General features: G+C 41.7%; 1 long non-coding RNA gene across 2 annotated transcripts; it reads left to right on the plus strand.

Moving 5' to 3' along the window:
* Nucleotides 1–12615: 12615 nt before the first annotated feature.
* Nucleotides 12616–21322, plus strand: LOC125615581. 2 transcript variants are annotated; one of them, XR_007346218.1, is made up of 4 exons: nt 12616–13002; nt 13427–13845; nt 14995–15117; nt 21265–21322. It is a non-coding gene; the product is annotated as an uncharacterized LOC125615581 (long non-coding RNA). The 2 variants fall into 2 exon arrangements; XR_007346217.1 differs by having other exon boundaries at nt 20291–21304.
* The last annotated feature ends 50767 nt before the right edge of the window (nt 21323–72089 follow it).

Below are 72089 nucleotides of genomic sequence, written 5' to 3' on the forward strand. Positions count from 1 at the left end.
GGGCAGATGCAGACATGGAAATACATGATCAGAATGCAACATGGATAGTAATTGCTCAAATCTTATTGAGCAATTACTGTGTGATAGACAGGAGCCACTTGTAATCTTTATTTCTTAAGGTTCTTCCATACCTGGCCATTGGGTTGGGGAGCTGACAGTTGTCAGTGAGAGAAATAAAGATGAAGATTTGGAATGAAGCAAACTCTCAAAGAGACCCTAGATGGGTTGCCAAACTCTGAAGTCAAATGGAGGATCCTTGGAGGTTTATCATTGGAAGAATAATGTGATGAATGAGGTCTCTGTTTTCGAGATTTTACCCTGTGGATTAGTGGAAAGTTAGATATGAGGCAGGAAGAGAGGCGTTGGGCTGTTATCAGTGGATCTAATGAGTACATGAGGGAGAGAAAGTCCTCTGGGTGTAAAGAGCCAATCCCACCAAACAGGGGAGCCCCCCATCTGGTTCTTATTATCAGGTAGTTCTCACCTTTAGCCAATCCACCACGGCTCATTGTGTTACTTACATTTCTGTTGGAACGAACAAAATACCTGGCAAGAACAACTTAGCGGAAGAAAAGTTTATTTTCAGAGATTCAGTCTATGGTCAGGCAAGTCTAATGCTCTGGGACCCAGGGTGAGCAGAACATCATGGTGGAAGGGTGTGGTGGAGGAGCACTACTCCCTTCATGGTAGCCAGGAAGCAGAGGCAGGGGGAGAGGTGGAAGGGGCCACCGGGTAGATGAACCTTCCTGGGCATGACCCCAGAGACCCACCTACACTCCTCCATCCACACTCCACCACAATACACTTACCCCCTGGTCATTCCATTCAAACTAGGATGGACTGATTAGGTGACAACTCTCACAATCCAATCCTTTCACCTCTGACTATTTCTGCATGAACACAGGAGCTTTGGGGATACCTCCCATCCAAACTATATACCACTCATCAAATCTTTATTGAGGAATTACTGTGTGCTAGACCATGGTGACATAAAACTGGCATGGTTCTACCTTCTTGGCGTTCAGACTCTAGGGGGCTAATGACAATTCAATCCTTGGTTATAACTGGGTGTAATTTGAAGGAACCCAAGTTAAATGTGATGCCTAAATTTCCGATTTCAGGCATGGCAAATTAAGACTCTTCACATTCCTTCCAGGTATCAAATGTTGTTGAATGGAAGGATACGTACAGGGATGAAGGCCCAAAGGATATTAAGCCCCTCCCAGTTGCTTGTACCTTGAACTTTCTCTGACTGTCGGGCTCCATCTCTGTGTTGCCCAGGGAGACGCAGTTTTAATAGAGTGGAAGAGTTTGGATTCAGGAACCTGGAAAACCTTAGATGCCAACAACTGTCCCTCGTTGGTGAGGGAAGTTGGGTCCGGTCACTAGCCTCTGAGTCTCTGTTTCCTTATCTTAAAGACGGGATGAAAAAAAACCCACCTTGCCATGATGAAATACCAAGGTGCAAAGGATTTAAGAGTAAGGATTCTATATTTTATATATTTCCACGCCAGACACAAAGGAACCCAGTAAAGAGGGAGTGTTATGACTTTGCCGGGTCCCCTGTCACCTTCCTGCCTGTAGAGAGTATGAAGAGCTTCAAAGTAGACCCAAGATTGTGCCACTTTTCTACGCCTCAAGTGTCTCCCCACTGCCTTCTCTTTAGTAGAGCACGTAAGGTCCTTAGTGATTCCCTGTGTCTGGTGTCTCGCTCGTGGTGACCGCACAAGAGTGGTACAATTTGGATAGGAGGGGTCCCCCCAAAGCTCCCTTGTTCATGCAGGCATGTTCCGAGGTAAAATGATTGGATTGTGATAGTTTGGCTCTTGAGGGTCCCCTGTGTGTTAAAGTTTGGACCCCAGGGAGGTGCTGTTGGGAGGTTGTGGAACCTTTGGAAGGTGGGGCTTTATGAGAGGTGCTTATGTCATTAGTGGTGTGCCCTTGAAAAGGACCCTGGGACCACAGCCCTTCCTCTTTCTCTTTTGCTCCTTGTGCATAAGGTGAGCAGTTCTGTTCCCCACGTGCTCTGCCCTGATGTGCTGCCTCAACGCAGCCCCAAGCCATGGCGCCAACACATCATGGACTAGCACCTTCAAAACTGGGAGCCACCGAAAACCTTTTCTCCTTATGTTGACTCTCTCAAGCTCTGGGCTGGGGATATGGCTCAGTGGCTGAGTGCCCCTTCCATCATGATGGAAAGCCATCACTGCCCTCCTGGATGTCATCCTGTCTGCCCTTCCAATCTCATGTCCCTCTCCTCTCCCATGCTGATCACCTTTGATAACATGGCACCTACCATCTCTCTCAGAGCCTCCTCACGCTGCAGAGGAGTCAGGGATCACATTTCCCTAAACCCCTTGCTCCAGGTTACAATGTGTCAACAGAAGCCATTATGCAGGACTTGGAAGGAAGGAGGAAAGGACATTATTTTGTGGAGGCCATTGTGGTGGGACAAGTGGTGATTGGTTCCTACGGTCGCAGATTCATTCTCTACCAGGAGCAAGTCAGCAGCTAAGTTTAACAGAAAGAAGAGTCATTGCAGAAGAGGACAGAGCTATCCATCCATGTCCTAAAGGTCTGCAGAGTTGTTATCGTCTCAAGGCATTTGGAGACACATATAACATCACAGAACCTTCATCCATCATCCTATTTGATAAATCAAAGCACTCACGTTGTGGAGCAGCTTATAAAGTGTCTAGAACTGCTGTAGAACCCTCGCTTACTCTCAGCCCTTCGCAAAACTGCCTACCTCCAGATACCCTGGCACATAGATCACAACAGCACACCTGCCTATCACATCTACTGTCCCCAGATCACAAACAGACATCAGCTACTGTGCCTCTTACTGGGAGGAGGTGCAAGAAGCTACAGACCTGGCTTCATCTGCAGCCGGGCAAGGTGACACACGCCTGTGATCCCAGTGGCTCCAGTGGCTGAGGCAGGAGGATCTTGAGTTCAAAATCAGCCTCAGCAACTTAGCAAGGCCCTAAGCAACTCAGTGAGACCCTGTCTCTAAATAAAATACAAAAAATGGGCTGAGGATATGGCTCAGTGGTTGAGTGCCCCTGAGTACTTATCAGTACTAAAAAAAAAAAAAAATGTATTGACTTCATCTCAAAGGGAATACATCAATGTTCTCCAGATCACTGAGTGCCTGGAAACTTCACACAAGGTTCGACTTTATTCTCCCAGGAGAGGAGTGTATCCCAGGTAGAGGCTGCTTCTTCAGCCTGTTTCCAGGAATACGAAGACATGGGCAATGCCAGCCACAGCTGAAGTCAACCAGCAGATCTGTGGGCAAAACATAAATGACTGTGGTTCTGAGCATCTGAGATGTGGGAGCTTTCTGTTCCCAGAGCAAAAACTAGCAAATACACCTTCATATACCTTTATCTCAGCCAGTTGTAACTTGTGACCTTATGTATGCCCCATTCTTCCAGATTTCATTTCCAGATTGGCAAATTAAAGGGCTCAATTCCATCTTCCTGTGCCTAGGTCGAGTGTTCTGTTCAGGGATAGCTGGAAATCCTTTCTCCCAAGTTTAACCCCGAAAGCACTTTATTACATCAGATTTCTTGTTTGCGACTTCTTCTCTTGCACTTTATGATTTTCCTACATGCCTATTGTAGTTATTTTAGTTAATCTCCCACCATCTAGAATGGTTAGCCCATGCCAAACATTGCAATAATCAACTTTTTATCAATGACAGCTTCAGCAATGGTCTTAGAATCTATGAAACATAAAATATATATAAGGGAAAGCTCTAGAAGATTTCTAGGGAAAATTTCCATGCTTCCAAAGGTGAAAAAAGAAAAAAAGTCCAAGACAAGGGTGCAAGGATGGTCCTTCCCCCTCTCGCATTCTTTCTTTCTCTATGCTGCTAACAGTGTGGGGATGAAACAAACTGGGAGGTCAGCTGAGCAGGAGTAAAGACAGAGGTCTGTCCTGTGTCTTGTGCTGCACAGCCTGGGGCTCTGGGTCTATGTCAACTGCAGACATTTCCACAGCACCCAGGGTGGGATTTCCCAAGATAGATCCTCAAATCACTTCTACCCTGAGTAAGTAAAAAGAATGCTCTTCAAAGTTATTATTCAAAATTTTTGGAATATAAGGTCTTTAAGTCAAGTGTACGATGATGATCAATATTGTAGCCTGGAAAGTTACGGAACAAACTACTCAAAACCCTCATGTATCCTTTTCCAAAAGCAAACGAACACACAAACAAACAAAAAAACTCTTTTTTTAGGGGATATGAACCACTGAACAGGAAAAACAGAGAAAAAGAGAAAAAAATTTCTGGAACCAAAATCACATAATCCTGTTTTTTTTTTAAGTCTTTGTAAATGAGGTTAAAGATTATATAGATTTGCATCTGTACAGGAAGTCTAGGTTTAATTCTGCCATAGGATTCCAGTAAGTGTGGCCAAACCAAATAAGGATGGAAACCAGAATTATTCACCAAAGGTCATACATTTAAAAAAAAAAAAGAGTAATTTGGTATATGAAATGAAATCGACAGATGTTTCTGGTATTTATACAGTATCCACATTTAGTAGGTTCATATCAAGTCTTTTAAGAGCATGGTATTGTATTTCACAACCATATTTTAAAGCAGTTCTTTTTCTCTTGCTTCAGAGGGCTGCGATGGAAGTCTGATTAGTATCTCCGAGCTGTGTTCCCATCCTTTCTGAATTGAACAAAATGGAAGGTAACATTTCTTTGGGATCTTTTTAGGACTGAATTTAAGATCTTGAAGTTTCAATATAGAAAATAGCTTCCTGGGGTGGTCTTAACTTCTCTGAATTGCTGAACTTTTTATCATGGACTATTTACAACTTCTAGTCAAGGAATACCTTCCTAAAGTAGTGAGGTTCTGAAGAGTTTTTGTTTTGTCTCAGAAACAGTAAAAATGTCCATAAGTGTTCCATAGAGAGAGGCTGTTGAGGTTTCAAGACTCGGAAGAGAAAGAACCACTACAAAATTAATGATGTAGTTATGAATTCCCAGTCTGAGCTGGGAAAGAAGAAAAAGTCAACTTTCCCTTGATCTGAGATCCACTTTTCTCCCCCACCGAAAATCCTAAATGCATTGGTATTACTGAGAATAATAGAAGCAGGAGGTATATGATTACTAGTAAATTTAAAATTGAAGTTCTCTGCTAGTAACTAATACACGAGGAGGCAGGGGAATCTGTCTTGACGCTATTATTTTTCCTTTTGCAATACTGAAGAAATTACTTTGTTCAAATGAAATGGTATGTCCAATACGATAGCCCATGAAGAATCGATATCCCATTGCAAAAATACAGTTATTATCTCATGAACACACAACAAGTGTCTCTCAGGTATTGATGTGTTCAGCAGTGCCATCTCCAGCAGCTGTGTGAGTTGGTACAGGACTGGAAAACTCGATATCACCTTTCTGTCTTTGCTATTGACTCCCAAGGGAATGCAAAAAAGGAAATCATTCTTCTGACTCAGTTGACTGTTTCTGAAAACGAATACGTCAGGTCACACTGTTCAGCCATGAAAAGGAGTGAAATACTGTCTTTTGCGGCAACATGGATGGAATGGGAGGTCATTGTGCTGGACAAGGGAAGCCAGATGCAGATGACCACATGTTCTCATTCATTGGTGGAGACTGGAAAGTTGGTCTCATGGGAGAATGGAACAGGATGGCGGCTGCTGGAGCCTGGGAGGGGGTGAGGTTGGGGGGATGGATGGAGGGGAGATGGGGTGCTGAAATGCAGTTGAACGAGAGGGATTCATTCCAGTTATTTATTTGTTTATTTATTTATTTATTAGCTGTAGATGGACACACAGTATCTTTATTTATTTTTATGTGCTGCTGAGGCTCGAACCCAGTGCCTCACACATTAGAGGCAAGCGCTTTATCACTGAGCCACAGCCCCCAGCCCCAATTCCAGTTCTCTTTAGCACAGCAGGGTGATGACTGGTTACAATGATCTGTGATATATTTCGCAATAGCTGGAAGAGGACAAAGGTTCCCAACACATGGAAATGATCCATGTGGAGGAGATGGGGTGCTTAGGGTCCAGATTTGATCATTGCAAACTGTGCCCATGTGTTGAATTATTGTCCTGTACCCCATAAAAATGTCCCAATTAAAAGAAGAAGAAAATGAATATGTGATCATCTAACACTCTTGGCCTACAGTGTTGAGAAAAGCAGGCCGGTTGTCCGCCTTTGCTTATTTCCTGTCTTAGAAAATCATTAACTGTTGACTCACCCAACACTCATTTTGCAAAATGTATACTTTCACTGTGGTTGTTGAATCACAATTTTTTATAAAAACGTAAGTGTGCGTTTATGGGTGGAAGTGTTCCTTCAACAAATACATGGAGAACAGTGGCTTTCTGTTCGACTTTTGGGGATAGAGGCTAAACTAAAATCTAAGGAGCACCTTCTATGTGGGAAGAGGGTTAGAATACGGAAGAGGAGAAGGCAAGCTGGGCCTGGACGGATTCAGAGCTAGGAAATGATGAGATAATGGGAAGCAGAACAGAGAGAGTGTTCTTTGCCTTTTCTCTTTATTTGGTCTTATCCATTCAAACATATCAAGCCAGGCGCAGTGGTGCGTGATGCCTGCAATCCCAGTGTCTTGGGAGGCCAAGGAAGGAGGATTGCAAGTTCAAAACATCCTCCACATCTTAGGAGACCCTAAAGCAACTTAGCAAGATCCCTGTCTCAAAATAAAAAACCAGCGGGGATATGGCTCCATGGTTAAGCACCCCTGTGTTCCATCCCTGGTATAAATAAGAGAGAAAGAGAGAGGGATTAAGTAATCATTATATGACAGATGGATAAAATTGTAAGGGAGGGAACCCTCTCTTACCAGGTCACTGCAAGTTGCCTGGATTATAGTCCGTTGCCCTCAGTGGACTCATTTAGCTAAGTTGTACTATGGATATTCAGCAATCGAATAGCGAATGAAAAAGTGCCGCAGCCCGGCTGGCTGGGCAAAATAACCGGGGGGTGACGAATAACTTGTGTACTTGATACAGCAGGAGTGGAAGCCGTTTATTGCAGGACAGGAGCAGTATTTATACATTNCTCCGCTTCACGCACCCTCCGGTAACGAAAAGTATTCAGTAATAGCCTTCTGCTGCAACTTTTTTCCTGATAATCATTCTTCTTCTGAACTTTCTTTTTCTTTCTGACTAGAGTTCCTGGGCTTCCATCAACACATGCCCTAACTATTCTTGGTTCCACTGGAGTGCCTTCTTCCCTTAGTAATTTACTTCTCACCCCTTCCATATTTTCATCACAAAGACAATACAATACACTGAGACAAAACAAGACACAAACATACTGTATCAATCTTCTCCATTTTCTTGAAATGACCATTTTTCCTCTCGCCCTATCTGCCTAGGGACGAGTAGATTTGCTCCCATCCTATCTATGGACGGGCAGCTTTTTTCGTCACTTACCCCCGAGTGTCCCGGGGCTCCCCGTAACGGGCCACCATCTGCCGGAGTACGGCTGCAGCAGAATAATCAGGGGGGGTGACGAATAACTTGTGTACTTGATACAGCAGGAGTGGAAGCCGTTTATTGCAGGACAGGAGCAGTATTTATACATTCCACACAGCTTATCTAATTAGCATAAACTAGATACATCAGTCAACCAACCAGGAATCTCTACACTTAATGGCTCGCTTTTGTTACTTCTCAAACCACTCCCTCTGACATTTTGCCAGGCACCATCCAGACTTGTTTACGAACTTTAACATTCCCCTGGCAAAATGCCAGGTGTTATTTTGACTTGTTTACAGACTCTAACAAAAAAGATCTTTTCAGATTTCCTCTAGCATTTTTATTTGAATTCGATCATTTTTACAGAATCATTTTATGGAGTAAGAAGTCACAGACCCGGGATGCGAGGTGGCGGTGGTAACTTGACTCCGGTCTTGGCTGTGATGGCCTCAGCTCTGCTATTGCACTTTGAAATCCACCTCCACAGCGGGGCCCAGGGTGGGCTCCAGAAGGCAGCCCTTATCCCAGAGCCCTGTACCCCTGGGTTGCACCCAGGCAACGTCCTGGTGTTGAGGGACATGGTGAAGGCCCTTCCCTGGAGGGCAGGGCCTCCTCTGACAGGCACCTCAGGCTCATGTTCTCCTTGTCAGCTTGGCTAATACCCTTGTAGGGCCCCAGTGCCGCCCAGCTTGCCCCCACCCAGCAATCCATCCTCCTTCCCTCTCTGTCCTAGGGCCCCATGGCTGCCCAGCCTTCTCCCATCCCCTAACGAATCTCCTGCAGGACTAACTCATGTTGGCATCTCCCAAGGCTGACGCAGGTGGGCAAGGAAAACCAGTCATGCATCACATCCCTGAGAGCCCTCACAGGGGTCTACCGGATCCCAGGATGGGAGTGAGTGTTGGAATGTCCTTAATCCTCAAAGTGCCTTTTCCCTAGAGGGCTCTACCCTCGGCAGTGGGCAGTGCAGATGCCTGGTCCCTGTCCCTTGGACAGCGATGGGAAAGCCCCTTAGGTTTTGCCTTTTGGACTCTTTATTTCTTTATTTCCACTTGAAGCATTTTCTTTAGTTGCCAGATCGTCTCTCTAGATGTGTCCATGTTATCGATCAGGTTTTAGAGACATATAAACCTTGAAAAAAGTTACTTAAACCAAGCAATGTTTAATTTTGTATATATGGAACAATAACCCGTGCTTGATACTCATTCATTATTTATTCAGGAAATATACATTGAATACCTGGCAAGTTCTAGGCATTAAACTGTGAAGATAAAATTAGGGAAAATGTATCAAGCATGAAGCACACAATTTGTCACATATTAGTTGCTCGATAAATCATAGCATTCTTGGTTACTGTTATGACAACCATAATTCTGCTCTTTAATCTGAGGGATGTTTTGCCCCTATGAGGTGATTTTGACTATTTTCCAAGTTTAGTCCACATTTTGTCCAGTTCTTCGCCCTACCTCTCTTTCCCCCTACATTCAAGATTCTTGAGAGTTAGCTCTTCACCCTACTTCCATTTATTCTCCGCCCCCGACCCCGTTCCTTCCTCAACGTTCTCCATTCCAGTCTTCTCCCTCCCTTGTCTGCTGAAACAACTCGACCCTGGGTCCCCTTTGACTTCTGGCTGCTCGTGTCGGTGACCGGGGCTGCGGTGACAAACACCACAAGCTGCGTGACTGAAACCACAGAAATTGATTGTCCCCTGGTTCTGGAGGCTGAAGTCCAAGATCCAAGCGTGGGCAGAGGTGGTCTCTGCTGAGGCCTCCCCCCCTGGCTTGCACATGGCCCTCTCCCTGAGCCCTCTTGTGGGTCTCCACTTGGAAGGACACCAGTCAGACTGGATGAGCGAACCACCCTCTGAGCTCCTTCATCTGAATCCCTCTAGGAAGGGCCCCGTCTCCAAATGCAGGCACGGTGGGGGTTGGAGCTCTCAGTGCAGGCATTTTGGAAGAGATGATTCCGTCTACCCCAACCTCCAGAATTGTTTGTTCCTTTTGATTATTTTATTTGCCCTTTCAGGATGATTCAAGAGTTCAGTCTACGCTGACCATGTTTAAAAAAAATTGTTCTTTTTAGATATACATGACAGTAGAGTGTATTTTGACATATTTTTCATGCATGGAGTATATCTTACTCTAATTAGGATCCCATTCTTATGGTTGTACATGAAGTGGAGATTCACTGGTGGTATATTCATATGTAAACATAGGAAAGTTATGTCCAATTCATTCTACTGTCTTTCCTATTCCTATCCCTTCTCCCTTCCTTAGGTTTCACTTTGTTTTTAATTATACAGGTAGATGGAAATAGTGCTGCAAATCACCTTTGTCTAATCCAATGAACTTCTACTCTCCCCTCCCCTTGTTGTGTGTTAGCATCCACATATCCGAGAGATCATTTGACCTTTGGTTTTGGTGAAATGGCTTATTTCATGTAGCATGATATTCTCCAGATTCATTCGTTTACCAGCCAATGCCATCATTTCGTTCTTCTTTAAGACTGAGTAATATTCCATTGTGTATATGTACCACATTTTCTTTATCCGTTCATCTGTTAAAGGGCACCCAGGTTGGTTCCATAACTTAGCTATTGTGAATTGAGCTGCTCCAAACATTGATGTGGCTGTGTCACTGTAGTGTGCTAATTTTAAGTCCTTTGTTTATATGCCAAGGAGTGGGATAACTGGGTCAAATCATGGTTCTATTCCAAGTTTCATAAGGAACCTCCTTAGTTCTTTCCAGAGGGGTTACGCCAATTTGCAGTCCCACTAGCAATCTATGACGCCATCTTGAAAGCCTCTCTTCTCTGGATTATTGCAACCCCCCCACCCCCTACCATTTCTTTGGGTCCCCTTTTCAAGCTTATCTTTCACTAACAATTAAATATTGGCATTCCTCAAGACTGTGACCTCGACTCCGTCTTCTTTGCTCTCTTCCTAGATGATCTGGTCTATCCCTGGGCTTCAGTCCATTAGCACAGAGAAAACTCACGGGTTTTTCTGTAGACCAGGACTACTGACTTGTTTTCTGTATGTATTTGCTGCTGCCTGGATTATAACAGACTTTGAGAAAAACAGAGTGATTTTTTTTTTTTCCCTCCTGTTCAGAATGGTTGTCGCGCTGAAATACATCTACCTTGCAAAATCACCTCTCCTTCCATTGCACCAACCCACTCATAGGAGGGAATTTCCAGGGTAATCTCAGTTGAACTCGTGTGGCCCTTGACAGAGCTGACCCATGTGTGCAGCTGCTCTCGACATCAAGGTGGTGGGGGAAGAGGGGGAATTCCAGGAGGCAGAGTGCATGAAAATAGTTTGAAAAGTTGACTGATAAGCATCTCCATTGCAGCCACTCTGTGACTGCTCTATCCTGTTGTGATTAGGGAGTCTGATGCAATTGTCACACTCTGCAGATGGGGACCAGGGGGACTTTTCAGTTCGAGCTGAGTTGTTTCACTTGCTAGACTAAAGAGGAACCGTTTCAAGATATGACAGTCCTCGAGATCTTTTAGATGTCATTAATATAGTTCTTGAGAGAATATATTACTAATTATTGCTAATTAGAAATGAAAGGATCTAGTCACTCACAGAGAACCCATGCTTTGAGTGTGAGCACTAGGTCTCGGACATGCCCAGACATGGGAGAGAGACGAGGAGAAGGGAAAATGGAAAGGTCCCAAAGAAAAGCTCTTGGATGTCACCAGTGCTGTGGCTGAGCCAGAGCCAGCCCTATCTGTCACAGTCAGAACCACCTCATGGGCATGGTAGACAAGAGCCTTAGTTTGTCTGCCTCAGAACAGGCCCTGCCCAAGGTGACCTTGGGGCAGCCTACCTCCCTTTTGGATGTAGATATGAAATTCTGCTCCAATGAAGACCTTTTTACCCGGAAGTGTTTGATTTCATGCATTCTGTTTGACCGGAAGTAAATTCGCCTCAGTGATAATTGTCTCAAAACTTCCAATTGAATTTTCCACCAGGGCATCTCATTTATCAAATGTCACAAATGAACATATCCATACTTACACGCTTACATTCTTCAAGCACTCTAATTCAGAATATTTCCAGTGGGTCGACTATTCCTTAGATTTTTTTTTCTTTTAGACTAACAAATTTAATTTAATTAAGAAAAAAAAATAACCAAGTGTGATGGAACACACCTGTAATCCCAGCTGCTCAGGAGGCTGAGGCAGGAGGATCAAGAGTTCAAAGCCAGCCTCAGCAAAATGAAGCACTGAACAACTCAGTGAGACCCTGTGTCTAAATAAAATACAAAATAGGGCTGGGGATGTGGCTCAGTGGTAGAGTGCCCCTGAGTTCAATCCCTGGTTCCCCACCCGGCCCCCGCCACAAAAAAAAAAAAAGAAAAAAAATCCACAAAACTTAAAAATCTCCCTCTCCACATGGGCACACAATTACAATCCCAGCCACTCAGGGGGACTGTGTGTTCAAGGCCAGCCTCAGCAACTTAATGAGACCCTGTCTCAAAAGGAAGAATAAAAAGGGCTGGGATGTAGCTCAGTGGTAAAGCATCCCTGGGTTCAATCCCTTGTACTGGAGTGAAAAAAATCTCCCGTCCCTTAGGTGAGGCAGAGTGCCCTGTGTCACCTCCAGCCACTGCACACGGTGGCACCTTATCCAACTCATCAAGATTCAGAATAGGGATAACCAGAATTTTACCAAGTACCCAAATTGGTGCAAAGAAAAGGCCCCTAACCATGAGGGATAATGGAGACACTGACACCTTACATAACTTTTCTTTAAAGAAAAAGAAAAGAATTCCACCCCATTTCTCATGGAGTGGGTTAAGAAAAAATGGAGGTTAACAGTATTGGAATGAAGCCATCCTGACGCTTCTGTCCCCTTCTCTGTGACGGCTGTGTATTTCCCCCCCCCCCCGCCCCTGTATATGGGACTCTCGCTGAACTCAAAAGGCATTTAGGAAAGGGAAAACTTCCAAACAAGAGGAAATAAAAATGACATAAAAGAGGGACATAAAATGACATAAGAGGGACAAAAAATGAACTTCTGATTTCATCTGCGCTCACCCAGATGGCAGGAGAGAAGAGGGAAAAAGTGACGAGGTCGACCTTAGAAAGAGGTATCCTAGTAAGAAAAGTCCACTCGAGCTCAGCTCTGATTTCCTCTCCGAGGGCTAAATACATGTTAAATGACTTTGTCAATATTTTTAAGTGGCCGGTGTTGGAGTGGGAGTAGCAGACAGGCACGGGCAGAAGGCGGACTCCTGCGAATCAAGCCACCAGCTAAGATGGTCCGCGGCCAATTTTTACAGCTGGATTTTTATAAACTCCTTCAAGAGCTGGGCGAGGGATGGGTTTAGGATGTTGCCATGGCTGCAGCTTCTTGGGAAAATATTGTGACATGGACGCAGATGCAGTGTGGGAGACAGACATGGCGGGCAGGACGCATAGGAGAGAATTGAAGACCCTCCCTAGATACTTCTGCAAAGGACACCTCACCACACCTTCGCTGGATTCCATTAGCGGTGGGTGAAAGGTGAAGAGATTATCCAGGGTCCTTGTGGGGGACAAAGCTTGTGACACACACACACAGCTATTTGCTATTTGCCTAATGCCATGTTATAATCGATGGGAACACAGGATTATTCCCCAGCAGAGGGCCGGAGATGCAAGTAGTTTCTTGAAATCCATTTTGCTATGACGGTGCTCGATGATTGAATTTTCCTACTTGCTTCTCTGAGATGCTTCCTGTCCATCCAGGTTTTTCTCTGGAATCATCAAAAGTGTGCCAAGGGCTTAAGAAGCCTGCTCTTGTTTTCAAACTGAGAAATGATTCGATTCGATTGAATGCAATGAAAAGCAATTGAATTGGGCTTGCTAGTGTTTGCTGCCTGTATTTACCCCCTTCCACTATTCGAGTGTTTGGGGTAATTTTTCTCTCATTCACAGGTGGAGGGGGAGCTGTTGAAGGAACAAGTCTTCTTTCCCAGAGAATCCACAGCAAGTGTGTAGGTTGGAGTGGAAAGGGCTCTGAAGTGGGTCTAGAGTAGGGGTGCTGGGTCAGGTGTATGGAACATGCCCATCCCTCATTCCCAGTTCAGCAGATACCCCCTGAACATCCACGTGGGCCAAATACTGTCCAAGATGCTCCCCACCATGATCCACAGGACAGAGGATCTCTGTCTTCCCAAAGCCTGGTGAGTCAGGACCTAGAGCAAGGGCCTGGCTTCAGAGCAAATCTCCCAGGTGGGAAGAAAGTCGTCTTCATCTACAAACCAGAAGAACGATTAAATCGTCACTCACCTCTGAAACAAACCCGGGCAAAGTGATCTGTTCAAAGATAACCAGTCATGCCAGTGTGTACAGAGGTATGGGGAGATACTCTGATTTCCACTCTCTGGTTTAATTGCCAAATAGACTCTCATGGTATTTTTTCACATGAATTCCTCATATAGACTTTTATGTAATGTTTAGGCACATTTGACTCTTTTTCATTTTCCAGGATCTGTGCTAGTAGAGGGAAAACTTCACAATCGCACTAAAAAAAGTAAGGATTTAGTTTAGCTTCCGTGGTGTGAATGAGCAACTATCTCCTACTCACCACTAATATGGGCGGGGAGAGAGGGAAATCAGCTAATTTTAGCAAAGTCACAGAATAGTAAACTCACAGAGGGTCCTGAGTCATGGTGAGATGAAAGACTTCCACAGATGAGTAAGACCGAGCGCTGTTTGTCTTTCTGTGCCAGGTTTTGTACAATTAGCATAATGTTCTTGAGGTTCATCCATGTTGCCACAAATCATAGGATTTCATTTTTTTTTTTTTTTGGAGAACTGAATATTGAATCCAGGAGTTCTCTACTACTGAGCTCATCCCCAGTCCTTTTTATTTTGTTTCAAGATGGGGTCTTGCTCAATTGCTCAAGCTGGCCTCCAATTTTGTGATCCTCCTACCACAGCCTCCAGAGTACCTGAGATTATAGGTGTGCACCATCACGCCTGGCTTCTATAAGATACTCATTTTAAGGCTGAGTAGTATTCCTACATATATATATATATATATATGAAAATATCTCACATTTTCTCTATCCATTTGTCCTCTGATACCTACTTAGGTTAAGTCCATGTCTTGGTGATAGTGACTAGTATTGCATTAAGGGGAGGGGGAGGGGAAGATGCAGAAAGATTGGTCAACAGCTACGAAGCTACAGTGAGATAAGAAGAATTAATTCAGGTGCTCTGATGCAGAGTAGGGTGACTACGGTTGACGACATTTTATCCTATATTTCAAAATAGCTAGAAGAGAGGATTTCGAATGCTCTTACTACAAAGAAATGATACATGAGGTAATAGATATGCTAAATACTTGGATTTGATTATTTCACAATGTCTTATCTGTACCAAAGCATCACGCTATATCTCACGTATATGTAGAACTTTTATGTCAATTAAAATTGAAATAAAACTGAAAAAAAAGATGAAAAGAAAATGTGAGCCATGGTGTAACCATGTTCCCACAGGTGCTGACCATGGGTCCAAGCCAAGGTGCACCCCAGCATCAGCCAAGGCTATCCCCCGCAGAAGACAATGGGAATTCTAACTGCTCTGGTGTCCACAGGTCTCAAAGGAGCTCCCCTCAGCAGGTAGGCTCAGGGGGAATGGGCTAACATTGAGCAGAAGGCTGGGCAAATACTGCAGTCTTCTCCAGCTGCCCCTCCAGGGTTGACCTTAGAGGTAAAGGGCCAGAGACCTGAGAAGGAATGTCAGCAGTTGTGGAAACAGGATCTTGCAGTTTCTTTTACCCTCTTCAATGGCTCACACAATTCACCCAGTTAAAATACGTGTATTGAATGCAATGCCACAGAAGCAATTGCTTTGGATGCTAAGACTGTCTTCCTGGCCAAGAAAGACCCTGTCCCATGTCATTCAGAGACTACAGTGGTGTAGCAATGTGAGTTGGTGACCTAGATATTTAAACTGATTTTCAAATTGAATGGAGTTGGGAGAATCTTTCTGTGGACCCACTGGAGATCTCTGTCCCCCGGAAGACAACTTGCAGCCAAATTATCAATGATAATTACATTCTACCTCCTTTAATTGCTCAAAGCCAAACCCTCCTTGGGAGCTCTCCCATTCTGCAAGAGACTAATGCAGAATCCAGTAATATGATATGTTTTCATGGGCTTCTGACTCAGTTGCCCCATGAATGTTCAAATGACCCTGACCCCCATTATTCTTCTGGACTCATGGATTTTTTCTCTTCCACTCAAGGAGGAGATGCATTTGATTTAAACATGTTCAAAGCAAACAACATCAAAACTTCTGCCTAAAAACAATGACTGTCATTGTCAAATACTACTTAAAACCAGCTTTGAAAATGCATTGGTTGCTCCTAGAAAGAAAGAACACAGTACTCCAGTTGAGAAGTATTCATTCTGCTGAGGTGTGAACCATCAATGATACAATGAACCTGTTTCATTGACCCTTAGGGAATCAGACAATTATCAGAAAATCACCCGGTTTTCCCTGTTGGTAGTAAAAACATTTCCATGAACATAACTCAAGCCAGAGATTCATATTCAGCCTAAAAGAAAAGCAATTTAAGCCAAGGCTGATCTTAAAACTCAAAGCCTTTAAGACCTTGAAGTCTATGGAGGACAACGAGAGTGAGGCTGATTTTGTGTTTCCTGATGGGAAATTAAGCCAGAGTTCCCATCAGGGTCGGCTGTGTTGATAATGACTTCGATCTTGTGAGCTAAAACATCTCACCATCTCTTCAATATTTATTGACTACCCAAGACTGTGCACTAGGATATTTTAAAGATGATATGATTCCCACTTCAGATGTGATATACAGTGATTACACCGTATTCTCACAAGTGGGGTCTAAGTAGTGCCTGAGCTTACGTACACACATATTTCTCTCTGAGGTTTGGTCATCTTATCTGCAAATGTTCATACTGGGAAACACAGTTACCAGTGTTAAAGCCAACGGAATTGTTGTGCCCTGACATATCAGCTTTTATGTCAGAATTTTTGACATATCAAAAATTCCTCTAGCAATGGGAATTTTCCAGTCTTAATCAAGTGATAAACAAAAGATATTAGAGCCAATATTTGAAAGAACATTTTTTTTGGCTGACTTTTTAAAGAACCATTAAAGCAGAAGTTCAAATTCCCCTTGGATCTGAGGGTTTGTCAGTCCTTGTAGTTGCTAATGCCAGTCGTAAGGTTGAATTCATTTACATGGTGGTTTTGAATGAGCTGAGGTTTCTCTAACCCTGGGCAGGTGAGCCTCCCCGCCATTGGCCAGAGCACAGAAAACACGAGCTCACCTTTATACTCATGCTGCATGAGAGCACCAGGCCCTTGCCAGGTCATCTCTTCCAATTTGCCTGATAGGGAGGCAGAGCTGGGGAAAGATGGCTGCTAAGCCTCAGAGCAGCCATGGCCTGAGGGTGGAGTCCTGTGACACAGCTCAAGAGCCAGGTTCAGTCAGGAAGCAGCGGCTGTGGCTCGGGGAGATGGTGAGGAGGTTGGGAACTCTGGAGGAGATTCACCTGCCAAGATGGGGATTTTGAGCTTAAAATGAATGATGGTGGAGACTTGTGAAATGGAGAGTTGTGAAATGTGGGTGGGTTTCATTAGTTGAGGGAGTTGACATAATGGCCTGGGATGGTGACCGCGATTATTCTGGTGTTGGCGCTCCAACCATGGAAAGCCCTTCAAAGTCAATAGCCAGCTTGCAAGAGGAGAGGTTTCATGGGAGAAAAATGCCCTTGAACATGCCTGTCATTTTCTATGGCTCTGGAAGGAATGGTCACCTGAGACACCCACAAAGTCAAAGTCACTTAGGAAGATGGGACATGAAGGGCTCAGTGTTAGAACATGCGTGTGCAAGTTATTTATGGCAGGCTCCCAGCTGCTGCCAGAATCCCCCTTCTTAAAATAAGCAACAGGTGGGTGACCTGGCCTCAGAAAACGCTGGGTCAGAGCATGTGCGGGATTCATGACCGCTTTCTTTCTCTTCCTATTAAGATGGTTCCACATTTCTTTTTTTTTTTTTCTTGAAGGCCACTTGGCTTTTGGAATTCAGATATCAGAAAAAATACTAGTGCAATCTGTTTCATATAGGGATCTAATAAATAAATGCCTACATATTGATTGGGTTAAAAACTCCTAGAAGAGTGTGAGTGCATGTGTGTGTGTGTGTGTGTGCGCACGCACATGTGCACATTTAATGGTTCTCAGAGACTATGGGTTTGAAACTGTATCATTTAGATCAATACCATCATCCATTTGCCTTGTTCTTCTTCTTATGTATTGACTTTTTCCCTATCATGTCTGGGCCCAAAGTACTTGCTTCTTCGTCTTCTTAAGAGAATGCAAAACGTGCCCTCCTTTCCCCCTCTCTCAGAGGGGAATAAGGAAAGCAAGGATTTATTCTCCAAAAATTCATTTTAATTAAAACCTATGTCCTTTGGACTTGTGAAACGAAAGTTGGGACGGCTCTTAATGATGCCTTCTTGTGGTCTGCCTGCTCCCCGGTTGGACAGGGAAGCTGGCACAGGAGCTCAGGGGTGCTGGGCAGGCCCCCTGACCTCCTGGTTTTCAGCATGCCCGCCTAAGAGCAGGGCAACATTAAAGGCTTGGCTCAGGCCCAGCTCCACGGAAGGCATTCCCAACTTGGCACAGAGGCCTGTCTCAGGCTTTGATGGCTCCCGCATTTGTTCCACAGTGATGACATTCAAAGCATAAGAGATGCATGAAAACACAAAAATAATGCACGGGGAGAAAATAAGTCCCCTAACTGGTTATTCCACGGCTTTACTTTGTGTCAAATCCGGATGCATTTGGTTAGAATCAAGGCCAATGTTAGGCCACGAAGAGAACAGACAATAGAGACGATGGGGTTTCCAGAAGCCAAGAATAGAGGCCTCCCGGCAAGGGAAGCACCCACAAAGTGAGCCCTGCGAGATCTGAGGCTCTGGGGCTCCGGGGCTCTGCAGAAGGAGGAGCGAGGCTCACCTCTTTCTTCTCCCGAGGTGAGGGAGCAGGAGGTGAGGGAGCAGGTCGGGCTCCATGGGTCTCTTTGCACTAAAGAAAAAAGGTCAAAACCTGGGGTAGGTAGCAAGGGGAGGGAGAGTGAGCCCCAGAGCCTGCAGATCAGAAAAGCAGAATTCTGGTCTTGGCCTGCTTCCAACCAGCTGTGGTTCTTGGCCAAATATTTTATCCTCTCTGAGTCTCAATTTCCCTGTCTGTGAAGTGCATGGTTTGTATCAAATGACTTCTAAGGTACCTTTCATTTTTTATTGTTATATGCCTGAAAGAAGTTGTCATTGTGATTGGGTTCCATTAGGGGTGTGTGTGTGTGTGTGTGTGTGTGTGTGGCGCTGAGGATGGAACCCAGGGCCTTCATGCACGCTGAACAAGTGCTCGGCCACTGAGCTACACCCCAGTCCTGAGGTCATGTTTTGTTGTTGTTGTTTATTTGTTTTTTTGGGGGGGTTTTGTTTCTTTTTTGTGGTAATAGGGATGGAACCCAGGGGTGCTCAACCACTGAACCACATGCCCAGTCCTTGTTATTTTTTCTTTTGAGACAGGGTCTTCCTAAGTTGCTGAGGCTGGCCTCGAACTTGTGATCCTCCGGCTTCAGTCTCCCAAGTCCTTCAGATTAGAGATATACATGTATCACCGTGGTTGGCAAGGACATCCTGCCTTTTTTTTTTTAAAAAAAAGCTCTATAACAAGGAATGTTTGCATAACAAAGTAAGCTTCTCTGATTAAGAATTATTAGTTTCTCTAGTCTTTTTTACATTTACCCCCCTAGTGTAAACAAGCCCCCCAATGAAGTGAATAAAATTTGTTCTCTTCTGACGGGATTTTAAACGACTCTCTCTTCCCTGGTTTCAGTGAAAACACAGACGACATTCTTTCTCCTCCTGAAGCTCACCAGAGTCCCTGTCTCCATTCCTCTAATTATCAATGGCTAATCTCGTCATCTTTGCCCACAGGAGGATCTACAAGCTTGGTTTGCAGAACTGTAGATTGCTCAATGGACCACCAGGTGTCCACTGGCCTCGAGAAGTCTGAAAACTTGATTTTGTCCAAACTTGTAAAACTACCAGTTCCTCCCCTGAACTACCTTTCTGTCTCCTTTCCCCTTATGTAGACCACAATCCTGAGTGCTGGGGTACAGCAGAGTCAAGGCTGAGTGCGTTCTACCTGACTAGTGGGCACCTTCCTCTTTTGAGGGTTTTGGTGACATGAATGAGGATCACTAAATGCGCCATATGCACTGGACCCTGGGATTCCGATCCTGAGATGATAAGGGTGCTGATGAGGAGGGCTGGTGGGTGAAGCAGCCCAGCTCGATTATCTGCTGGTTCTTTCTTGGCTGTAGGCTAGTGACACAGCACACAGCTGTCCTTCATCTGACCAAGGCCTTTGCAACAGAATTTTTAAAAGGCATGATCCACGGCAAAGAAACAGTTTCACTAAAATATAAGCAGGCAATAATGTTTACCTTTAGGAGATATTCAGGGAGAACTGCATTGCACCTGAAATATCATTTCTCCCCTGAAAAGGGTTAATTCAGGTATTAGGGAAAACACCTTGATATAAAAGATTAAAATAGATAAAGATCACAGAAGGCATCTTGAGCGCTGTTTTCTTTTCTTTTCCCTCCCCAAGGGGGAACTTGAGGGTCAGCAAAGCAGAGAGAATCTGTCAGAGACACACAGCTGGTTGAATGCAGAACTGAGGCCCCTTCTGGGACATGCCACTTCCAATTCAATATCGTACCTTCTTTCCCAGTTTCTTCCAAACAGAACTGGCCCTACTTGAAGATGGAAGACATCACTCTCCCACGTGGGCGGCATCCAAACCTGCACAGCTGTAGCGTCTCCCGAGCAGCCTGTCCCAAGGCCTTCTTTCTCTCTGGAAGCTTCTCTCAGCCTTCCAGGCTGCCCTGCTAAGCCCTCACCGCCTCAAAGGTCCCGCCCTGTTTGGATGTCTGTTCCCAAGCAGAGCTCAGAGGCTGCTTCTCTGGCTCTCCGTTGCATTTCCAGTTTGAGCACATTACTGGGCCGAGTCAAGGCTCAATACATATTTGTTGAATCAGTGATCCAAAGACTGAAAGTCATCGTCCTGAGAGCAGTCGCCAAGGTCTCCGCAATTAACACCACTCCATGGGATAAGTTATTGTCCCAAGTTAAAACGCAAGAAGACCTGGAGGAGAATAACTAAGCAACCATTATCACAGCATCTCAAGCCGCTCTGCAGAATATGAGATAAGGGCTCTGCAAAGGGAGACAGGAATGACCTTCAGGGTGCGGCAGGAGCAGGAGATGCTGCCCTCCTGGGCTTTCTGGAACAAAGTGGAGAAAAGTCGTTCTCCTGAGGAAGACCACAGAAAGTGATGCCCAAAATAACATGCCACTGCCTCTCACCGTGCCTAAGTCTGGCATTTACCAGTTGTCCTCTCTGTCCCCCACCCAAAATGGGTGTCTTCATGACTGAATCACACAAATGCCAAAGGTTTATCACAATGTCTCCTTTCTAATTGGCATATCAATTAATACTTTCGAGAGTATCGTCCCCTCTTTTTCTTTATTTAATTTCTTTGAGAGACTTGAGGTAGAGGATATCATCTCCAATACCATTCAGAAAACTGAGGTGGAGAGCTGCTGTTTCACCTTAAACCTTATGCTCTGGCCACTAGGGGAAACTGTGGTTTTCTTGCATTTAGAACTAATGATAACATTTAAAAAATATTGTATTTATTCTAGGCTGGGTGTGGTGGCACACGCTTATAATCCCAATGACTCAGGAAGACTGAGACAGGAGGATCTCAAGTTGGAGGCCAGCCTCAGCAAATTAGCGAGACCCTTGGCGACTAAGTGAGACCCTGTTTCAAAGTAAAAAAAAATAAAAATAAAAATAAAAGGACTGGGGAATGTGGTTCAGTGGTAAAGCACCCCTGGGTTCAATCCCTAGTACCAAAACAAAATAAATAAATAAATATTTTATCTACTCTAGACAGATCTTTTTAAGGAAAGGGTCTCTATTTTATTTTTATTTTATTAATAATTTTTAATTATTTTATTAATGAGGGCAAAGACCGTAACAATCCCGTGAGCCTATCCTGCAATCTAAAATGTTGCTGCATTATACATAACTCTCATTTTTGACCAAAAATGGCCCCCTTGGATTCCCCCTGAGCATGAAAAGAAGAGAAATAGAGAAAGAGCCACTGATGCATTCCATAATGACGACATCACCCCTACCAATGCCTGCTCCGTTTATTTCTACTCAAAATGAAACATCATATCTTCACCAAGGAGATAAATAGTGAGTTTTATTAGAATAAGAACATTACCCTTCTGCAAGCTTTTCTTTCTTTTTTTTTACTCTTTGTTTGCACTGACCTAGATTATTTGCGACAGATGTGTACAACCGCCATCATTTTATAGAAACAAGCCATTATTTTAAAACGCACAGTCCTAGGATGTCTTTATCCCCGAGAGCGCTCTCCTTTCCCTCAGATCATGCCACAGAGGAGAAAGGTTATAAAAGGTTAAAAGATGGACGTTGGGAAACAGCTTTCTCTTGAATGTTTTGTTTTGTTTTTCATGATCAGAATCCGAATCCAACATGTTAAGGAACAGCTCTGAGTCTAATTTCCTTTCCTTTGTTCTTGATTTTAATTTCCCCCCAAACTGCACTTGAGCTCCCCATATTCTGTCGCTCCCTTTGAATGCCAATGATTTGCACTTCTGTCCTCCCTTTCATCTAGGGAATCACAGGGCCATCTGAAGCCTCTTCTGATAAACTTCAGAGAGGTGCTCTCACGTTTAAATCCTTTGGTCCCCTTCTTTTCAGAATATGCAGCGAGGAAAGATGTTGCGGTAACAGAAATGCCCTCTGTGGACTGGGCTTGGGTGATTTCCCACGGTGGCTGGACTCCAGGGGATGGAGTGTGTCTTCTCCTGGGTGCAAGGTGTAGGATGTGCTTGTGCAAGAGTTGTGACATCCTGAGGCCCTGAAATGGCACAATCCCCTTCAAAAACAAGCTTCCCTACCTCTTTGTCCTACTTCAAGAGCTCCGGCCTGCAAGGTTTGCCAGTTTGGAAGGTGAAATCAGTTATCACATTTATTCAGGGCATGTCTCATTGGGAGCGGATGAGAACTGGTGTCCTGGTCGATGTCACCAGACTTGACAGTGGTCTGCCACTTTATGGGTAGGTGATTGTTATCAAGTGCTTTACAGAAATGTTAGACACTGAGATAATCTGATCTCATTGCTTCTTTTGGAAAATTTAAGGTAAGCAAAAAAAAAAAATAGTCTATTCACTTGAGCTCAAGTTGGTTGTTTCCTGAGGGACCCTGAGAGATTTTCTTGGTAGAATCTAAAATATGCCACAGACTCTGAGACCAGAGGTCTAAACCCAAGTTGATAATGAAAGGGAGAACTACCCTTCACCTCCCATTTCCATGAATACTTAAAAACAATTTTGATTTTGCAGGAATGCGTGTGATCTATGGGCTCATTGTCCTCACAGTCTCAAAGAACTTGACTGGCAGGACTAGTTCTACTGAAATAGCAGCAAATTTGACAATTCCTGTCACAAGTTCAGGTTCTGTGGGTACAGACCTGGGTCAGCCCACTGCCAAACCCAGAGTGGCCCAGGTGTTTCAGAGAGTTAAGCAAGCTTAAGAAATAAATGACCAATATGGCCGTGTCACATTATGTCCTTTTCTTTTTTTATTTTATTTTTATTTTTAAATTTGTTCTATAATTAGTTACCGGTGACAGTAGAATGCATTTTGACACACTGTACACAAACGGAGCACAACTTCTCCTTCCTCTGGCTGTATATGGTGCAGTCACACAGGTGGGTCGTGTAATCATACATGTACATAGGGTAATAGTGTGTCTCATTCTACTGTCCTTCCCACCGCCATGACCCCTCCCCTCCCCTCACTCCCCTCTGCACAAGTCAAAGTCCCTTCATTCTTCCCTACCCCCCACCCATTATGGATCAGCATCTGCTTATCAGAGCAAAACATTCAGCCTTTGGTATTTTGGGTTCGGGTTATTTTGCTTAGCGTGATATTCTCCAGCTCCATCCATTTACCTGCAAAGGCCACATGTTATGTCCTTTTAAAGAACTAAAATGCTAGGAAGAGGCAGAAGAATGAGTAATATGAATATTTGACTTTTCTCTTCCACATAAATATGGAAGAAACTGCCTTGTGTCACAGACCTTCATCCATGGGGCTGGTGACTTCTTACTCTGTCCCCATGTCTGTGGCTACAAGAACTTTTGGTGACACCACCAGCCACCAGCTGAATGAGACATAAGATGTGAGGACCCCTGGCTTCCTCCTTTTACTCCAACTTCCACGTCACTGACCTTCATACCAAGTCACATAGCAAGGACACCCCAGTTGACACTGGGGTGAGAGTAGAGGTGTTACCTTCCTCCCCTGAACTCTTCATCTTAGAGAGCCAAGCTGGTCTGACTTCAGCTTTCCCAAGGGAGTGAAATTCAAAGAAAGCCAAGACAGTGGCTGAGGTCTATTCTACAGAGAGCATCTAGAAATGCCGTTAGATCCACGGTGTTTCCCGGTCCCACAGAAATATGCCAATGTCTCAGAAGAAAAAATGTTTCAAAATAGGACCTCTGCATGTTATCAGCTTCCCACTATTTCCATGAAATACTCGGGGTGACACATTGTAAAGAGAAAAGTCTTCTTCAGCTCACAGCTCTGCAGGTTCAAATCCAGGCTGGGCAGCCCCACTGGTTTGGCCTTGGATGAAGGTAGAACCTGCCTGTGGCTGGAGCATCTGACCGAGCAAGTAGTCCCAGCTCACGACAGGAAGAGAGACTGGGGTCCCACTTTGAGAACATAAAAGTAATTAACGAGGGACCTCCCTAGTGGTCCCACCTCTGAAAGCTTCATGGTGTCCCCAACACTGACACTCTGGGGGGACCAAGACTTTACATTACACCAAGCTACAGTAATGTGCACCAAGCTCCCATGCTCTGTCTGCACCTTGTTTCTGGACCCCACAGGGACCTTGGTGGCAGACCTTGTCCAGCGGCCTCCCCAGCAGGTAGCTTTCCACTGGAGTGAGTTGCAGCGTTATCTTCAGGCAGGTGCACCAGCATCTTCTAGGTGCAGTTCTTGCTCGTTAGGAACAGTTCCTGGAAGCCACCTTGCAGTCTCATTCATGGTGGCAGCACTCATTCTGCAGCCAAGGACAGGCCAGAGCATGGCCTGTGGATCATCTCATGAGCCAGCCCACCTGCTTATGGCTCCCTGGCTGCTGTGCAGAGTCTGGCCAGGCACAGGGTCTACGTGGCGCCTCTCAGAGGAACACGCCCCTCTCTCTGTTGGAGCTCTTCTCCTTTGTTTTATTTTTCTTACAGTTGAACATGGTTGAAGTTTCTTCCAGGGAGCATTCATATAGGGCAACTTTCTAGAATTCACCAGACCACAGGGGGTGGATTCCAGTTTAAAGATGAGCAAAGCAACACCTTGGGCTGGATGTGCTGCTCCCTTTTGGGAGGTTGACTGCTGACCTCGATGGGGCAGTGCAAAAGGAAACACTTGAGATCAGTGACATGAGCCCCAGGATGCCCCCATGGGTTTTCACAGAGATCCATCTAGTGGTTAGTGTGGCCCCAGGGGAGCAAAGGAGCATTTGGGTAATGCCAAGTCTACACATCTGTGGAGTCTGTAGACTAAAGGACGCTACTGAAGCTGCATTAGTCCTGGAGGGTGGACTGTGACTTTATAAGGACATCCTCACAGCCTCACACAACCATAGGCTTCCATGCTGGGTTCCTGGTGCGTCACTGGGTCCTGAAGAGCCGGGAGTGGAATGCTATACATTCTTCACCTTAGTCCCAGTTTCTGACTTCCTACCAAAGAAGAAAACATAATGTGGTTCTGTCTAAAAGTGAGAAGACATGTGTTCTAGACCTGGTGATGTTCCTAGCTAACCCGGTGTGCTGTCTCAGGTAAACCCCATCATCATCTCGCAGGACTTAGTTTTCCCACCTATAAAGTGAGCATTAGGTAGAGAGACCCCGCTGTCCCTTCCAGGTCTGGAATTCTACACGTGTGATCCACTGTCTCCCTCCAACACATAAGTGGTAGGATTATATCCTACAGACTTCGTGCCAAATGCAGGAAGTGGATAATGTGCTTTTGAAATAAACCATATAGTTGGAACTGAAGCAAGGAATGTCGGTGAGTGATGATACAGTCTAAGCCTCAGGACACCGCCTCTAAATCTCCTTCAGCAAAAATAGCAGAGCCCCCGAGAAATTCTAGACAGATGGTGGATCATTTCACATCCTAGATGGTAAGGGAGGAGGTAATCCAGGTCTTTTCTTCTGATTTACAGAAATTCCCTGGTGAAATGAACTTGATGAGAACCTTAGAAGATATATATATAGATAGATTTAACCCAGGGGTGCTTCACCACTGAGCCACATCCTCATCCCTTTTTATCTTTTATTTTGAGACAGGGTCTCACTAAGTTGCTTAGGGCCTTGCGATGTTGCTAAAGCTGGCCTTGAACCTGCAATCCTCCTGCCTCAGCCTTCTGAGTCCATGGGATTGCAGGTGTGCACCACCACACCCAGCAGAGATAATAAATTTTTAACCCAGTGAGGATGGTAGCACATGGTCAACTGAAAAAGAGATGTCACTACATGAAAGGAAAAAATACCGAAGCATTTCAACTGCATGGAACAAACAGTTTAGGAGTTTAGGGAGATATTCTGACATTTTCACTGGGTTGTGTCATCACATATATTTGTAATAATAAGAGAGAAAGGCACATAAGGAAATTCTTGAGATAATTCAGATTTAATGAAAATATGTATAAGCCCAGGAATAGTAACATAAAGCCAATAACTGATTCTCTTCCACAATAAATGCATAATTATTTATCCAATCAATTGAACCAGAAGCTAAGGAGAGCTATTCCAGAATCCTTTGTCTCCCATTCCATTCAGTTGATCACTGCCATCCCCACCCCCCGTTCCTAGATGTGTTCTCCCATGGCCGAATGTACCTCATTTTCTTTTCTGCTGTCACCACCTTAGTTCGGGTCTTTACCATGTGTCTCTCAGTTTACTGACTGCAGGACTCGACTCTTAACTTTATCTCTTACAGATACCATCTTCCAAACTGTTTCTAGAAAATTCTACTCGACCCCCAAATTTGATTATGTCACTTTCCTACTTGAAACGAGCCATTTCATCTCCACTGCATATAGAGTTCCAGACTCCAAAGTGTGGCCTGATAAGGAGTCTTTGGACTTTACACCTAGGTATGCACTTTCATGAAGGTCTTAAACAGAAATGCCCACAGGCACCCACCGTCTGGATGCTGTGACCCTGTGTATCCACCTCCATGTCTTACATCAGGCATCGCTTGATCTCTGAGCCTTTTTGGACATCCACTCTGAACAAGGTGCCCCTCTGGGTGCCCACAGCACCCTGACCATATCTCCAAAGCATCACCTTTGTCTTTGCTACAAATGGGAATTGAATTTTTTTTCTTCTTTGCCTTTTAGTTTGAACATAAACTCTATGATGGAAAGCCGTTAAAGTTAGGCAATCTCTAGGTAGGGCAGGCACAGAGAGACAATACAGCTTGATCCATATCACAAACCACATGACTTATGTAGAACCTGAAAAAGTGGAACTCAAAGAAGTAGAAGGTAGGAGAGTGGTTACCAGAGCCTGGGAGTGGGAGGGAATAAGGTCATGTTGGTGAAAGGGCCCGAGATTTCTGTTAAGCAGATGAAGTAAGTTCAGACATCTATTATATGACCCGGTGACTATAAATAATAGCAATGAATCACAATCTGGAAAGTTGCTTGAGAGAGTAGATTTTAAGTGCTCTTACCATAAAAAATAAGAAGCATGTGATTTCATGCATTAGGTTAATGAATCAATTCAGCCATTAAACAGTGTTTGCATATTTCAGAACATCAAGTTGTATAGGATAAATACACACAAACCTTTGTTTTCGATTGCAATTTTAAAAAAGTTGGACAACCTCTAACACACACCCAAGTAGGGGCGTCGTTTGTTCTAGACCCCATATGTTCCTCTACACATACCCCGGTCCAAACTCCTTTAATAGTCCCACTGACAGACACATACTCACACTACACACTCACCCACAGACACAGTACCAACAACACATACAGACCAAAGTCTTGCTCATCTTTACCTCAGTCCTTAGCATTGCATAAAACATAATAGGTGTTTAATAAAAGCATGTTGAATGGAGGGATGAATTTATGTGGAAGTTTTTATGTCTGAGCTAAACAAAGCACGCACAGAGCTGCCTGATGAGTCATAAGCAGGTCTGCTGGCCTCAGGGAGTAACATCCTGGGAGATGGAGAGAGAACTTACTGCCGAGTCATCGGAACACATCACTGGTGTCCTCTGGGAAATAACCGTGGAGTATTAACATAATACCAGGAATTCAGAGGAGATTGGTATTATGCTTTTAAATATAGATCAGTGAGATTAATGTCAATTTCAGAAATAACTGTAACGAAGTAATATTTTGTGAAGATTTAGGAAAATGGGTTACATAAACCATGCTTCTTGTGGGTTGGGTTAACAAGTCTGGTGAATCAGAAGATAGACACCATTTAACTGCATTTGACACTGCTCCATTCTGGAATGAGGTGGACACATAAAAGCAAAGGTAAGAGGATGGTAACATTAGACCAATAGTCCTGGTGACAATTCGTGGGAGATGCAAGCAGGTTCCTCGTGGCCTTCCCTAGAGTTTTAGCTTCAGCCCTGTCCTACCCGGAAGTCCATCCATCACTTGAATGAAGATCCAGAAAGCACATGGACTAGAGTCAGAGATGACACCTGTGTCACCTAACCACATTGACAACCACGTAAGGCTCCTGAGAGGACTCGGTCACAGGGGAAAAAATGGCATCAGTGTTGTTAGATGAAATTTGACAAGAATGAAATAAAAGTATTTGTATCTTCTTTTAAAATAGCATCTGTGTGTAGGCTGGGGCAACCTGTGCTGCCATCCAATCTGAGTTCACAGTGAGATCTAAGACATTCCTAAAGAAAGTAGAGACTGAAAAAAAAGACTAGTTCTCTTATCTGCAAATTGGTGGATCACCCTTGGAATATCACGTGGGTTGGCATCACACCTTCACCTTGGGGCAGAGGAGAGCAAGTGGAATATTTAAGGGTATTGCAACCATATCTGATGAGAAACAGTGGAAGGATCTGAGATAAGCAACCTGGATAAAGGGTGCTCAAGGGCCAAGACCGTCGTCTTACTTATCGGAAGAGTTGTTACATGACATGAGTCTCACTTGGAGGAACCACTGTTGCATGGAGATGATCACATTCATTATAAGGAAGGACTTTACGATACTCATAGCAGTGATTGAAAAGCCACTTACTGATGGGTTTCAATGTGATCTTTTGCGGGAACATTTTCCTGGATGAACTTCTACTGTGCCTTCTAACTTACATTTTTAAAAATATGCCAGCGACTATACATAGAAGATGATAAAAATGACCTCGACATTCTCTATTGCATCTCCTTATTCTTACTCATTATTTTGGGGAGGGGGTACTGAGCCACATCACCAGCCCTATTTGTATATTTTTTAGAGACAGGATCTCACTGAGTTGCTTAGCACCTCACCATTGCTGAGGCCGGCTTTGAACTTGCTACCCTCCCGCCTCAGCCTCCTGAGCTGCTGGGATTTGCATATTCCATTGTAATGTGAGGCTATCCCCTTAGGGATTTGTTTCTCAACCCCTTGAATCTGGGCTTGGTCATATGGCTTCCTTCAACTAATGGGATATCAGCAGAGGCAACCCAAAGAGAGACTTCTGAAAGTGCTTGCCTGTTAGGGCTTTCTGGATTGTAGCTCCTGGGAATCCTGAAGTTGCCATGAGTCAACAAACTTGTTGGGGACCCTTGACCCTGTCAGTCTCTCACCTTAGATGGCAACCAGCACCCACAGCCAAACATGGGAGTTAGACCATCCTAAACCAGACAACCTCCAAACAACCTACCTGCTGAACCTGGGTGGATGAGTGAGTCCAGGCCTGACCAGCAGAATTATTCTGCTAAGGCCAATTCAAACTTAGAATCATTAGCTTATCAGCGATTGCTATTTTAAGCCACTATGTTTTAGGGTGATTTATAACACAGTGAAACCCGATATGTGTCTAGTGTTTCATAGTACAGTAGAGTAACTAAGGTTGGCAACAATTTATTGTATATTTTAAAATAACTAGTAGAAAGGATTTTGAATGTTCCTCAAAAAAAAAAAAAGATGAATGTTTAAGGTGATGAATATATCAATTGCTCTAATCATTACACATTTTATGTGTATATATGTATATAGAGAGATGTATTAAATATGTATTAATACATATCTAATTATAGATATGTATTAAAATATCACAGTGTGTCCCATAAATATGTAGAATTATTATGCATCAATTAAATTTTTTTCAAGCTTCAAACTATCTAACTATCTAAAATGCTTACTAGATTATCTAAAGGCAGACTTTTCCTTATAAATAGAAATGAATGGAATAAAAAAAAGAGAAATACATCTTCGATAAGGAAATTAGGTTGTCCTAGATACTTCTCACTTGTGTTTTTCAGAAACTGTTTTCAAGAGGGAATCTGAGCATTTCTCTTTTATTGGTTGGAATCTACTCTTATCCTAGTAGTTTAGGAAGCCAATGTGGGAGGTTGAGATAGCGTAGAAACCATAGAAAATATAGCCAAACCAGAGAGAATTCTGCTGGCCCACAGATTATTTCATGTCATTGATGGACCCCAATACTGATCACATGGTTGGTTATCTGAATGACTGCATGAATGAAATCAGTGGCTAAAGTTGTGAGCAAACAATATGGCGCCACACCGCTGGGTTCCTTTCAGAAATGTTTCCCCCTCACAGCAGAGGCAGACTGAACCTATTGATGCCCGGGTCTCGGAATGTGTTATTAATAACTTCACTTTGCATAGCACATTTTGGTTTAAAAACATTTTAACATCCGTTCTTTCAGGTATTTATAGTTAGGATTTCACACTTAGAATATTAGAGGTATGTACAGCAGATGCCTTTTAGCTGGGGTGTGCAGACAGTCAACTTCATCCTTCAACTTTGCTGCAGGAGTGCAGGATGGGGGAGAAAAGATGGGGGAGGAAGTGGGGTTAAGATCTAGGAAGAGCCCCACCCATCCCAGGTCGCCTGCTGGGCACCTCTGCCGCTCTCTGGGCCCACTGTCTGCAGGGCGGTTTCAAGGGTTCTCATTCAGCTCCAGGTTGAAAGACCAGCATCCAACCCAGGCCCCACAGGGTTTCCTCTATTTGGCTCTCTTCAGTGTCCTAGCATCTCCAGGGAGTGTTATTAATTCATTTGCTTATTCATTTACTTAGTTAATTATTTTTAGGAACATTTCTGCCCTGATCTGAAACTACTGCCTCTGTTAGGAAAGAAGCAATGTGACCTTTACTCCTTCTTGGGAGTTTCCAGTTTTCTCTTTTCTGAGCTACAAGAAAGGACAGGACGCCCCTTTCTGTGACGGGGGAGGCTGGGCAGAGACTTGGAAATAGCTTCCTTTCTCGGCTCCTCACTGTATATGTATATGTATATGTATATGTATATGTATATATTCTCTGTCCTGCTGATACATAGGGGCTTCCTACATCTCCTCCACTCTGTGGGGGAAGGTACTGATGCCTGTTTTGTGAACTAGTCCTCTACACATTCAGAAATGCTGCGAAGAAGGGCTCAGAGTCACGATCCCCGAGTTGGTGGAATTTTTCCAACTTAAGATCCAGACCTATGTTCCTTCAGAGAAGCTTTGCGCTTTCCCCTTCTTAAACCTGCAGGCCCGTCAATAACAACCAGGGGGTTAATTAGTGGACGGGCTGGCTGAGCGAATGACATGATGGGAGTGTTGTTGAAATATTTAAAAACAAAGAGAAAAATTTCACCTACCACCTCATCACCCCACGAACCAAACAACAGGATTCATTTTCCACAGGGTTCTGGAAGGGTGGTTTCTTGGGACTAGATTTTGTTAAGGAGATCAAATCCATATGCGTGTATACTCGTGTGCATACAGAAATATTCGTTTATGCGTGTGTGAACATACATACGTATACAGTAGCACCCTATTCCATGGGTCTGAACCATACATTTAACCAAAAACAGATAGAAAATATTTGGAAAAGATGATATTTATCTGTACAATAATAACTGCATCCTGCTATTATTCCCTAAACAAGTCAGTATAACAACTGTTCACAGAGCAGAGCATTAGGTTATATTAGGTTATCTAGTTCTGGAAGGTGTGCATGGGTCATATGAGAGTTATCTGATTTTATATAAAGGACATAGATTGGCACATCTGCCTGTACACACATACTTACCTATATATGTCTGGGGTCTAATACTCTTAAAGAGCTTTGCATAGGATAGCACTTTGAACACATCAATTAGCTATTTTCACTTAGTGATTCTTTTTCTTTCATCAGAAAAAATGTGTTACATTTTGTGACCTCTCCCCCCACCCCCACCTCCATCCCGCCCCGCTCCCTGGCTTAGAAAGGATAGATCAGATCAGCATCAGAGTAACGGAAAATTCCTTTTATAGGCAAGTTAGGCAGCATTCCATGGTCAACGCAGTGAACGGAAGTCAGAAGCATCAGTCTTAGGCAAGACTGAAAAAAATTCAAATGCTTTTCTGGAAATTGTTCTAACTTCAGCCTCCTGGGCTGACTGATTCCTTCATTCACCTTCCAAACATTTGGCACAAGATTATCTTTCAGGGCATAAGTTATGACCATTACGCAAATTTATCCAAGCCAAAAAAAAAAAAAAAACAATGTGCAGCAAAAGTGGTTTGACATATTCTAAGGCTCGGTGTCTCTTTTGAAAAGGCAGCCGCTCTTCAGAGCAAAAATAGAAATTAGGGAGAGTCAGGAAAGCAACCTGCTGACTGAGCCATCCTCTCGGATACTTGTTCTATTTTCAAAGTAAGAGTATATTTTTTGATCGTGTTTAGACACTGTGTATCTTAAAGGCATGCACAGAGATTAATTGTTGTGTTTGTGACCATTAGTAACACGGGCTCTGATAAATAATCTGCTCAGAGAATTATTCCTCATGCCACACACAGAATTTTATTTTGTGTACTTCAGTGTTGCTCTCCGATGGTCCCGAGGGCTGTCTGTATTTATACAAAGATTCCTCGCTTCTTTCCAAAGCCTGGAATGTTTCTGTTTTAACACATCATATTCAAAGACTCCAGTGTGAAAAGTAAAATGTATTTCAGAAAGCCTTTTGTGTCTATTCCAGTTATTTACCCCCAATTTTTTTTTCTAGCAAATGTGTGTATCAGTGGTTTTTCAACAGGTTCTAACTGGGCTCCCCAAGGGACACTGGGCGATGTCTGAAGATACATGTGGTTGTCACAACTAGGATCTAGTATATAGAAACCTCTATAACGCACAGGACAAAACTCTACAGCAAAGGCTTACCCAGCCCAAGGGTCAGTATGGCCAAGGCTGGGAGACCCAGGTAGAGAGTATTTTGGTTTGGAATCCAACACTATTAGTATTATTCCATCCAGGAGACAATGTTGCCTATAATACACCAGAACAGTCACCAAGGGCCTCTGGAAGGACAGTCCCTTGGCCCTGCGTGTGCGGGTTCCCCTTTGCTGAGCTCAAAGTTGGGAGCCAGCTCCCAGGACTCAGGGCTTAAATAGCTCAATATGGCACCAGGAAAGTGGTGCTTTCCAGGTTAGTCATGGCAACGGTCCCGACTGCCTGCGGAGAAGAGAGGCACGGAAATATGCCCTCAGCTGATATGACGGGAAGAGAATTTGATATCTTTAAAAAATACTTCGTATTTACTCTACCACTGATTCTCAGCATGACCTCAGGGAACTCCCTGGCTTCCAAACATCATGACTCATCTATTCTTGATGGTCTGTGACATATTGAGAGTGCATGGTCTTGCCTCTATCCATTTATTATTTTAATTTGTTTAAAAGGTCAACTCCATATCTCTATATTTTTTTCTATGTAAATTTCAGTCTCCCCGAAATAACAGGGAATGTTTGATTAGGGTCTGACGAACCCCCCAATTCTACTAGTGCTTACTCTAACAAATCCTAGGTGCACCACTTCTGGGTCCTCCTTGCCCCATAAAAGAAGCAATTTGCTTGGGATATAGTCAAGGAAGGGCCCATGGGATGAATGTAACTATTCAAGGATTTCTTTGTTATTTCTTCTGTTTTTCTTTTTACATAGGACTTGCAAATATGAACATATTAACTCATTGTTCATCATTACTCTCATGAATTCCAAGACTTGAAGGCTGAAACAGACCAGATTTCCCAAGTAAAATGAAAAGGGTTTACACTTTGCAGCAAGCAGTCTCAATTATGGCCTTCAGGTATAATTTTGCTACCATAAGCATAACTCAATGGAGAGACTGAACACTGACCCGGGCAGATTGTTTTATCTCTCTGAATGTCATTTATAAATTATGCCTACTATAGAGTTGTTATAGATTGAAAAATATAAGACATCATCAGATAAAAGATATCTACTCAATAGATGCATAGGAGGAAAAAAAAAAAAAGAAACATTTTCACATTCATACTGATAAATGGCAAAATTCCAAAGGGGAAAAAAGAAAGTTCTAAAAACTTGTCAAGCGTAGGAAGGTAATTATCCACACGCCAAGGGATGAAAATTAAATTGCTATCAGACTTTCCATAAGCCACAGTAGATGCAAGCAGGCAGGATGGCAAAGGCTTCCAAGTTGTGAAGGAAAACGAATGGAGCTCTTGAATATTATACCCAGCCAAACTGTCCATGAGGCACAAGGGTCAGACGGAAGCATTTCCTGATACACAGTAACACAAAAAGCTCCCAATCATGAATTCCACACACAAACATTCACTGAGAGGCTCGCTCCAGAAACAAAGAAATTTTCAAAAGAGAAAAACAGGAGACCTAAGAAAGGGTTAGAAGAGAGTGCGAAGAAAAAGATAGATGAACAGAATCTGCAAAAGAATCAAACAGGCATTAATTGGACATTTCTCCTGGGAACCACAGTGGTGAGCCCTGATCATGTTACTCTTTTATGGATCCCTTTATGAATAGGATTTCTATGATCTTAATAGCTACATATTCATTTAGAATATCTAAGGAGTTAGTCACAGCTTCTAAGAGTTAGTTAAAGCTTGCTAATTGAATTCAAATGTTAAAAACTTTAGCAATAAAAGATAATGTGACTAATCCAAATTGGGAAATAAAAGGGGAGAGAGAGAAGATACTGTACTTAAGTAAAAATGCTTAATTTTCTATAATAGATGACAAGAGGCGATGTCTAAAATAGATAAATTAAAAGTCTAGAACGACACAGCTTGGTTCAAATGCCCCCTTGTAGCTCTTAATGTTTAACATTTTTTTTCCCTAGAGGCATTAGACAATGAGATTTGATAAAACAAATAAATTACAAGTACAAAATTGGAAGGGAGGTGGAAAAAAATGATGACGATTTGTAGATGACATGCTTCCATAATTGTAAAGCTGCAGCAAATCCTCTGAAAAACTGTTGCAGACAGTAAATTAGTATACAATCTTGATAGAGGAGAACACATTAGAAATTGATCGTCTTACTAAAGTGTTAAAAATGACAGCCTTTGCAAACATAGCAGGAGATAAATGACCAGGAAGACACAAACTGGAAACACGTACAAACTTTCTGAGGAGAACTTTAAATAAATCACTCCTGATAGAACACAAGTCAAATCCAACGAGCAGAAAGAAAAAAATGTGCTGAAGTTATTTTATGCATGTAATATGTTCCAAATAAAAATAGCAGCTAGCCAGAAAAACTCTGATAAGAGTAGTGACTATTCACATAAGAATTTAATATCCACAACAAAAATCTCAATAGTGAATACAGTGTGGTACTGTGGCATGGATACAGACCAATAACGGGGAAATAACAGAGAGCCCCTACATCATCCAAATTACATCCAGAAGCAGGCAGATAATAAAGATGATGTGTCGGATGGTGGGCTAAAAGAGGGCTTTTCTCACATTAATTTTTCTTTAATTTTTTTATTATACATAAAACAAAATTGTATATATTTAAGGGGTACGATGTGAGCTTGATTTTTTTTGAAGACATTGTGCAATGATCAAATCAGGCTAATTGGCCTCTCCATCATTTCTATAGGGTGGATATGTTCAAAATCCTCTCTTTGAGCTATTTTGAGATATAGAACAAATGCATTGGGAGGACTTTTTAACCAATGTTTTGGGGACAACCAAGCAGCTAACTGAAGTGAGATGACAGAGGACCCCTACCTCTCCCTGTATTCTACATCAGCTCCAAAGCTATCTAGGAAAGAGATCTTTTTTTTTTTTTTTAAAGAATTCCACTGAAATACTAAGAAAACAGCGATGACATCTTTTACAACCTTGGAACTGAGAATCCTTTACTAGTATTCAAAGATCCAGACACACCAAAAATGATCGATCATTTCAACTATGTAAAAACCAGTTTTTTTTTTTTCAGGGCAAAATATCATAAGCCAAGTCACAAGACAGATGACAAACTGGGGAAAATATTTCTAACACATTTCACAGGAAAACAGCTGACATCCAACTGCATAAGAAATTCCTAGAGGCTGTTAAAAAATGACCAGTCATCTGGACAATGAGAGTGAAAGAAAGTTTCCAGAAAATCAAAATAGACTACTTTTAGATACGTGAAAAATCACTTCACCCCACTTGTAGTAAGAGAAATGCACATTAAAACTATACTGTGATATCAGACTTTATCTAGTAAATGAACAAAGCCCTGAAATCCATGACAAATGTGTGATAGGACACAAACTCATTAGTTACCAGGGAGGAACACAAATCTTCACAGCCCTTATAGAGAGCAAATTAGCAATGCTTACCAACATTAAAAATTTACTTACTTAGTAATCCAATTTGAGAAATCTGTCCTCCACATACATCTCACATACACCTTTACATAATTATATATGAACAGATTTTTTATTGTGACATTTGTTTTTAAGCAAAAGATTAAAACAATGTCATTCAGTAAAGGACTGGTTAAATAAATCACAGCACAGCTAATGATTGTAATACTATACAGCTATCAAAAAGGCAGGAAAAGAAGGAGGAAGTGGCTCTCTCTCTGATACAGAAATATATTCAGAAAATATTAATAATGTATCAATCCAATATACTATTTTGATATAAGAACAGGGAAATAAGTACTACTTGAATCTCTTTCTGTGTACAGCTCAGCAGTGTTAAGAATATGCTATGCAATGCACCTGCAGAACTTTTCTATTTTGCAAAACTGAAACTTTATACTAATGAACAGCCATTTCTCCCCCGTTTCATTTCCCCTCCTCCCTCTCACTGTCGTCAACCACCATCCCACTCTCTGTTTCCATTGATGTGACCTTGTCAGATGCCCCACATACATGGAACCTTCTGGTGTTTGTATTTTGGTAGCCAGCTTACCTCCTTTAGCACATCCTCAGGGTTCATCTGTGACGGACCAAGTGACAGGAGTTCCTTCTTTAAGGCTGGGTGTGGACACCATGTTTGGTTTATCCATTCATGGCACCTCGTGGCCACTATCAATAATGCTGCTACAAACACAGGGGTGAAAATATTTCTTCCAAATTCTGCTCTTAATTCTTTCATATAGATATACCTAAAAATGGGATTGCTGGGTCATGTGGTAGTTCCATTTCCTTATGATATTCTACGTTTAGTGAAAACTAGTATATTTGCATAGATACCATTGTGAAAAATGTGAATTTTTAAAATAATTTTTGAAATATAACTTTGGTAGTTCTATTTTTTTTTAGAATCTTCAGAGCTTTCCACAGAAGCTGCACCATTTTACATTCCCACTGACCACCTGCAGAGTTCCACCTTTTCTCATCCTCACTAACAGTTATTATTGTCCTTTTTTTTAATAGTAGCCATCTTGATGGGTAGGAGACCATATCTTATTGTGTTTTTAATTTAGTTTTTAATGACTAGTAATGTTGAACAACTTTTACATGTTTTTTGATCATTCATATGTCTTCCTTGGCAAAATATCTGTTCAAAAACTTGGCTGATTTCCTAATCTGGTTAGTTGGTTGTTTTCTGTTGTTGTTGAATTGTAGGTGCTCTTTACATATTCAGATCATATCAGTTTTATGATCTGAAAATATCTTCTCTATTCCACAGGTTGCCTTTTTACTCTGTTGATTGTTTCCTTTGATGCACAAAACACTTCCCGGATATGACTCAAGAGCATCGGTACAAAAGAAAAAACAGACAAATGGGTCTAGAGATAATTTGTTTTCCCCCTAAAATATCTATCTAGTCATCAATCTGTACGTCTCTCTCTCTCTCTCTCTCTCTCTCTCTCTCTCACACACACACACACACACACACACACACAAACACACACACAAACACACACACCCTCACCATGTATCCATTGCCATAGTTACAGCATCTTCTACCCTCTACACAACCACCGGATTTACAACTCCCTGTGTTTATTGTTATATCTGAGAAATTGGGGACCAAATTCTTTAAAAGTTGGGATATTTTACCTAACTTCTTGTGCCCATTTCATGCCTGGAGAATCCTCTTCTTCCATCCAGGGGCATGATCCTGCTTACAATTTTCTGAAAATACAGCAACTTATCTCTGTCTCCCCACTTGGAATACCAAACATTTTCTCGTTTTACTGGCATCAAGAGACACACACATTCATTTAATATTGAAATTTATGATGCAGTTGGAAAAACAACACAGTGATTTTGGGGATTATTTTTAACTTTTTCTCTTAGAGCATTGGCTGCCGCAGATTTTCGTTAGCATTTCAATCAATGTCTTTTAAAAAAAACTACTATAAAATGAATTATCTCCCTTATGACATTTACTCAAATTTATCAAACATAGCAAAATATGTAATTTCAGCAGCAAATGTTGTGCCCCAGTTGCTGAATCACGATAGTTGTCGGCTACCATAGCACAAGTGCCATAGGAAGGCTCTGAGCAGAATCGTCCCTGGGTATGTCTGTCCCCACACCTCCAGTCACCTGCCCATACCCTAAGTCCTTTCTTGTCCTCATCCCTCTTTATTTTTTAATAACTACCCTCCTAGGAACTTCCTGCTAAGCTCAGTCCCAGTCCTCACACTGTGGGGTCAACGCATCCGATGATGGGTAAATATTTACCATATAAATCAAGCTAACAGCTATTACCTAAAATAGGTGCAGCTGACCCTCTTGCAGATTTGGTATTTACTAATTTTCCTCCTGGCTAAAATTTACTTATAACCCCCCCCCAAATCGGTTCTTTTTGCTTTTATTGGTGCATTATAATCATACGGCCCAGAGGACTTCATGGTGATATATTTCTCTATGTCCATAGTAAGCAGCCCCTTCTCTCTCCTCCCCTGGGTCTCCTCCTCCCCTTGGATCTTCTCTGTCTCTCCTCCGTGGATCTCCCTCCTCTCCTCATGAGATCCCCTCTTTCCCTAAGCCCTTTTCTTCTCTGGCTTCTGCTTGTGAGGGCAACCTCTGGCCCTTGCCTCCGCGAGTTGCTCCGTGGTCCCTCCCAGACATGCACAGAGGGGTGAAGCATGTGACTCTGCAGTACCCAGCTCCTCAGCTGAATCTGAACGAGGGAAGCTCTGCCCTGTCCTTCAGCTCCCGTCCTGTACGGAGGTGCCCTTTCCAAGGTCCTTTCAGAGCCATGTTCTCTATGGGCTTTACTATTTAGGATGGTCCTGAGCATAACTCTGGCTGCTGTCCAGTGCTCCTAGGGGCAGGACTGACCCACCTCGTGGACGAGGCACTTGTGTTTGCATGAGCTTCATCAGGCATGAGTGACTGTGCTGTTGGCCCTGAGTTCAGTGCTGACCAATGAGTGGCATAACAGTAGTCCCTCCTTACCCATGGGACAGCCCTATTGGGTGCAGAAACCGCAGGTAGCACTAACCCTGCTTCTGCTAGGGGATTTTTTTGTTTTTCCTCCTCCTCCTCCTCCTCCTCCTCCTCCTTCTATCTAAAAAGCTTCTTCTCAGTAAAAAAAATAATCAGTGAGGTGAACAGAGAGCCTACAGAATGGGAACAAACTTTTACCACCTACACATCCGATAGAGCACTACTCCAGGATATATAAAGAACTTCAAAAAAACTTAACACCAAAAAAACCCCCACAAATAACCCAATCAATAAATGGGCTAAGGAAATGAGCAGATGGTTCACAGAAGAAGATACACAATTGATCAACAAGTTTATGAAAAACGTTCCAACATCTCTAGCAATCAGAGAAATGCAAATTAAAACTACTCTAAGATTTCATCTCACTCCAGTTACAATGGCAATTATGAAAAAAATCGAGCAACAATAAATGTTGGTGAGTATGTGGGGATAAAGGTACACTGATTCATTTCTGGTGGGATTGAAAAATGGTACAACAACTTTAGAAAGCAGTATAGAGATTTCTTAGAAAACTTGGAATGGAGCCACCATTTGACCCAGCTATCCCACTCCTCAGTCTATACCCAAGAGACTTAAAATCAGCATACTACAGTGACACAGCCACTTCAATGATCATAGCGGCTCAATTCATAATAGCTAAACTGAGATAGCAGCCTAGATACCCTTCAATATATGAATGAATAAAGAAACTGTGGTACATATACATAATGGAATACTACTCAGCCTTAAAGATGAATGAAATTATGGCATTTACCAGTAAATGGATGAAATTGGAGACTGTCATACTAAGTAAAGTAAGTCAATCCCCAAAACCAAAGGCCAAATTATTTCTCTGATAAGTGGATGCTGATCCATAATGGACAGGGGGGCAAGGGAAGAAGGGAGGAAGTTTGTATTGAGCAGAGGGGAGACAGGGGAGGGAGGGGTGAAATGAAACCAGAGAAATGAAAAGTTGTGCTCCATTTGTGTAAAAAAATAAAATTTAAATTAAATTTAAAAAAAAAAACACTCTACCTTTTCACTTAAAAGAAGCACTTCACAGCTTCTCTTTGGCATATCTGAGTTGCCAGCATCACTACTCTTGTGCTTTAGGACTAATATTAAGTAAAACGAGGATTTTCAAATACAAGCTCCTACTCAGACAATCTGGTAACTGAGATGGCTACAAAGTAACAAACGGGCAGGTAGCATATACAGCTCTGATCCACTGGACAAGGAAGATTCATGCCCTGGGCAGGATGGGAAAGGACCTGGACAAAATCTCATCGTTCTACACAACTTACAACTTGTTAATTATTCATTCCTGATATTATTCCTTTTAGATCTTTGGACAATGGTTGACAGCCTGAAACTGAAATTGGTGAAAGCAAAGCCACAGAGGTTGGGGGAGTGGGACATCTTTAAACAGAAACACACATAAAACAAAGATATATATTGATTGTTTGATGAAAATACCGGCTGGAACTAGCCCTGCATTTTCCTGGGGCAGGGTGTACTAATTCGGTGTCCTGTGTTTTTGTAGCGTGTAAGTACTCTGAACAACAAGAATCAACTCCTCCTGTCTCCTATCTTAGCGAATACACATCCATAGTAACAAAATAAAAGATGTGCATGGTTTTAGGTGAGCCAATGTTATATTTTAAAATATCAAAAGAAATATCAAATAAAATGGAATTAATTGCCATAAGGGTATCGTGAGGTCCTGTAAAGTAGGATGGCAATACATGAAACAATAATAAAGACACACATAATCTGTGCATCGTCCTCTATGTATTCTATAGATTTTCTTTTTCTTGCCCTCACTTCAACAAAGACCTTAATAATGCTGTTGTAATAAAGAGCTTCATATAACTTATTCTATGGTCAAAAATAAACCAAAGGATTCAAAATATAATTGTGTGCAATGCATGTAAAATATGAATATATTTTTATCTAAAAGCAAATTCAAATAAATGCGAACATTTCAAACGCTGAAATTATTTTCACATCTCAAAGTTATTTTCCTTCCGAAACAGTTCAAGTTTTCTATTGAAACTAGAAGCAAAAGCAAGTGCTTTGTGAAATAAAATGTATAATAAAAACTACATAAATAGAAATTAGGATGAAGGAATAGCAAATATTAAGTAAAAAATATTTAGACAGAATCTATGTGTTACATTTATTAAGTGTTTTCATCAAACTCTTCACAAGTGTACGTTGGAGGGTTCATCCAGCTGCCAACAAAGACTTGATATCAATGATGACCATTTAACATAGAGAGACGTCTCTGAATCACTGTGTGAAAAGACTACGGATCCCTGAGGGTCCCCAGGGCCACCAATTAGAACAGGAGGAGAAACAAGATGCGGTCACCAACTGCTTCAAAGACACCGGACAAGGTTGTGGGCAAGTGTGTGTCTGGAGCATGAGCAATGCTAGTCAGGAGAGGTATTCGGACTCTCTGCCTGTTAGTCCTAAGGAAGAGAGGGAGCAGCCATATTGAGGGGGACAGTGGCCATAGCCATCTCTTATCTACTGGGACCACTGACAGAACAAAGCCAAGTGGAAGTCCCTTGGTCATGGTCTTGGTGTCCATCTAAGCCTCCAACTTGCTGGGCTACACCCCAGATATGAATGAAATTTTTTCTCCTGGCTGTCCTGATTTTACCCTAACAGGGGACATCTGCTCCATTGAATATAAAACCAAGTAATATCGTGAGAGGTCTAGTAGTGTCCATGTGGTTCCAGGGGGCATCTCACTGTGGGATCTCGTTTCATTGACTGGGGAGGATCGGTGGTCTCTTCCAGGCTTGTATTGAATTAAAGCAACACTTCTCTTTATTTGTAAGCAACTTTTCTTTTCCCTTCTACCTTGGACAGCCAGGTCCTCTCTGTTTTCTAAGTGTGACTGACACTAGGCACTTTTTCTTGGGCGAGTCCAATTAATGACAATAAAAACACCTATTAGGGTAGCGTTTGTGTTTAGCAAGTGCCAGGCGCTGTCTTGGGCATATTAAATGTATGAACTGATTTCTCTCACGGCAAGTCCATGAGTTGGGTATAGTTTTATCCAAGAGGAAACTGAGGCACAGAAAAATTCAGTCACTTTACAAAGTCCTATTACACAGGCAGCCTCTAGTCCAAGTTCTTATTTAACTCACTACCTGCTGCTGTAGAAAATGAAGAAATGATGCTTTATATGTACCATAAGCGTGTTTGGCTTATTTTATAGGAAAAAAAAATAGATTTTCTTCTAAATTGGTCAAAAATGATACATTCAAGAGAAAGTGTGATATGTGTTCGTTGGCTGCTTTTCCTACTGGGAGCTGATGCTACCGTTGATGTCATTAATACCAGAACTGGCTGTTATCTGGAACTCGTGGCTAGCATTCTATTTTACAAATGGCTTCAGGTGCTCATGTAGAGAAGTAGACCCAAGAAAGCAAGAACCCCATTAAACCCATGGCCCAAAACCAACAAGGAACCTGCAAACCTTAGGGACATGTTTGCAATGCCCCCAAATGTCACTGACCACAGGGCAGGAAGCAGTTAAAGCATTTTCCCCAAGGTCACCGTGAATGTCAGTGGAAGACGTGGGCATGGAGCCCAGTCTCTGGCTCCTCTCCCTGAGTTTCAGGAAGAGAGTCACATTCTGACATTTAATCAGTAAGACGTTTTGTTTGTGTTTAAGCATTCCCTCCCAATATTTGTAACCTGAACCCTGTAGCATGGAGTCAATGCTGAGAAACTGGGAAGAAAATCTGACCTGAAGCCAACGTAGATGCCAGTCCCCAGATGCAGGAAGGGTAAAGTTAAATCTAGCCACGTTCAGGGAAGGGTGGCATAAAGGTCGTCTGCTAAGGCATTCTCTGCCTAACTCCCACTGTGAACCCAAGTCAGATAAGATCCTAATAGGTATAACCATCATAATAAAAGTCCCGATCTTTTGAGGATAACCCTCTCTATTATTCCATGCAACCAAATTCTAGGACATGTTTCGAGAATTTGCTGCAATGGCATTTGACCTTCACCTCACTAAGGTACCATGGCACATCTGTGAATTGAGGGCGTGACATATAAGGTGACTTGCGATGAATAGGAGGGGAACTGTCTCTTTTCCAGGACTCTGAGAGCCAGGCCAAGCAGAGAGCAAGAGAATTGCCACGGAGAATGGATGTGTTAGGCCTGGATCTGCTTGACTACAACCGTGTGTCTCTTTCCCACCTGTGCTGGACAGAGGGACAGAAGATAAAAGCCACCAGATGCTGCTTTGTTCCTACAGCTCCCACTCCTTCCCTTTAGAGGATGATTCTATTGATCCAGTTTGCAGAAAAGCATCTCCTCAATACTTCCCAAGGGTCCTCCTTGCCTTCAAAGGAAGTGTCCAGGATGCACAGCTCGGAGACTGTGGGAAGATGCGTGGAGACACACGGAGGAGGCCCCAGGCAGGCTTTCACACGGGTCGTCTGCCAGGATCCCAATTCCTTGCATCCCCGAGACTTCTGCTAAGTCCCTCATCATCTCCTAACTGGCCCTGGACCTCAGGATGCGCCTCTCCTGGTCCATGGAAACTGCTTCTTCCCAGCCCTGAAAGACTCCATGGACTTTCTCCTGCATCCAGTTCAGAATGGAAGCCCCTGGCACAGGTGAAGTCACAGACTGGGTGGCTCCGGGTATACCCCATCCAACCTGGGCACAGTGATGTTAGGAGGAAACACAGAAATGTGGGTGGGGGCTTAGGAAACCCTTTCCCAGGTGTCATCTCCACACCACACCAGATCAGACCACCTGATGCCCTGGTGCCCACCAACCTGGGCTCCACTGATGGACACATGCCTTAGGGGTCCCTCCAGAACTCTTCTGAAGTCCTTTCAGAGATCGTTGTACCTTTCAAATTCAATTTTCTATGTATTCTTTGTGAGATTACAAACATCAGCCTCTGCATTTCCAGAAAAATAGGTCGGATTTTTCACTTGACTTTTCTACTAACCATATGATCCAGACAATCTGCTACCCTAAAGTGACAGAATTAGGTGATAACTTTGTTTCCTATTAGCCACATGACTCCCGACTCCTACTGAATGAGATCCCTGAATTGTTAATCCTTGGGATTTCTCCCTGGAGACGTACATCCTTCCTTCCTTCCTTCCTTCCTTCCTTCCTTCCTTCCTTCCTTCCTTCCTTCCTTCCTTCCTTCCTTCCTTCCTTCCTTCCTTCCTTCCTTCCAACAATTTGAAGTCAGGCCCCAAGAGAAGAGTCAGTTACAATATTAGGCAATGCACTCAATGATAGACGTAAGCACACAGCTATATTTGAAAGACCTCATCATACTTTTTCAGGTTAAAAAATGTTAATTCTACAACAAAATAGAGTGCAATCGGCTTTTGAAATCATCATAAATAATTTATCTTTAATGATTTACATCTGTTATGTTTGTTAATTATATTCACAGCCTGATTGAATTAAAAGTTCTCTCACATGCCAATTGATTGCAAGGTAATGACTAAAAGAAATACAATATGCTTGTGGACACATATCTGCATAGATGCATGTGTGTATTCTGATGTTTTTTGCAATCATGTCCACATATCTACACATACATGTGTGCATGTTTACCCTAATATTTAGAAAAGAATCAAACATGGGTTTCTCAACATACACATAGAGAGATGATTGTATTAAGTAATACATACTTAATGGTTTCCTTTAAAAGTTCAATACCGGGTCTCAGTAATCATTAACATGACTCAGTTGGTAGTACAATGCTATTTGATAAATGGCTCTAAATCTTGAACACAACCAAAGTGCTCTCATCAGTAATCACAAGTTTGGGGTGACTACCCCAAGATCATTTCTCACACAGACATTCTGGAAGATGGAATTTGAGTTTTTGTATCCTGTACCTAAGATCGGTAAACTATAAAAATATGAATATATACCATTATTCATATTTATATTTATACAAATGTATGTTTAGTGACTTTTTGTTACTATCATTTGTTTCATTTTTAAAGTTCATTCATGCACTATAGAGTTATAGCCAGAATGAGTCATTGACTCACCTAAATGACATTGTAACTGCCAGCCAAGACAATCCCTACATTTTCTGAGTTCATTTATTTGTTTTTCTTCAAGGCATGTTCCTTTCCTTGATGTTAATAATAATAGCAAATTGAAATGTTTCCCCAAAAATATATCATTTGAAAATCTAAACATCCAGGCAACATTGAAAATTGTTTAGCATTCTCTACAAATTGCACTTAAAGCAATTTTAATAATTATAATAACCTAGTGACTTTAATACTTTGATATATGATTTTATAGTTCATGGAATAAATAGTAATAATCATGTGAAAGTATTCCTCAAGGAGAAAAGTTTAACATTTAGGAAACATTTATTATTTAAAATAACCTGAAGGCAAATGTACTTTCCGGAAAAGGTGCTTTATGGGAAATATTTCCTTTTGGTGATTTTTAAAATTTTCATCAAGATAAAAACATACACAGTCAAAAGTCAGATATTTTATAATGCAAAACACTAGTTCCTAACCCTGTTCTTCCCCACATTCCCAGAGACGACATTTCTAACTTTTCGTTCTATTTTCTGGTAGTTACATTCATATTCTAAATAATACACCTTTGCTCTGATTTCTCAATGTACCAATTTTAGGTATTCTCTGTTGACTTCAGATTAGTGTAGATCAGTTCTCTCACATCACCATTCACTTTTCCCTCCTGTCTCCTCTTTTCTCTATCAAGAGACATATTTGACTAGTCAATATTCAGTATTCGTTTTGATTTTATAAGTATTGCTCATTTCTGAGCCAAGACGATGTTCCCTATCTCAGACGATGTTCTGGGTTTTTCTGAAGGTGCTGGTCACCCCTCACATTTCTATTCTTTGTATCTAATTCTCCATCGGTGCTCTAACAGATTCAGTTGTCATTCATTCATTCAACAGACATACATGTAGTAGTTCTTTGAGTCAGTAATCCTTCCAGGTTCTGCAGAACATCTGTGCAAGAATCCCTGCTCCTTCACAGCTTAAATTCTAGTGTGGGGGGGAGTCCATAATTTGAGATAAATATAATGAACAAGTATCATTGTTTTTTTTCAGAATATGGATTTTGCGCTGACGATAAAGTTGCAAAGATCCGAGTCAATCAATGACCATGCTCAATAGGGGTGGGGAACCGAGGGCTGCATTTCAAGCACTTGAGCAGGGCAGGCTCTCTGAGCTCCCACGTGAGCAAAGAGTTGAAAGAGGTGAAAAAGTGCGGCAGGTAGGATGCGAGGGATGATGCAGAGACAGCTATTGAGACAAGTAAGGCCCCAAGGATGGGGAATGTTGGGGTGTTCAAGGACTCGCAAGCAGGCTGATCACCAGAAGAAAGGGAGTGAGAGTGTGGGAGGCGGAGGTGTGGGGCCAGAGTGTCCTCCAGTTTACAGGTCTTCATGAAGATATTGGCTTTTCGCTCAGATGCACTGAAAGGTTTTGGTTTAGCTTCCAATGAAAGCCAGTCATAAGGTAAATGCTTAATTTACCTCTTATTTAACAGAGTGCTTCTAACAAGAGATGCTAAGTGGCTCCAATGGATGTGTGATAACCAGTCTACACGACAAACGAGCAAAGACCCAAAGTTCCAGTTCATGCCACCCATTAGCTCAGATCCAAGGGAAGACCCAAGTCACCCAATCATGCATGTCTTTCCATTTTTACGCTCTTGGCCCAGTTACCATCTTCCATAGGGACCCAGTCTCCAATCTGATGTCAACACTGCATACAGCATTTCTCCCTTCTCATCCCCAGGGAAACAATCCCAAATGTATCAAGTTGTTTTCCCTCAGCTTAGCCCCTGAGGCACCATCAAAGTCAAACCATAGACTCCAAGACGCAACACTGATGAAACCTATTTCAGACTGTCTTCTAGAACAAAGAAAACCTGCCTCTCTTACTAGGGTACATTTTATCTAGCTCCTTTGCTTTATGACATACATTAAGAGCTGCTTGTCCAGGGTATAGTCTCAGTGTCACATGAATAAAGTAGCACTAAGGGACCAACACAGAGGCCTAGTGGCAAAGACTTAGCCTCCTGGCTTTAAAACAAGGTGTCTGTTGATTTAACAAGGAAACTTGACAGAGCATTGTCAGAAAAATCCATAAAATGCCACCCTCATCCCTGATACTCCTGATGGCCCCTGTGTTCCTGTGGCTGCCCAGGATTTGTGTACCACCACGTACTTCAGTTTTCAGATCAATTTGGTCTCACAGAAGTAAGCCCAGGACAAGGTAGGATCTGAGCTGGTGGCAACCTCTCTCCAACAGGAATGAGCCCAGTCCTTGGTCTGCCAAGAAATACAACCCAGTGGACAGGGGTTATAGCTCAGTTGGTAGAGCACTCGCCTCGAATATGTGAGGCACTGGGTTCGATCCTCAGCACCATATAAAAGTAAAATAAAGGTATTGTGTCCATCTACTACAAAAAATATTTTTTAAAAAGAAAGAAATATAGTATAGTTGCCCCTTGGTATTCACATGGGATTGTTTTCAGCACCCAAAAACTCCATGGATACCGAAATCCATGAATCTGAAAAAAAAATTTGATATAAAATGATACAGTATTTTTATATAACCCACGTACATCCTCTTATAACTTTAATCATTTCTAGATTATTTATAATATCTAACATAAATGCAGGGTCAATAGTTGGTATACTAATTATTTATGAAGAATGACAAGAAAAAAAGTGTCTGCACATGCTCAGTGCAGATGAAATGTTTTTCAAATATTTTCCATCCATAGTTGGTTGAATCAGTGGACACAGAAACCTCAAATGTGGACAGCCAACTATATACGTCTTTCCTCCCTCCAAACCCACAAAGTATGATCTAGTCCTTTTTCCCTGGATACTCTGATCTTCTGCTCCCATTCTCAAGGACGAGGTTAAGATTTTAAGGTACCAAAACATCTCCTAAGTGTTCCTAGGAGAAAGCCTATTTGAAGCAACTCTCAGAAAGGAAAAATTTGAAAACTAGAGCAAACTGACAATTAATATCCAAGAGACCATCTCCAACCCTTCTCGGGGCTACATGGAAGTCAGCATAAAACAGGTTTGTCTCGATTCCCATCCAGGGGCTCATTGCTGCCGATCCCAGAAAACACCTTGTTATACCAAATTCATGGTGTGGCAGAGACCCCATTATGGAGGGTGAATCCAAGTTTCCTTCTACAGAGGAAAAGAATGTAGGGACCTTTGCAATTCCTAAAACGTCTCAGAAAAGGAGTGGACCCAGCAAAAGATTTTGCAGTTCTTGCATTTTAGAAATAATGTGATTCTCAGAGGCAGCCCATAATAGAAACCACTGAACAAGAGTTGTCCAGCTCCCCAGGGCTTAGCCTGATTGGGCAGAACAATTTAACTCAGAAATCCCACTTTGCGATTCAGCAGAAAACCACAGCCATATGTCCTAAGAAATAAAGGAAGGACAAGAGGAAATTCTGTGGTTCTCCTCTGTCTTGCCTAAACCCTTCAGCCATTTGGGGTTTTAGCACAGCCTCATCTCATCAGCAGCAGCTTAGGAAGGTCTGCACTACCACAAAAGCAGACTCCCTTCCAAGTCTCTCTCTCTGATTACCGTGGGACTGACAGGAAACATTTGATGGCATTCCTAATTCAAAAACTTCCCACTTCAGACTCACCCAGAGCTTTCATTTCCTATCTTGAGCCCCGAAACACGTCATGATTAGCTCTGAACCAGGGCTGCAGCCTGCGTCAGAGAATTTCAAGGACGCTCCTCTCTGCACACGGGCAGCTCAGAAAGCAGAGCACCTGCAAATAGGTTAATGAGCCTCAGAATTGGCGGAGTTTGTCAAGACCAACTGTTGAGAATTCCCGTAGAGTTAAGTAGGATGTGCATCCAGCTCTGAGTAAATATCATTACCCAAGCTTTCCCACTCCTGAGCTCTGGTTTTGCAGCACACTTGGATATTTTGTTTTTGTGCTTTTGTTTTACCCTTCAGCTTAACTGCTTGGTGGCAGTCAGATTGGGGAGGTGGCAGGAATGTCACTTAAAATGGCCCCCTTTGGGGTAGAGCCTCCTGGGGTTCATTCCTGGAGCTTTCTAAGCCCTAGAAAGGGCACTTTGGAAAATCCATCACATTCTATTCATGTTTATATCCCAGGGAAGCAAGAAAGCAAGCAATCGGCTTATGTTCTCAGGAAAAAGACCAGCAACTGGCCATTTAGTGTCCCATTTTGATGTCTAATAGACATAGAACTTGGTAAAGAAGAAAACAGCCATCAACACTGCTTGCTGTAAATACAGGCCGTTTTAGACCTCAAATACTTACAGTTGACCTATGCGGAGAACAATTTCAGTGCATCTGTCAACCTCAGATTAGTTCATAATCTGTATCATACGACAGAAAGTGCACAATATTTTAGCTGTAGGCGTAATGCAGCTTCGCAAAAACCACACCCACATGGCTGTCACTGAGATCAGGAAGCAGGAGTCAGGCACCCAGAGGCATTCAGCACCCTGGATTCCTTCTTCCAGTCTAGCCCCTCTAGAGTAGTCCCTGACTTCCCACACCTGGGATTCTTTTGCTTGTTTTGAACCCTGTACAAATGGAATCAGACAATATTCACTCTTGCATCTGGCTTTTTTCAAATAGGCAGCGATTTATTTTTTTTATTTTAACAAAGCCTTCTCCATCACTGTCCTGTTGATGAGGAAATCATTCATCTGCAACCGCCTGCTCTGTCCAAAAAGTGTCAAGAAAAGACATTCACTTTGGAAGTAAATGTATACATGGCCCCATTACAGGCTTGAGCCTGCCAATAAGCAGGTCCAGTTTCTAATAGAGGAGAGGAACTTCCGGCAGGTTTTTTTTTTTTTTCCTAAAGGAGAAAGAGAAAATGAGCTTTGTTCTGCAGCCACAATGAAAAGTTAAAGGATAGCAGGAGACCAGCTTGGAAAATTTTGCTCTCTGTGATGTGCACAAGAAAGTGAGATTTATTGCTTGAAATGTTGATGGACCAGAATGGAAAATGAAAACTTGATGCCTAATTGCAGGTAGTGCTATTTCCTTCCATCTTCTATCAGTATGTTCCCAATAAATAGGCCACTGCAAATGAGAGCTCACTTCCTGCAGTCTGTAGCTGGCTTATCACACAAGTGATTTCCTTAAGCCATTGGTCAAGGCAAGAACAAGAAGAAGAATAAAATCGTCTTTTATGCTTGAGCTAAATCAAAACGGCACAACAACTTCACTAATGATAAAGTGAAGCAAATGATTTAAAACAGTCAGAGTCCTAATGGCAAGCTGCGACACAATGAAATGTGACTGCTGGGTACAGAAATATTTAGGAGCCCACTTTTTAGTGCGAAAGTTATGGGATTATCCAATCATGTGCACAGGGACAACGTATTGCAATCTCAGAGTTATTTGACCACGCCGCAAGCCCAAGAACTGGGTTCCAAGTGAATCAAGCACTTGTTTGGAAGAAAATATAATCAAATAGGGATTATTTCAGCAACAGCCAAAGAGTTTCCCCTGAGTTCCCTGCCAGCCAAGAACAGGGGATTCATGTCACTCATTTTTTGAGCAAACCACATTTCTCTAATATGGCTGATCCCTCCCAGTCTAAACATTTTTCTTTGAAAATGTGAAACCCTGCAATTAAATCCTCCTCCCTGAAGGAAAGAAAGTTCACTGAGCTGAAAAACCAAGCTCATCCCCCATTGAGAAGACTGCGCACAGAGGGGACCATGCTGTCTGCTGGGGAGCCTGCGTCTGGGCTGAGAGCAGAGGGTGGTGGGGGAGAGAAGAGGAAAACACTGTGCACATCTGCTGATCTCAGGTACTCAACACACCTGTGAGTGTGCCCGCGCACGCGCACCAGTGCAATTCTCCCTGAGAAACTGAAAATACTGCTAATACTCAGGATGGTTTTTATGCCCAAGATCCAGCGTAATAAGCTTGGCTATAGACTGTGCTCCTTTTAGTCAGGGTTCGCCTCGCAAAGGAAAGGAAAAGGCTTCACTAAGGAAAACAGTAGATCTATTAATAAGAGAATGACATGGTTCATTGGGTTGAAAAATGGCATCTAATGTTTCACAAATGTGATTTTTCCTTTTGGAGAATCTCATTCCCTTCGTGTTTAACCACAGTGGCGGTTTTACGGAGGGTTGCTTTGGGACAGGTTCAGAAATGTGTTTTTCCTCCCAATCGTCGCACTGTGTAATAGTGAGGGGATCCTTGGGAATAGGGTCAGCTCTCCAGAATGTAATAAGCCTGATAAAGATGATGCATGCTTATGCCAGTTGCCCAAAACATTCCCTTATTATCTTTCCTAAATCCCCCTCATTAGGGTAAATTAAGGCAAACTATCTCCAGAATGCCCCATGGTTAAATTATGTTCATTTCCCCCCCCCCCAGAGACATGATTCAGGCTTAAACGTTGCCAGGAATAAAAGAAAGAAAGAACATAGTGTAGTCGCCGTCTCCAGCCGCTAGGATGTCTCTTTAGCTGAGAAGTGACCTGATTCTGAGTTTTAGAGAAATCGCCCTGATGGTTAGAGACCAAATGGGAGTTGGGAGAAACGAAACCCGGAGAAGACCCAGAAAGCAATTGTAATGGCCCAGACAGGCAGGGAGAATGGCCTGATCTCCGGAAGCAGTCAACGAGATGGAGACTCAGAGGAGGATTTCTGACACACAGCAGCCGGTGCTGTGCCATATGGTGGCCTCTGGTCACCTGTCACTACTCTGATTAAATTTTAATTAATCACAATAAAATTAAGCTTTTAAATAATAGAAAAATTGCTGTTGCACGGGTCACATTTCAGGGATTCAAGAGCCACTCTTTCTGGTGGCCACCTTGTTCGACTGTGCAAATACAGCAGATTCCTGCATTCGTGGAACACGCTGCCTATGGAGGCTGTGTCAGCAATTGCTCTTTGGAAAACCATCGATCATCTGTGAAAGTTGGTGACAGAGAATTTGTAACGGTGGAGGGACACGAATCTGAACCCTACCGTGGACCCATGTGGGAGATAGTTACTTAGCTCTTGGTGAGTGACATTCTCTCTACTCTCATCAGAAATGCCATCTCAAAGACACTTTGTGACGATCATATTGTCCAGAACATGTTTGTGTGCGTGGTGTTACATAGTAACACAGGATGGTGTGTGAGACAGCGACAGACCCATCCATGTGTATGTGTATAGAAAGATCTAGACATAAAATATGACATGTGATGATGGTGTTAGCTCAAGGCCTCTGGAAAACAGGACTAAGGTGGGGTTGGTTGTGCAGGAGAGAAATGCCTTTGAACCAAAAGGGGCCAGAGAACCAGAATGGGCAGGTGGGGCCCCCAGGCCACAAAGCTGGGAGGGGGTCCTGAAGTCAAGGGGAAAGGAAGTCCGTGGAGTAGGAAGTCTTGTAATATTCCAAGAAATCTTCAAGCAAATTCCAAGGAAGTTTCACCCAGGCTGATGGGAATCATGTCACTGAGCAGCGGGGTCCCAAGGATCTCAGAAAAGAGGCCTGTGTTCGTCATCCCTGTTGTGCTTGCTGCCTGCAGAATTAGATTGTTTATCTAATAAGGGATAAATTTCCAGGCCATATAAGGAATCCAAACAACTCCATAGGGAGGAAACGAACAAATAATCCAATTTTTTAAAGGGCAAGTGACCTGAAAAGACATTCCTCAATAAAAGTTATGCGAATGATTAATGCATACACGTGGAAAAAATGCTCAACCTCACCCATGATCGGGGAAAAGCGAATCAAAACCAGTATGAAAGATCATGTCGCCCCACTCAAAATTACTAATAATAAAAAGACCAAAAAGAAAAAGACAAACGCTGGGCCTAGATGTTAAGAGAGGGGAACTCTCAGGTGATGTTGGTAGGAACACGAACCAGTACAGTCATGATGGAAAACAGTATGAAGAGTCCTCAAAAAAAAAAAAACTAGAAATAGGCCTAGAATTTAACTCAGCAATCCCACTACGAGGTCTGTCCCAAAAGAAATAAAATATTCAAGAAGTATCTGCATTCCCATATTTATTGCAGCACCATTTCCAATGGCCAAGTATGGAACCAACCTAGGCATTTATACATGTATTGAAAGGTCACACTGTATCCAATAAATATACACAATTATTATGCATCAATTAAACCTAAAATATAATTTAAAAAGAAACTCACTTCAAAAGTAACAATAGAATCACATCGACAGGAAAAGGACAGGAAAAATATATATCCTACAAATAAATCAAGAGAAAACAGAAGTAGCTGCATCAGATCATGGAAACTCGAGGGCAAAGAAAATTACAAGAGACAGGAAAGAAAGTTATAATTATAATGATAAAAATTTCAATTCACCAACAAGACAACAATCCTAAACATGTATGCACCAAACAACAGAAGTGCAAAATATATAAAGCAAAAGACAGAATTGATTAGAGAAAGAGATAAATCCACAATTTGAGGTAAGGCCTCAGCATCTCTGTCACAATAACTAACAGAACTCAACACCATCAACCAACATAATCCAAGGGACATTTATAGAATACTTCACCAGACAACAGCAAGAGTTACTGGTCCCATAACATGGATCAACACAGACCCCATCCTGATCCATAAAACAAACTCCAATAAATTTAAAATAACTGAAATGTGGATTAAGAATTAAAATGTTAGTCCAATGTTGTGTGTTGCTTTGATGTCTGGTAAAACTGAAAGGGCCCAGCCTGGCCTGAACACAAATTCCCCTTCCCACTCTGCTATGGTGGATCAGTTTCCCTAGCCAAAAGTCTTCCTTACCTAGAAAGACAGCTGCAATTCTTGCATATCCCTAAGCAACAAAAATTCCCTGAACATCTATGGAATTATTCACACAAGTCAATCACCTCTCCTGTGGTAAGTCAGAAGACACCTACCCTCTTTTTTTAAAAAATTGGTACATTACAAACATAATTATACATACTAGTGGATTGATTTCGTGGTGCCATATTGTACATGCAGGTTACATAATTTGATCAATCTCATTCCCCTTCCCTCCTCCCCAACCTGCCTCCCAGGTCTTGATACTACAAACCTATATTTTAGTCAGCTTTTTTTTTTTTTTTTTTTGCTGCTGTGACCAAGGATCGGATCAGAACAATGTAGAGGAAGAAAAGTGTATTTGGCACTCACAGTCTCAGAGGTCATCTCAGTCCACGGATGACTGACTCCATGGCTCAGGGCCTAAGGTGAATATCATGGTGGAGGAAAGCAGCTGAGGACGTGGTGATCTAGAAGCAGAGAGAGAGTTCAGCTCTCCAGGGACAAGATGCATACCCCCAAAGGCATGCCCCCAGGGACCCATTTCCTCCAGCCACACCCTTCCTGCCCATAAGGACCACCCAATTAATCCTTATCAGGACATGAATGCATCCATTAGGTTAAGACTTTCATAACCTGATCATTTTACCCCTGAGCCTTCTTGCATTGTCTCACACATGAGCTTTTGGAGGACACCTCACATCTAAACCATAACAACCTGCCTCCCACAACGCACAATGGTTCCCTCCATTTCTGAGTGTAAGCCCAATGCAGCCCAAATGGTGTGCAGCCTTCCCCTATCCCCCAACTCTGAGCAGAGGTGACTAGTAACTGCCGTCAGTCTAGCCCTCTCTGTAACCCTGGGGTAGTCACTTCTCCCTTACCAATGGGCGGAGTAAGAGATGACTCCAACATGGAATCCCACAGAGCTACTTTCTCCACACACCAGGGTGTCCACTGAAACTCAATAACAGAAAGAGAACATTTTTCCAACATGCTCTTCTCAGCCAGTGCTGAGGACAGGCCTCTCTTGGGACAAAGCACATGATCGTGAGCAAGAAAAGGCCCTGTCATAAAAAGTGGAAGTATGATCTGGGACACCCTGCTGCCAGCACCGGCAACTGTCCCCGGCTGCATACACCCAGTCCATCTCCCGGTTAACAAAGAGGCCAGGCCTGAGGCTGAATGTGGAAACCTCTCCTGGGGCTCAGAGCATCAGGATGGTGTCCAGAGTGCACCCAGTGTGGAGTCCACGCCAAGACCCCGGTGCAGAACTGCACTGTGCTCATGGACAGCCCAGCACACGGGCTAAGATGAGACCCAAAGATGAAGAGATTTTTTTAAAAAAGTAAGATCAAAGAAAATTCAAAAGAAATATGATGAAAGGAAAAAAAAGAATTCCAGCACCCGAAATCCTTTAGGGGAGCAGGTCCAAAAGGGGAGGCTCGTCATGCGAGCTGCATCAAGAGCAGCTGGTGTGGCTGAGAGATGGCTGTGACCAGAGGACGCAGATCCACCTGAAGACAACCGAGAGGAGAAAGGCCAAGAGGTCCTTCCTCGCCCCTGTCCTGGCTCAGGTAATAAAGGGGCTGATTGTTCTACATCCCTACTGCCTCCCCCCCCCAAAACAAGAAGTCTTCTAACACCCAGAAATTAACACACTGTTAAATAATGTGTGGGTAGAAGATAAAATCTAAAGGGCAATGGAAGAGATTTGATGAGGGACCAAATACGGAGAAGGAGGAAGGAATGGAGGACACCGTCCAGTTCAGATGATGAGAGGAGAAAAGTGAGTCCTGGCCGATCACCTTGAGAAATCAACACAGGTTTGTGAATTCTGCTAACGAGTTGGCCACCTTGGGGATCTGAAGGTTCAGAGTTCTGAAGGGGAAAGTTGATAGGTGGAAGGTGGACGGGGAAAGTTGGAGCAAAACCAGGACGGTGCTGACCAGAGACAGACCCAGGTGAATCACTTCTGCAGGATTCAGAAACAACATGACGGAGGGTGGCAAGGGCCCAGGCTGCCGTGGGCCACTGAAGGTGTCTCCCTCCTCTCTGACTCCCGGTCTCCCAGGGGTTGGCCCCGTTCAGTGGGATTACTCCAAGGAATATTTTGAGTTTCATAATACGATGGAAGTTCTCTTTAACTGGTCCACTCTGGACCAACCCAAGTTATTGCCCTTTCTTTGCCTTTGTGGAACCCTGGGTTCTTCTGCCTGTTCAGAGCTTGCAGATATTCAGAAGAGTATTTTATAATCATCGCTACAAAGGTATGGGATTAGGGAAAGACACAAGCAGCTTAAGTTTAAATTTTCATTATTTTATATTTTAATTATTTCACCTAATGTATCCCACCAGACTCTCTATACGCCCATCAGATACCCTCAGCTCAAACCACAAGCGGATACGTTCCTGTCCACCAGTAAGCCAAGCTCATTTCTATCCCCAAATTCCTGAAAGTGAGTTAGTTTTGCTCTCTGACAGAGTAGGAATGGCTGACCTTTGAAAGCCAGTGTAGCAGAGTTCAACAGCTTGTACTGTATGCAATGAGCATTATAAATACATGCCTAATTACACGAACCATTATGTTTGAGTATACATAAACATACACATCGAGATATGTGCATAGATTTATATATTTTAACATCTACATGATTATAACTGAAAGGATAATTATGAAGGTTATTGACATTTATCTCTGGGTTATGGCTTACATGTGAGAACCAAAGAGGAAAAGGAGTTTAGTCAGCAATTACTACACACACAGCATCCAAATCAATTACTGCAGGGATTCCCATGGGCAGACATGTACACACACACACACACACACACACAAATGCATAATTCATTTTCAAGACTCCTTCCAGTTCACTTATAAACATCTTCATCTGCAAAATTTCCTGAAAAATTCTGGAAAGGCTCAACATATCTGGAACATTAGGAAATCATAATGTTCTTTATTCAACATCATGAACCGTGCCTGGATTACCATGAGGTGCTTTGGGGTAATGGAGAAAGATTCATATTCTCCAGAAGGATCCTCTTGTGACTACCCTTTCAACTGGCCTTCCTCTGCCGATCTAGGAATAAGCAAAATAGTTTCACCCACTTTCCTATAATAGTTCAGCTGTCTAAATATAATAAAGAGCATCAAACATTATTACAGAAAAAAAAACACTCTCTACTTTTTATCCATTTTCTTTTGTATATTGCATTTCCCCTTTGCAATACATACGAAGAAATTTAACACAAAAAACACAACTTAAAATTTCTAAGCTGCCAACAGGACAATAAAATAGATGTAGCAAATAAGAAAACACTCTATGTATTAATAGGCACACTCATAAAATCTCTGCTATCATAACATTTTTTTCTCTTTTATGAGAATTTTGACGACTATTAGTTATCCTCAAATATTTGAGAAGTGTTTGGGTAGCTCAAAAGAAGGAAGTGGAAGAGTGTATAATTTATAAAAACGTGCCATATGTAAAAATGCTGATGATACAACAAGTCCCTTAAAAGGAAGAATACAAAATTCTGCAAATAGCAAGGAATCATGAGGTCAGAGTTATGCAAATCCAAACATATCATAGCAAAAAGAGCAGAAGGAAATGCATCAAAATATTATTTTCTAGAGCTGGAAATTAGTGAATGTTTTTTCTTTATTCTCTTTTGTAGATTCAAATTTTTCTATGATGAGTTTATCATCTTTCTGTCTAATTAAAAAAAAACATTTGTTGTATAAGATAAAATTGCCCTTTAGAGCTGAATTTTTAAGTTAAAAAGTTACATTTTCAAAACAAGCCAATCCCAGAAAAACCGAAGGCTGAATGTTCTCTCTGATACGCAGATGCTATCTCCCAATAAGCTGGAGGCAGGGTGGGGTGGGAGGAGGCATAGAAGTTCATTGAATTAGACAAAGGGGAATGAAGAGAAGAGGAGTTGGGAATAGGAAAGAAGGAATCAGACATAACTTTCCTATGTTCTCATATAAATATGCAACTATTGTAACTCCACATCATATACAACCACAAAATGGGAAGCTATACTCCCTGTCTGTATGATGTGTCAAAATTCATTCTACTGTCATGTATGCCTTAAAAAAAAACAAATAAAAAAAGTTACATTTTCAGCTTAAATTTTAATTGGAGATAGTTTCTTCTAGGAGAGATGTTGAAACTTGGAAAAAACAATTTCTGGTGTAAGCCAATATTTTTGTACTCTAGTTCTGTAACTAAAGCAATATTTAATCCTGTGGTAGAATTGGTTGCTAAGGTACTGAATTACCAATTTATATAAGTCTCAGCTAAGGCATTGATTAAAAATGAGACAGAAATTTTAGTAATGTTTTTTTAAAAAAAAAAAAGAAAGAAAGAAAAGAAAACCCCTGATTAAAAAAACTTATAAATATTGAGAAGTAAACATGGTTATAATGAGACATTTTGTATATTCAAAACCAAGTCATGGCAGTATCACTAGGAATATCATAGCAACATAGACATTAGAGTCAAACAAACCATTGTTCAAATTCCTCTCTGCTGTTTCCTGTAATTTTTCCGAAAGTAATTTATTCCCCTTGAACCTTACCTTCCTCACCTATGTCAGATAACCATGAGTGCCTCATTATGTTTTTGTGAAGATTAAGTAAAGCAACATATACATATTTGAAAGTTCCTGGAATAAAGTAAATATTAGGAAATGTTAGTTTCTTTCTTATATAAACAAAGCTAATTATTCAAGAAGTTATATTCTTGTCCATTTTCTTAGAGAAAACTTTTACCTTTTCTTCTCTTATCACTTAGGAATGCATTGTCTTCAACTAACAGAAAACCAGCCAAACAATTGTCTCATATAACAAGATATATATTGGAGATGGTTGCCAGAACTGGCTCAATTGTTTATTCATGCCACCATGGACCAAGTTCCCCCGATACCTTCCCTCCATGATCTTGCCTCCTGGCTATAAAATAACTGCTACAGCTCCAGATATCACATAAAAATTTAAGACAGCAAGAAAAACAGAGGGCAAAGTGCTTGCTACTGAGAAATTTCATCATCTTATTTGAAAATGAAGTCCTTCATAAGAAATTTCTACTTATATCTGATTAGCCAGTATCTAATCAAATGACTGGGTCAGGATAATGAGTTTTAAGACATTCCTTCACAGCTATACTGAGATACAACTCACCTACTATATAACCCACTCATCTTAAGTATACAATTTAATACATTTTTAGTATAACAAAAAAGTGGTTCAATCATCACCACAATTGATTTTAGAACATTTCCTTCAGCCCAAAATAAATCCTGTACCTATAAGCGGTCATTATCCACTTCCTCTCAACTTACTCAGGCCTGGGCAACCAATTATCTACTTTCTGTCTCTACAGATTTGCCCATTCAGAACATTTTATAAAAATGAAATAATATAATATGTGGTATTTTGTGGCTGACTTCTTTCACTGAGCATAATTTTTTAAGATTTACCCATGTGGTAACATATATTATTATGTTTTTGCCAAATAATATTTAACTTGTTATAAACAAAATATTTTATTATTTTTCCATTTATCCATTAATGCCATTTGAATTGTCTACTCTTTTGCTATTATGGATAAAGCTCCTATGAACATTTATGTGTAAGTCCTAGATGGAACTCTGCTTTCATTTCTCTGGGGTGTATATATAGAAATATAATTATTGAATTACATAGTAACTTGGTAATCTTAACTTTTGAGGGACTTCCAGACTGTTTTCCAAAGTGGCATTTTACATTACCATCACGGTGGTCGATCCTGGATAATATTCCATGTGTAATTCAGAAGAATATGTGTGATGCTATTGCTGGATGTCCTGTTCAATGTAACTGTGTATAATATCAAGTGGTTTATTAAATCTAGTTTGTTCTTAGTATTGTTTGACCTTCCAACGGCCTTCCTAACCTTGCTCCTAGTTGTTGGATCCACTCTTGAGAGTGGGGTTATTGTTGAATAGTCTACTCCTCTCTTCAGTTCTGCTTTGACTTCATGTACATTAGGACTAGTATCTTTGTGGTATACTGTGATAGACTGATGCTCTTGTCATCATGAGATGTCTCTCTTTATTGTTAGTAATACTCTTTGTTTATCATCTATTTTGTGAGATAATAGCAAATCTACCCTGGCTGTCTCGGGTTGCAATCTGTGTTGATATATATCTTTTCCATTCTTTCACTTTTAAGTTCTTTGTTATCTTTGAATCTAATGGGTTTCTCCTGTATACAGCATATAATTGAATCTTGCTTTTGATAAAAATCTCATCAATCTCTGCCTTTGATTGGATCCTTTAATCCATTTACATTCAATTTAAATATTAATCTTACATTTTGTTGCATTTATATGTGCCATCTTACTTCTTTTACTTCTGAAAGCATGATTTTCCTTAGTTCTTCAAATATATTTGTAATATTTGCTTCAAATTTTTTTTGTTCTAAGTATTGAACCCAGGGGTGCTTAACCAGTGAGACCCATCTCCAGCCCTTTAAAAAAAATTGAGAAAAGGTCTCACTAAGTTGTTGAAGCTGATTTCTGATCTTGCAATCCTCCTGCCTCAGCCTCCCAAGTTGCTGGAATTACAGGTGTGCACCACTATACCCAACCTGCTTTGAAGCAGGCTTAACATCAGGACCTCTCCAAAGCAATTCTGTTTCCTACTTTTTTCTAGTCTATGGGTCATACTTTTCCTCTTTCTTTGCATATCTTATAAATTCTTTGTTGAAGACCAGACATTCTATATAATATTTTGTAGAATCTATGAGTACTGGCACTTTCCTCGGACTACTATTTGTCATATTTAGTTGTGTTTGTTTGTTGAGTGATTTGACTGGAGCTACTTCAGTGAAGTGCATTTCCCCTGCCTTGTGCGGCCTCTGATTCCTTCAGAGGGAGAAACGTCATGCCATGGGCATGCATACAGTCACCCTGGGATGGCAATGGTTTCATAGGTGTTCTTTCAGTATTTCCTTTCCATGATGTCTCTGGTAAGCTTCTACCTTGTCTGCTCCTATTGATATCACAAGGTATTTAATTTCTGGCTGATTTTGCTCTCTCATTTTCCACAATGTCCTAAATTTCTCTGCCATCTGATTCAGGCCTATCTCTTTGCAGGAGTGGTCTTTGAAGTCAGACAATAAGACTTGTTCTGACCCCAAGGAAGACTATTCTTGGCTGTTTCCTTCCCTGGGTCACTCTGTTAATCTTCTAGTTGGTCTATGATTTATCTGGTTGTTATCCTGGGAAAACCACCCAACTTTAATTTCTCACCATCAAAATCTTCATTGATAATAGCAAATCTACTCTGGGCTATTAGGCTCTCAACAGGGCTCTTAGGCTTCAACACCCACATGTTCTGTCCCAGATAAAATCAGTCCCTCTGCAGAGAATTATCAAGTTCTGTGTTCTTATGACCTCTCTTTCCTCTGAGCAAAACCTCTCCGCATCATATTGTAGAGCTAGAAGCAGAGACAGTCGTGCACTCCCCTGGGGTAACATTTCCAACTTACAAGAAAGATGCTGGATACAGGAAAGAGCTTCTCAACTATCTTTTTACTGGCTTAGTGCTTTAGTCAGCTTTGCATCACCATGACCAAAACACCCAACAAGAACAATTTAGAGGAAGAAATGTTTCTTTTGGCTCAGTCTCACCTATCAGCTGACTTCATAGGTCTGGACCTACGGCAAGGTCACCATGGTAACAGATCCTGGTGGAGGGAAAGAGCTCAGCACATGACACCAATGAAGCAGAGAGAGGGCTCTGCTCACCAGGAACAAAATACATACCCCATGGTATGGCCCCAGTGACCTACTTCCTTCAGCCACACCCTACCTGCCTAATCCATATCAGAGAATTAACCCATGTCTTATTCCTCTAAGATTTCATCTCACTCCAGTCAGAATGGTGATTATCAAGAATTTAAGAGGTGAAAACTCTCCTAATCATTTCACCTCTGAACCTTCTTGCATTGTCTCACATATGAGCTTCGGAGAGGACACTTCATATTAAGACTGTAACACTATGAATTTCTAGGGTAATAGATTTTTGTTTTATTTTTTAGTACTTTACACATGTTGATCCATCGTCTTCTGGTCCACATTGTTTCAGGTGTGAGTTCAGCTGTCATTCTTACTTTTTATTCTGTACGTACTATCTTTTTTCTCCTACTGAATTTATGATTTTTCTCTTAATTGCTCTTTTAAATGGTTGGGTGCTGATATCATTTTTTAAATGTTCATTCTACTTAAGATTCTGGAAGCTTATTTTATCTGTAGGTTTATAGTTTTCATCAAATTTATAACTTTTTGACATTTCTTTCTTCAGATAATTTGGCCTCCCCGCCCCACACTTTGACTCTGCTCTTCCAGGTCCCCAAATACACATGTGTTATATTGCTTAATTTATTTTCCACCAATCATTAAGCTTCTATTCATTTTTTGAAAAATTTCTGCACTTGCTTTGGATATTTTCTCCTATTGTATCTTCAGATTCACAGATTTTGAGGGGAGAGGAGGTTTTAATTAATACCATCAGGTTTATTTTTCATTTAAGATACAGTTTTTTCATATCTATAAAATTCTGTTTGGACCCTTTTATTCTTCCACTAACCTCAGTGTGTTGACAATTTTTAGCATCCTGGAGTATATTCAGAGTATTTCAACATTAAAGGTCTAGGTCACTAATTCTATCATGTCTTGTCATTTCTTAATCTGTTTTTATTGATTTGATTTTGTGCTTCTGAGTCATGTTTCCATATTCCATTATATTTCTCTTAAATTTTGGTTGGATGTTAAACATTTTGGATTTTTACATTTCTGAGGCTTAGATTTTTGTCTAATTTTAAAGAGTGCTAGAATTCATTTCAGCTTGTTGCTATTTGCACTTCAGTTGTACCTATTTATACTCCTTTCATGCTTTTGAATCAAATCTAGAGGAGACTTTGGGACTAATTTAGCCAAGACAGTGAGGCATTACCACTCTGAGGTCTCTAACAAATACCCTTTACATTCTGAGGACACTGCTTCTGGCTGGTGACATTGAAAATTATTCCTATCCCTGTGTGAACTCTAGAAATAATTTGGCTTAATTAACTAATGGTGGATAAAAGGCTGAAGAATGGCTATCTCTGGGGGTAGAGGTAGGGTCTGATTAGGAAAGGGCATGGAGGAACTCTCGGGGGTAAGGTCATGTTCTATATCTTAATAAGAGTTGAGGTTAAGTTTCCTGGTTGTCCTTTCCTTGGCCTTGACCACCATCCATGTAAGGGTAAGAACTCATGAAAGCCCCGACACAAGGCTCTGCTGCTTTTGTGTGCTGTTCCTTCTTCTGTAAAAGTTCACAGATGCCACCTCTGCCTTCTGGAAGACTGATCACCACTCCTCCACTCAATGGGGCTGGCTGGTGCTGCTTGGGTTTCTTCTCTCTGCTCTGAAGTTGCACTCAAGATACTTAGTTAGTATTCTACTGGCTAGAGTTTAGTCCTGTGAGAATTCCCAGAGAAAGAATGGCTGAGAAACCTAGGTAATTCTGGCTCCTCCCAAACTGAGAGTCCTGTTATAAGAGACAAGAAAAAATCAGATACATGCAAATCGACAACAATCTTTTACATATAAATCTCTTAACCCTCCAAGTGAAAATAGACTCTATTTTAGATTTTTTTAGATTTTTAAAAGTCTTTAGAATATTTCTTATTCCTCTATGATTTTATCTCACTCCAGTCAGAATGGCGGTTATCAAGAATTCAAGCAACAATAAGGGCTGGCGAAGATATAGGGAAAAGGGTACATGGATTCATTGCCAGTGAGATTGCAAAATGGAGCAACCACTTTAGAAAGCAGTATGGAGAGTCCTTAGAGAACTTGGAATGGAACCACCACTTGACCCAGCTGTCCCACTCCTCAGTCTATACTGAAGGGACTTAAAATCAGCTTGCTACAGTGATGCAGCCACTTCGATGTTTATAGCAGCTCAATTCACAATAGCTAAACTGGAAACAGCCTAGATGCCCTTCAATAGATGAATGGATAAAGAAACTGTGATATATATAATGAAATATTACTCAACCTTAAAGAAGAATGAGATTATGGCATTAACTGGTAAATGGATGGAATTGAAGAATATCATGCTAAATGAATTAAGTGAATACCCCAAAAGCAAAGGCCAAATGATTTCTCTGATAAGTGGATGCTGATCCATAATGGGGGGGTAAGCAAGGGAAGAATGGAAGAACTGGGAAGAATGGAGGAACTTTGGATTGAGCGGGGTGGGGGAGGGAAGGGAAAGGAATGGGCAGTGGGGGAGATGATAGAATGATATGGACATTATTACACCTATATATGGGAATAATTGAATAAATGGTTTGACTCTACAGCATGTACAACCAGAGAAATGAAAATCTGTGCTCCATTTGTGTAAAAATAATAAATTAATAAAAGAAAGTCTCTAGAACATTTCTTATGGTTTGGATAGGAGGTGTCCCCCCTCAGAGCTCCTGTGTTTATGCAGGAGGTGAAATAACTAGATTACAAGAGCTGTGACCTGATTAGTGGATTAATCCATTTGATTAATTTGAATAGATTCCTGGGTGGTAACTGTAGGCAGGTGGGACGTCCCGTGGCTGGAGGAAGTGAGTCCCTGGGAACATGGCATGGGGATTGTGTATTTTGTTCCTGGCTCATCGCACTCTCTGCTTCCCATATATCATGTGCTGTGTGATTTTCTCCCCCACACCCTTCCTCCATGATGGTCTGCCTTACCTCAGGCCGAGAGCAATGAAGCTGGCCCACTACAGACTGAATTTTTGAAACTGTGAGCCCAAAATAAGCATTACCTCCTCTACATTGTTTTGGTGATATGTTTTGGTCACAAGGACAAAAAAATCTAACTAATATATTTCTTTATCTAGAAGTTTATTAATTTTTATTAACATATATTGGCTATGACCTCCAACTCCAGTAAAGTTATTGGATTCCACTTTGAATTTTCCTGTGAGTTGCATTATCTAAGATTATGAAAGAATTCAAGATTTCATTATGTCAGACATAAATTACATTTATTTCAATTAGTATTTAAATATCAAAAGTCTAGAGTTAAAAAGGAATATGGATAGAGTTAAGAACCAGGGAAATAAAAAACTAGTCAAACAGAGTAGGAGGTACAGGTTTCTGTGAGTTCAAAGATATCTAGGTAATATGTGCCTAGGACACCAATTTGGTTTAAGTTTTTGTTTGTTTGTTTGTTTTCTACCAAGGATTGAACCCAGATGTGCTTTATCTGAGCTATATCCCCCCCTATATGTTTTTTGAACTTAGCATCCCATAATAGAAAATATTTTAAAAGAGACCCAGCAATCAATAAAATGATTTATATGTAATGTTCACAACAACTTTATTCATCATGGCCCAAACTGGAAATAGTCCAGGATATATCCACAAGTTAATGGATAAAAGTGTGGTGTAAGAATACAATGGTATATACATACTCAGCAATAAAAAGAAATAAACTATTGATACATGCAATATTGTGGGTTAATCTCAAAAGCATTATGCCAAATGCTTTCAATAGTACATGTTGGGTTATCCATTAATATATAATGGCAGAATTAATTTCTGATAGAAAAAAGGCCAAACTGAGGTTTTCTATGGGTGTGGGAGTGGGGATTGATTAGGAAGGGATATGAAAAAACTTTCAGGGGAGATTGTCATGTTCTGTCACTTAATAATAACTGTGGTTACATGAGTGTGATCATTTGTCAAAACTCAGTGATCATATACTTAAAATGTATGCATCTGATTAATTATAAATTTTATATCAAAAGAAGAAACGGTGCTGATATTGAGCTGTATCTAGTTCATGTCCTGTCTGCTGATGTGCTCAGGAGGAAGTGCCCTGGTGTCTCCAAAGTCCTTTTAAATATATAAAAGTAATAGATGGATTCAAGAGACGAGTGACTGAAGGATGAATATTTGATGATAACAAGTGAAGTCGAAAGTTAACAGTAGAATCTTGGTGGTGTGAGCATGAATATTCCCTGTGTAACTCTTTCAGTTTTGCAACGTTGGAACATTTTTATATGGTGGGAGTCAAAGTGAGTGTCTGAGTAGCTTCAGGCAAATATCCAAACAGAATTATTAGCCAAAATAACTGCAGTTAACCAGGATGGTAGTTGTCTTCTTTAGAGTCTATGTAGCTTTTAGCCTGATTAGGGTTTGAATATGAAATATCCCCCCCTGAAACTCCTGTGTTAGGTGATACAGGAATGTTCAGAGGTGAAATGATTGGATTATGAGAGATGTAACTTCATTGGTGGGTTGATCAATTTGGAGAGTTAATCATTTGAAAGGACTCCTGGGTGATCACTGTAGCAGGTGTGTGTGTGTGTGGTGGGGGTTGGGGGGGGGGTTGAAGGAAGTACATACCTGGGGGTAAGCCCTTGGAGTACATCTGTCCCTGACCCCTTCCTCACTCTCTCTCTCTGCTTTCTGGCTGCTAAAAATGAGTCACCTTCCTCTGCCATCACCTGTCATGATGTTCTGCCTCTCCTCAGGCCTAGCGCAATGGAGTTGGCCAACCATGGACTGAAACTGTGAGCCCCCAATTAACCTTTCCTCCTCTAAATTGTTCTTGTCACATATTTTGGTCACAGTAGCAAAATGATGATGAACATACCTGGAAAAAGTGTAGAAAAGCAGCTCAGGAGGCTGAGGTAGGAGGATCACAAGTTCAAGGCCAGCCTCCTCAACTTAGCAAGACTCTAAGCAACTCAGTGAGACCTTGTCTCAAAATAAAATATAAAAAAGGGCTGGGGATGTGGCTCAGTGGTTAAGCACCCCTGAGTTTAATCCCCAGGAACCAAAAAAAAAAGCATAGAAAGCTTATAAGATCAAAACCATAATATTAATATTTCCAGATTGAGAAATCCTCGGTGCATATAATATTTCAGATTGATGTAATGTTCGAGATTTTATCTAATAGAATCACCACACCACTTTGCAACCTAAATTTTAAAAATCTAAATAACAAAATATGTTTTTTATATTAAGCTAAGATCTTACTAAATTTCTTTTAATATTGGAAAATTCACAACATAAATGAGTTCAGTACTCAGAAAGGGTTTAATTTTTGTTGCGATTGTTGGAAAAATCGAAATACAATTTTGTAAAATAAAATTAAATACATCCAATTTATGAAAGAAATTTAAGATGTTTGAACCATTAAACCTTTTAAGTAAATCTAAATATAACCAGACTCCATTCAAAATTCCTTTTAAAAACAACTGATAAAGCTTGCTAAACTTAAAAGGGGGATAAGATTTTTAGGCTAAATTTAAAGCCTATGAATTGCATTTACAAAAAAAACAAAACAAAACAAAAAAAAACTTCCTTCAAGTTCCTCAAAAAGCTCTTATCAACGTTTTACAAGGAATATTCACAGGGGTAGGCCAAAGGTAGCTAGTTTCCAACAGATTTCTCAAAGTTCATTGAAGATACCCACCCACTCCTCAGCTAGGCTATTTTTTTTTAGGCTATCTTTTGAAGTGCATCGGTCAGCATATTCCAGGACTTTTATGATGAGCTTAACTTTAATCATAATAGCCAAAACCCGGAAACAGTCCAGGATCCATCTACCAGTTAATGGATAAACTGTGATCTATGTATACAATGGTAAATGCATCCTCAGGAAAAAAAAGGAAGGAAGGAAGGAAGGAAGGAAGGAAGGAAGGAAGGAAGGAAGGAAGGAAGGAAGGAAGGAAGGAAGGAAGGAAGGAAGGAAGGAAGGAAGGAACTCCCTGATACTTGCAACATTGTGGACAAATCACAAAATACCAGATGAAAGATGCCTTATACAAAATAGTACATGTTAGATGATTCCATTAACACCAAGTTCTAGAAAAGGCAACTTGAAAATACTGCTACTTAATGTTATGAAAAGTTCAGAGACAGCACTATTTTCTGGGTGTATTGGTGAGCTTTTCATACCTGGAAAGAACAACTTAGAGGAGGAAAGATTTGTTTGGATTCACGGCTTCAGAGACTTCATTCCATGGCCAGCTGGCTCCAACTATGGCAGAAATATCATGGCAGAGGGCATGGTGGAGGAACACTGCTGAGCTCAGCCAGAAAGCAGAGAGAAGAGAAGGCTCTGGTGCAAGATGAACCCTTCCATGGCCTATGACCTGCTTCTTCAAGCTAGGTCCCACCTCCCACTATTCCATTCAGCTATCAGTGGAGTGATTCATTCCATAAGGTCAGAGACCACGCAATCCACTTTCCCAAAGCCCCTCTCCCTGCCCCATCTGAACACAGGAGACTCTGGGGGACACTCCAGATCCAGCCCATAACACTCGGGGTTCCCTGAAGTTTGTGCTGCCATCCATTTCATTCCTCCAACTAACCTGAACTTTCTCCAGGATGAAGCCAGACCATCTGAAGGCCGAACTCCACCCTTCTTGCCTTTCCCATTTAGAACTTCTTGGAATAGGCTCTTTTTGTGTGATCATGCCGTCAACCTGCGTTCATGTACACTGCGAAAAACAAACAGAAGAAATCTGGGAACCCCCACCACTGTACCATATCTAGTTTCTTGTCAAGGACGAGGAAGACATTCTTAAGGTTGATATTCCTTATCCAAAATGCTTGGGGCCAGAAGTGTTTCAGATTTTAGATTTTGGGTGGTATTTTTTTTTCTTTATTGTGGAATATTTGCATAAATATGATAAGACCCAGGTCAAAACAAAAAAAATAATAATTCATGTTTCTTAGACACCTTATTTACATAGCCTAAGGGGAAGTTGTAAATAGTTTTAGTGGACCTGCATTTTGATGGTGACCCTTCACATGAGGTCAGGTGTGGAATTTTCCACTGGGGTCTCATATCAGTACTCAAAAAGTTTCATGTTTTGGAGCATTGGGGATTTTATGTTTTTGGATTAAGGCTATTGAACCTGTACTATGAAAACTTGTGTCTTGACCTGAACTGTTTTGTGACTCAGATAGGTAATCATTAAAATTTCTTTCTTTGTGTTTGCTGCTCAAAGCTACATTCATGGTCTCCCAAAACCTATTGTTGTCTTTTGGCACACACTAGCAGAGCCTCTCCTTTGATTTTACTTTCCCAGGGCTTGTTTTTATTTCACTAGAGCCCGTTCACTTATTTTCGTCTTGCGTTTGAATGTGCTACTAGGAATAGACAATCACATGAGCTGTCAGTCTTTCTAAATCATTCTCAGAACACTTAATAGAACTCCTAACTGTGGAGTTCATGGGCAAAAGGAAGTTTTAAAACCAAAAGTAGGTAACATAGATAAGGATGAAGACAAGAGGACCCTAAATGACAACTGAAAATAGATGCAGAAACCTATTTTTTGAAAGAGGAAAGATGCGTTGTTTTGAATTATCTTCTGGAAACAGTTTGGGGCACGGAGGCTGAAGGAGCTGAGAATATGTGGGAATTCTATAACTTCTTCAACACAATAACTACATCTCATTATTCTGTACACATTTCATGTTTTAAAATGTCTACAGAAATGCCAATTTATATTTTCTGGGGTTTGCGGTACAGGAAATCTCTAGTTATTGTAACTCCTATCTCTTGTTCAACTTAAATTAATACCATATTTGCTCAGGGAGGTCAAAACCAAGTTACGCTGTTGAGTCATCATCCATAATGCTTTGCTTCGCTCCTCACCCTTTCTGTGCAGGGAAAAAAAGAAAAATCTGTGATTGCTGTTGTTCTGTAAGTTCTCAGATGTTTCAATATGTTCCAAAACACACCTAATGCTACAGGGAAAATGGCTTTTAGCAAATGTTACATCCAGTGAACAATCTAAGCTTTGGGTTGCTGAGTACACCACCTATGTTGTTTGCTCTTAGGTAAAAAGACTTCTGGAAAATTCCTGTCCTGTACTTCCAAGATGAAGAGGAGTCCTCTCCCAGTTCCCACAGTGGGATCTCATTGATCTTTAAGCCAATCAGCAAACCTCATACCCTGGCCATCGCGATTGACTCATATTACACAGTCATAATAATACACCTTTGCAAGCCCACTGGGAAAGATAGAAAAACAAACATTCCCCCTCTTCCACTAGATTTAATGGTATGAGGATTTAACTATCTGGAGAAAGCCTGGACTACCAGTAGCCGCCTCATGCGTGGCCCAGATTAGCGCTAACCCAAAGGAGAAAGAGTCTCAGGTGGGAGTAGAGGTGGCACTTAGAGCAGGAAGCACCCTTGCCCAAAAACCTTCCAAGTAATTGAGCCAATACATTTCTTTTTACTTGAACCAGTTTTGAGTTAGTGTTTCTGTCAATTATGTATCACCTAAAAATATCCAGAGTCGTATTTAATTTTACCTTCCGGCCTGCCATTGCAAGTAGAAAAAAATTTTTTTCTTCTGTTTTTCTGTATCTCTTCTAACCAAATTACAGGTATCATACTTATTTGCATAATTTCTGGTGTTCTCTTATCTCCCATCCTTTCTTATATTTGAGCTGTATGTGATATTTTCCCCTCTTTCTCTGTGTAATTCTTCCTGACACTGAACTTTTAGGCAGTTAACTGAAAGGTCCAAAGAGGAAGACTTATGTATGCTGGAAAACAAAAGAAAATGTTTTAAATTCCCTTTAACATTTCCTAAATGGCTCTTACCAAGTCTTCAGAGAGTCTACTGCATGAGGGCCCAGGACGTAGTCTGCAGTAGATCCAGACCCCTATGTTTCCGTGTTGATAAAATGTGGTCCAGGGTCCCTTCACATCAGAATTGCCTTGGGTGAAGTCCCCAAAGCAGGTGCATGTCACAAAAACTTCCTCCTGGGCCTGAAATCCTAATCTCTAAGAGCATGGCCTGGTAAACTCAGTTTTAATTAACTCCCCAGGAGACTCATGTGCAGGGCAGAGTTTAAGAACTCCTAGCCTAGATTTATACCATCAGCAGTGGCAACACGGAAATTACCTAAGTAATGATTTTCTACCACGATGAAAAAAAAATTTAATTTTTTTTGTCCTTATTTATGAGTAATGTAAGCTGCTTTTAAATGGAAAAATTATGTAAGTAATTGCAGTAATGAGAAAATTTTAACCAGTTGGAGTTGAATGAGATATAGGGAAAACTGAAGACATTTCAAAAATACTTAGCACTTATTGTTTATTTTGGTTGTCTTTATCTAAATCATTCTAAGTCGTCACATTCCACGACTAAACACTCAGGGTCACTCCAGGTGAACTGGGCTCCCACGAAATAATAACACAGAGACAGAGAAATATCTTTTTTTTTGGGGGGGGGGGTCCTGTGATGGCTCCTCTGACCTTAGGGGACCATGGAAGAAGAGAGAGAAGCACATGCTGAACCCTTTTACTGGGGAGAAGCCATTCAAATGAGGCAAGGGGTGGGATTACAAAGGAACAGGTGAGTGTAGCTCAACCCCTCTGGGTGCTGTCTACTCCTAGGGCCAAGCCTTGTGATCCAAGCTAGGGAAAAGCCCAAGTCACTAGTCATAGCACTACCGAGCCAGACTACAGTGACCTTTCAGATCCCCGTGGTTCACCAGGGTCTAAAGTGCATTTGAAGTGGCTCCCCACACTTAATCTTGGCTTCACATCAGCTTCCTCAAATGACACTGCTTAGGCTGCCTCCAGAGAGATG

The sequence above is a fragment of the Marmota marmota genome, unplaced genomic scaffold, assembly GCF_001458135.2.
Source record: "Marmota marmota marmota unplaced genomic scaffold, marMar, whole genome shotgun sequence".
Taxonomy (NCBI): Eukaryota; Metazoa; Chordata; class Mammalia; order Rodentia; family Sciuridae; genus Marmota; species Marmota marmota.